The sequence below is a fragment of the Cherax quadricarinatus genome, chromosome 19 (assembly GCF_038502225.1).
Source record: "Cherax quadricarinatus isolate ZL_2023a chromosome 19, ASM3850222v1, whole genome shotgun sequence".
NCBI classification, from domain to species: Eukaryota; Metazoa; Arthropoda; class Malacostraca; order Decapoda; family Parastacidae; genus Cherax; species Cherax quadricarinatus.
Window position 1 is genome coordinate 6,815,506 of NC_091310.1, and position 66,632 is coordinate 6,882,137.

Genomic DNA, 66,632 nt, shown 5'->3' on the forward strand with positions numbered 1-66,632 from the left:
TACCAGCTACACTGTATCCCTCTACCAGCTACACTGTGTCCCTCTACCAGTTACACTGTATCCCTCTACCACCTACACTGTATCCCTCTACCAGCTACACTGTGTCCCTCTACCAGCTACACTGTATCCCTCTACCACCTACACTGTATTCCTCTACCAGCTACACTGTATCCCTCTACCAGCTTCACTGTATCCCTCTACCAGCTACACTGTATCCCTCTACCTGCTACACTGTATCCCTCTACCACCTATGCTGTATCCCTCTACCTGCTACACTGTATCCCTCTACCACCTACACTGTATCCCTCTACCAGCTACACTGCATCCCTCTACCAGCTACACTGTATCCGTCTACCAGCTACACTGTATCCCTCTACCAGCTACACTGTATCCCTCTACCACCTACACTGAATCCCTCTACCTTCTACACTGTATCCCTCTACCAGCTACACTGTATCCCTCTACCAGCTACAATGTATCCCTCTACCAGCTACACTGTATCCCTCTACCAGCTACACTGTATCCCTCTACCAGCTTCACTGTATCCCTGTACCAGCTACTCTGTATCCCTCTACCAGGTACACTGTATCCATCTACCACCTACACTGTATTCCTCTACCAGCTACACTGTATCCCTCTACCAGCTACACTGTAACCCTCTACCAGCTACGATGTATCCCTCTACCAGCTACACTGTATCCCTCTACCAGCTACACTGTATCCCTCTACCAGCTTCACTGTATCCCTCTACCAGCTACACTGTATCCCTCTACCACCTACACTGTATCCCTCTACCAGCTACACTGTATCCCTCTACCAGCTACACTGTATCCCTCTACCAGCTACATTGTATCCCTCTACCAGCTACACTGTATCCTTCTACCAGCTACACTGTATCCCTCTACCAGCTTCACTGTGTCCCTCTACCAGCTACACTGTATCCCTCTACCAGCTACACTGTATCCCTCTACCAGCTACACTGTATCCCTCTGCCAGCTACACTTTATCCCTCTACCAGCTTCACTGTATCCCTCTACCAGCTACACTGTGTCCCTCTGCCAGCTACACTGTATCCCTCTGCAAGTTACAATGTATCCCTCTACCAGCTTAACTGTATCCCTCTACCAGCTTCACTGTATCCCTCTACCAGCTACTCTGAATCCCTCTGCCAGCTACACTGTATACCTCTACCAGCTTCACTGTATCCCTCTACCAGCTTCACTGTATCCCTCTACCAGCTGCGCTGAATCCCTCTGCCAGCTACACTGTATCCCTCTGCCAGTTTCACTGTATCCCTCTACCAGCTAAACTGTATCCCTCTACCAGCTTCACTGTATCCCTCTACCACATACAGTGTATCCATCTACCACCTACACTGTATCCCTCTACCAGCTACATTGTATCCCTCTACCACATACATTGTATCCCAGTTCCACATACACTGTATCGCTCTACCACCTAGACTGTATCCCTCTACCAGCTAACCTGTATCCCTCTACCACATACACTGTATCCCTCTACCAGCTTCACTGTATCCCTCTAACAGCTACACTGTATCCCTCTACCACCTACACTGTATCCCTCTGTCAGCTACATTGTATCCTTCTACCACATACATTGTCTCCCTCTACCACATACACTGTATCCCTCTACCACCTACACTGTATCCCTCTACCAGATACACTGTATCCCTCTGCCAGTTTCACTGTATCCCTCTACCCCCTACACTATATCCCTCTACCAGCTACACTGTATCCCTCTACCAGCTACTCTGTATCCCTCGGCCAGCTTCACTGTATCCCTCTACCACCTACACTGTATCCCTCTGCCAGCTTCACTGTATCCCTCTACCAGCTACAATGTATCCCTCTGCCAGATTCACTGTATCCCTCTACCAGCAACACTGTATCCCTCTACCAGCTACACTGTATCCCTCTGCCAGCTTCACAGTATCCCTCTACCACATACACTGTATCCCTCTACCAGCTACAATGTATCCCTCTGCCAGCTTCACTGTATCCCTCTACCAGCTGCACTCTATCCCTCTACCACCTACACTGTATCCCTCTATCAGCTACATTGTATCCTTCTACCACATACATTGTATCCCTCTACCACATACACTGTATCCCTCTACCACCTACACTGTATCCCTCTACCTGCTTCACTGTATCCCTCTACCAAATACACTGTATCCCTCTACCAGTTCACTGTATCCCTCTACCACCTACACTGTATCCCTCTACCACATACACTGTATCCCTCTACCACATACACTGTATCCCTCTACCAGCTACACTGTTTCCCTCTACCACCTACACTGTATCCCTCTACCAAATATATTGTATCCCTCTACCAGCTACACTGTATCCCTCTACCACATACACTGTATCCCTCTACGTGTTACACTGTATCCCTCTACCACCTACACTGTATCCCTCTACCACCTACACTGTATCCCTCTACCACCTACACTGTATCCCTCTACCACCTACACTGTATCCCTCTTCCAGCTTCACTGTATCCCTCTGCAAGCTTCACTGTATCCCTCTACTAGCTACACTGTATCCCTCTACCAGCTTCACTGTATCCCTCTACCAGCTACACTGTATCCCTGTACCACTCTATCAGCTACACTGTATCCCTCTACCATCTACACTGTATCCCTCTGCCAGCTTCACTGTATCCCTCTACGACCTACACTATATCTCTCTACCAGCTACACTGTATCCCTCTACCAGCTACACTGTATCCCTCTGCCAGCTTCACTGTATCCCCCTACCAGCTACACTGTATCCCTCTGCCAGCTTCACTGTATCCCTCTACCAGCTACACTGTATCCCTGTACCAGCTACACTGTATCCCTCTCCCAGCTTCACTGTATCCCTCTATCACCTACACTGTACCCCTCTACCAACTACACTGTATCCGTCTACCAGCTTCACTGTATCCCTCTACCACCTACACTGTATCCCTCTACCACATACACTGCATCCCTCTACCAGCTACTGTGTATCCTTCTACCAGCTACACTGTTTCCCTCTACCACCTTCACTGTATCCCTCTACCTCATACACTGTATCCCTCTACCAGCTACACTGTATCCTTCTGCCAGCTTCACTGTATCCCTCTACCAGCTACACTGTATCCCTCTACCAGCTACGCTGTATCCCTCGGCCAGCTTCACTGTATCCCTCTTCCAGCTACACTGTATCCCTCTGCCAGCTTTATTTATTTATTTATTTATTTCCAATTTGTGCACACATACAGAGGTACAAAAAAAAATACAGATAAGAGCAGTATGCCAAAGCCACTTATACTATGCATAGCATTACGGGCTGGCTTAAAATTAACTTAAGATTAACTAAGCAATGATTATTATTATTATTATAATCAAAAAGAAGCGCTAAGCCACAAGGACTATACAGCGCTGCTACTAAGCAATGATGAAATCAGTGATAAAACATTAATGTAAACAGATAACTATAAAGCACAAGTGAGTATTACAAAGACAGGTCATATGGATGCATTCAGTTAGGTAGTGATTCTGTTAGGTAGTGTATTTAAAAAATAATAAAGTTAGATTGGGTTTTAGGTTTAACATTTATGTGATATAATTGTGAGAAACATTTAAGATATACAATTTATAATGTTCAGTTATTCAGTATTTATTTGGTTTTGGGTGAGTAAGTAATCTTTGAGAAGAGACTTGAATTTATAAACAGGTTGTGTTTCTTTTATATTTACAGGTAATGAATTCCAGATTTTAGGGCCTTTTATGTGCATTGAGTTTTTGCATAGTGTGAGATGGACACGAGGAACATCAAAGAGTGATCTGTGCCTTGTGTTATGGTCATGTGTTCTGTTGAGGTTGGCAAGGAGATGTTTGAGGGGAGGGTTAATATCAGAGTTAAGTGTTCTATGTATGTAATAGGTGCAGTAATAAGTATGGATGTTTTGTATGGTGAGTAGGTTTAGTGTATTGAATATTGGTGGAGTGTGCTGCCTGTAGTGAGAATTTGTTATCATTCTAACTGCAGCCTTTTGTTGGGTAATTAGTGGTCTGAGATGGTTAATTGTTGTTGAGCCCCATGCACAAATTCCATAGGTGAGATAGGGGTAAATAAGAGAGTGATATAGGGCCAGGAGGGCTGACTGTGGAACATAGTACCGTATCTTCGATAGTATGCCTACAGTCTTGGAAATTTTCTTAGAAATTTGATGTATATGTGTATGAAATTTGCGTCTATTATCAAGGTGGATTCCTAAGAATTTTCCCTCTGTTAGTTTTGTGATAGGTGATCCATTTATCATTATGTTAAGAGGGACATCTGTAGCTCTGTTACCAAACTGAATGAAGTAGGTTTTGTCAATGTTTAGTGTAAGTTTGTTAGTCCTCATCCAGGTAGATATTTTCTGTAATTCGGTATTTACAGTATTGGCTAGCGTGACTGGGCTCGGGTGAGAGAAGACGTATGTAGTGTCATCTGCAAATAGTGTGGGTTTGAGTAATTGCGAAGCATTTGGAAGGTCATTTATGTATAGGAGAAAGAGAAGAGGGCCAAGGACACTTCCCTGTGGGACACCAACTGTAATTGGTTGTGCAGAAGAGTTTGCCCCATTTGCGTACACATATTGGCTTCTGTTGCTGAGGTAAGACTTGAGGTAGTTGAGGGAGTGCCCTCTTATACCATAGTGTGACAATTTTACGTGGAGCAAGTCATGGTCAACTGTATCAAAAGCTTTACGTAAGTCAATGAAGATCCCCAGTGGGACTTCTTCACTGTATCCCTCTGCCAGCTACACTGTATCCCTCTGCCAGCTTCACTGTATCCCTCTACCAGCAACACTGTATCCCTCTACCAGCTACACTGTATCCCTCTGCCAGCTTCACAGTATCCCTCTACCACATACACTGTATCCCTCTACCAGCTACAATGTATCCCTCTGCTAGCTTCACTGTATCCCTCTACCAGCTACACTCTATCCCTCTACCACCTACACTGTATCCCTCTACCACCTACACTGTATCCCTCTACCAGCTACACTGTATCCCTCTACCAGCTTCACTGCATCCCTCTACCAAATACACTGTATCCCTCTACCAGTTCACTGTATCCCTCTACCACCTACACTGTATCCCTCTACCACATACACTGTATCCCTCTACCACCTACACTGTATCCCTCTACCAGCTTCACTGCATCCCTCTACCAAATACACTGTATCCCTTTACCAGTTCACTGTATCCCTCTACCACATACACTGTATCCCTCTACCAGCTACACTGTATCCTTCTACCAGCTACACTGTTTCCCTCTACCACCTACACTGTATCCCTCTACCAAATATATTGTATCCCTCTACCAGCTACACTGTATCCCTCTACCACATACACTGTATCCCTCTACGTGTTACACTGTATCCCTCTACCACCTACACTGTATCCCTCTACCACCTACACTGTATCCCTCTACCACCTACACTGTATCCCTCTACCACCTACACTGTATCCCTCTACCACCTACACTGTATCCCTCTACCAGCTACACTGTATCCCTCTACCAGCTACACTGTATCCCTCTTCCAGCTTCACTGTATCCCTCTGCCAGCTTCACTGTATCCCTCTACTAGCTACACTGTATCCCTCTACCAGCTTCACTGTATCCCTCTACCAGCTACACTGTATCCCTGTACCACTCTATCAGCTACACTGTATCCCTCTACCATCTACACTGTATCCCTCTGCCAGCTTCACTGTATCCCTCTACCACCTACACTATATCTCTCTACCAGCTACACTGTATCCCTCTACCAGCTACACTGTATCCCTCTGCCAGCTTCACTGAATCCCCCTACCAGCTACACTGTATCCCTCTGCCAGCATCACTGTATCCCTCTACCAGCTACACTGTATCCCTGTACCAGCTACACTCTATCCCTCAGCCATCTTCACTGTATTCCTCTATCACCTGCACTGTATCCCACTACCAGCTTCACTGTATCCCTCTACCAACTACACTGTTTCCGTCTACCAGCTTCACTGTATCCCTCTACAACCTACACTGTATCCCTCTACCAGCTTCACTTTATCCCTCTACCAGCTACACTGTATCCCTCTACCACCTACACTGTATCCCTCTACCAGCTACATTGTATCCCTCTACCACATACACTGTATCCCTCTACCACCTACACTGTATCCCTCTACCAGCTTCACTGTATCCCTCTACCAACTACACTGTATCCGTCTACCAGCTTCACTGTATCCCTCTACCACCTACACTGTATCCCTCTACCACATACACTGTATCCCTCTACCACATACACTGTATCCCTCTTTCAGCTACACTGTATCCTTCTACCAGCTACACTGTTTCCCTCTACCACCTACACTGTATCCCTCTACCTCACACACTGTATCCCTCTACCAGCTACACTGTATCCCTCTACCACATACTCTGTATCCCTTTATCAGTTACACTGCATCCCTCTGCCAGCTTCACTGTATCCCTCTACCACATACACTGTATCCTCTACCAGTTACACTGTATCCCTCTACCAGCTACACTGTATCCCTCTACCACCTACACTGTATCCCTCTACCACATACACTGTATCCATCTACCACATACACTGTATCCCTCTACCAGCTACACTCTATCCCTCTTCCAGCTACACTCTATCCCTCTACCAGCTACACTGTATCCCTCTACCAGCTACACTGTATCCCTCTACCACCTACACTGTATCCCTCTACCACCTACACTGTATCCCTCTACCACATACACTATATCCCTCTACCACATGCACTGTATCCCTCTACCAGCCACACTGTATCCCTCCACCACTTACACTGTTTAATTCTACCAGCTACACTGTATCCCTCTACTAGCTACACTGTATCTTTCTACCAGCTACACTGTATCCCTCTGCCACCTACACTGTACCCCTCTACCAGCTACACTGTATCCCTCTACCAGCTACTCTGTATCCCTCTACCAGCTACACTGTATCCCTCTACCACATACACTGTATCCCTCTACCACCTACACTGTATCCCTCTACCACGTACACTGTATACCTCTACCAGTTACACTGTATCCATCTACCAGCTTCACTGTATCCCACTACCACATGCACTGTATCCCTCTACCAGTCACACTGTATTCCTCTACCTCCTAAACTGTATCCCTCTACCTCCTACACTGTATCTCTCTACCACATACACTGTATCCCACTACCATATACACTGTATCCCTCTACCAGCTACACTGTATCCCTCTAACAGCTACACTGTTTCCTTCTACCAGCTGCACTGTATCCCTCTACCAGCTACACTGTATCCCTCTACCACCTACACTGTATCCCTCTACCAGCTACACTGTATCCCTCTACCACATACACTGTATCCCTCTACAAAATACACTGTATCCCTCTACCACCTGCACTGTATCCCTCTACCACCTGCACTGTATCCCCCTACCAGCTACACTGTATCCCTCTTCCAGCTACACTGTACCCCTCTACCAGCTACACTGTTTCCTTCTACCAGTTACACTGTGTCCTTCTACCAGCTACACTGTATCCCTATACCACCTACACTGTATCCCTCTACCAGCTACACTGTATCTTTCTACCAGGTACACTGTATCCCTCTTCCAGCTACACTGTATCCCTCTATCAGCTACACTGTATCCCTCTACCACCTACACTGTATCCCTCTACCAGCTACACTGTATCCCTCTACCAGCTACACTGTATCCCTCTTCCAGCTACACTGTATCCTTCTACCAGCTACAATGTATCCCTCTACCACCTACACTGTATCCCCTTACCACCTACACTGTATCCCTCTACCACCTACACTGTATCCCTCTACCAGCTACACTGTAGCCCTCTACCACCTACACTGTATCCCTCTACCAGCTACACTGTATCTCTCTTCCAGCTACACTGTACTCCTCTACCAGCTACACTGTATCCCTTTACCACATACACTGTATCCCTCTACCAGCTACACTCTGTCCCTCTACCAGCTACACTGTATGCTTCTACCAGCTACAATGTATCCCTCTACCACCTACACTGTATCCCCTTACCACCTACACTGTATCCCTCTACCACCTACACTGTATCCCTCTTCCAGGTACACTGTAGCCCTCTACCACCTACACTGTATCCCTCTACCAGCTACACTGTATCTCTCTTCCAGCTACACTGTACCCCTCTACCAGCTACACTGTATCTCTTTACCACATACACTGTATCCCTCTACCACATACACTGTATCCCTCTACCACATACACTGTATCCCTCTACCACCTACACTGTATCCCTCTACCACCTACACTGTATCCCTCTACCACCTACACTGTATCCCTCTACCAGGTACACTGTACCCCTCTACCAGCTACATTGTATCCCTTTACCACATACACTGTATCCCTCTACCACATACACTGTATCCCTCTACCACATACACTGTATCCCTCTACCAGCTACACTGTAGCCCTCTACCACCTACACTGTATCCCTCTTCCAGCTACACTGTATCCCTCTACCAACTACTCTGTATCCCTTTACCAGCTACACTGTATCCCTCTACCAGCTACACTATATCCCTCTACCACCTACACTGTATCCCCTTACCAGCTACACTGTATCCCTCTGCCACCTACACTGTATCCCTCTACCAGCTACACTGTATCCCTCTACCAGCTACACTGTATCCCTCTACCAGCTACACTGTATCCCTCTACCAGCTACACTGTATCCCTCTACGAGCTACACTGTATCCCTCTACCAGCTACAATGTTTTCCTCTACCACCTACACTGTATCCCCTTACCACCTACACTGTATCCCTCTACCACCTACACTGTATCCCTCTACCAGCTACACTGTAGCTCTCTACCACCTACAATGTATCCCTCTACCAGCTACACTGTATCTCTCTTCCAGCTACACTGTACCCCTCTACCAGCTACACTGTATCCCTCTACCACATACACTGTATCCCTCTACCACATACACTGTATCCCTCTACCACATACACTGTATCCCTCTACGAGCTACACTGTAGCCCTCTACCACCTACACTGTATCCCTCTACCAGCTACACTGTATCCCTCTACCAACTACTCTGTATCCCTCTTCCCGCTACACTGTATCCCTCTACCAGCTACACTATATCCCTCTACCACCTACACTGTATCCCCTTACCAGCTACACTGTATCCCTCTACCACCTACACTGTATCCCTCTACCAGCTTCACTGTATCCCTCTTCCACCTACACTGTGTCCCTCTACCAGCTACACTGTATGCCTCTACCACCTACACTGTATCCCTCTACCAGCTACACTATATCCCTCTACCACCTACACTGTATCCCTCTACCAGCTACACTATATCCCTCTACCACCTACACTGTATCCCTCTACCAGCTATACTATATCCCTCTACCACCTTCACTGTATCCCTCTACCAGCTACACTATATCCCTCTACCACCTACACTGTGTCTCTCTACCAGTTACACTGTATCCCTCTACCACCTACACTGTATCCCTCTACCAGCTACACTATATCCCTCTACCACCTACACTGTGTCTCTCTACCAGCTACACTATATCCCTCTACCACCTACACTGTGTCTCTCTACCAGCTACACTGTATTCCTCTACCACCTACACTGTATCCCTCTACCAGCTACACTATATCCCTCTACCACCTACACTGTGTCTCTCTACCAGCTACACTGTATCCCTCTACCACCTACACTGTATCCCTCTACCAGCTACACAGTGTAGCTGGTAGAGGGATACAATGTAGGCTACACTTTATCCCTCTTAACTGTATCCTGTATCGGATACAGGATACAGTTAAGAGGGATACAGTGTAGCCTACACTGCATCCCTCTACCACCTACACTGTATTCCTCTACCAGCTACACTGTATCCCTCTACCACCTACACTGTGTCTCTCTACCACCTACACTGTAGCCCTCTCCCACCTACACTGTATCCCTCTACCACGTACACTGTATCCCTCTACCAGCTACACTGTATCCCTCTACCACCTACACTGTATCCCTCTACCACCAACACTGTATCCCTCTACCAGCTACACTGTATCCCTCTACCACCTACACTGTATCCCTCTACCACCTACACTGTATCCCTCTACCACCTACATTGTATCCCTCTACCACCTACACTGTATCCCTCTACCACCTACACTGTATCCCTCTACCAGCTACACTGTAGCCCTCTACCACCTACACTGTATCCCTCTACCAGCTACACTGTATCTCTCTTCCAGCTACACTGTACCCCTCTACCAGCTACACTGTATCCCTTTACCACATACACTGTATCCCTCTACCACATACATTGTATCCCTCTACCACATACACTGTATCCCTCTACCAGCTACACTGTAGCCCTCTACCACCTACACTGTATCCCTCTGCCAGCCACACTGTATCCCTCTACCAACTACTCTGTATCCCTTTACCAGCTACACTGTATCCCTCTACCAGCTACACTATATCCCTCTTTCACCTACACTGTATCCCCTTACCAGCTACACTGTATCCCTCTGCCACCTACACTGTATCCCTCTACCAGCTACACTGTATCCCTCTACCAGCTACACTGTATCCCTCTACCAGCTACACTGTATCCCTCTACCAGCTACACTGCATCCCTCTACCAGCTACACTGTATCCCTCTACCAGCTACAATGTATTCCTCTACCACCTACACTATATCCCTCTACCACCTACACTGTATCCCTCTACCAGCTACACTGTAGCCCTCTACCACCTACACTGTATCCCTCTACCAGCTACACTGTATCTCTCTTCCAGCTACACTGTACCCCTCTACCAGCTACACTGTATCCCTCTACCACCTATACTGTGTCTCTCTACCACCTACACTGTAGCCCTCTCCCACCTACACTGTATCCCTCTACCACGTACACTGTATCCCTCTACCAGCAACACTGTATCCCTCTACCACCTACACTGTATCCCTCTACCACCAACACTGTATCCCTCTACCAGCTACACTGTATCCCTCTACCACCTACACTGTATCCCTCTACCACCTACACTGTATCCCTCTACCACCTACACTGTATCCCTCTACCACCTACACTGTATCCCTCTACCACCTACACTGTATCCCTCTACCAGCTACACTGTAGCCCTCTACCACCTACACTGTATCCCTCTACCAGCTACACTGTATCTCTCTTCCAGCTACACTGTACCCCTCTACCAGCTACACTGTATCCCTTTACCACATACACTGTATCCCTCTACCACATACATTGTGTCCCTCTACCACATACACTGTATCCCTCTACCAGCTACACTGTAGCCCTCTACCACCTACACTGTATCCCTCTGCCAGCCACACTGTATCTCTCTACCAACTACTCTGTATCCCTTTACCAGCTACACTGTATCCCTCTACCAGCTACACTATATCCCTCTTTCACCTACACTGTATCCCCTTACCAGCTACACTGTATCCCTCTGCCACCTACACTGTATCCCTCTACCAGCTACACTGTATCCCTCTACCAGCTACACTGTATCCCTCTACCAGCTACACTGTATCCCTCTACCAGCTACACTGCATCCCTCTACCAGCTACACTGTATCCCTCTACCAGCTACAATGTATTCCTCTACCACCTACACTATATCCCTCTACCACCTACACTGTATCCCTCTACCAGCTACACTGTAGCCCTCTACCACCTACACTGTATCCCTCTACCAGCTACACTGTATCTCTCTTCCAGCTACACTGTACCCCTCTACCAGCTACACTGTATCCCTCTACCACATACACTGTATCCGTCTACCACATACACTGTATCCCTCTACCACATACACTGTATCCCTCTACCAGCTACAATGTATCCCTCTACCAACTACTCTGTATCCCTCTACCCGCTACACTGTATCCCTCTACCAGCTACACTATATCCCTCTACCACCTACACTGTATCCCCTTACCAGCTACACTGCATCCCTCTACCACCTACACTGTATCCCTCTACCAGCTTCACTGTATCCCTCTTCCACCTACACTGTGTCCCTCTATCAGCTACACTGTATCCCTCTACCACCTACACTGTATCCCTCTACCAGCTACACTATGTCCCTCTACCACCTACACTGTATCCCTCTACCAGCTACACTATATCCCTCTACCACCTACACTGTATCCCTCTACCAGCTATACTATATCCCTCTACCACCTACACTGTATCCCTCTACCAGCTACACTATATCCCTCTACCACCTACACTGTGTCTCTCTACCAGCTACACTGTATCCTTCTACCACCTACACTGTATCCCTCTACCAGCTACACTATATCCCTCTACCACCTACACTGTGTCTCTCTACGAGCTACACTATATCCCTCTACCACCTACACTGTGTCTCTCTACCAGCTACACTGTATCCTTCTACCTCCTACACTGTATCCCTCTACCAGCTACACAGTGTAGCTGGTGGAGGGATACAGTGTAGGCTACACTGTATCCCTCTTAACTGTATCCTGTATCGGATACAGGATACAGTTAAGAGGGATACAGTGTAGCCTACACTGCATCCCTCTACCACCAACACTGTATCCATCTACCAGCTACACTGTATCCCTCTACCACCTACACTGTGTCTCTCTACCACCTACACTGTATCCCTCTCCCACCTACACTGTATCCCTCTACCACCTACACTGTATCCCTCTACCAGCTACACTGTATCCCTCTACCACCTACACTGTATCCCTCTACCAGCTACACTGTATCCCTCTACCAGCTACACTGTATCCCTCTACCAGCTACACTGCATCCCTCTACCACCTACACTGTATCCTTCTACCACCTACACTGTATCCCTCTACCAGCTACACTGTATCCCTCTACCACCTACACTGTATCCCTCTACCACCTACACTGTATCCCTCTACCAGCTACACTGTATCCCTCTACCACCTGCACTGTAACCCTCTACCACCTACACTGTATCCCTCTACCAGCTACACTGTATCCCTCTACCACCTACACTGTATCCCTCTACCACCTACACTGTATCCCTCTACCACCTACACTGTATCCCTCTACCACCTACACTGTATCCCTCTACCACCTACACTGTATCCCTCTACCACCTACACTGTATCCCTCTACCACCTACACTGTATCCCTCCCACCTACACTACCACCTACACTGTATCCCTCTACCACCTACACTGTATCCCTCTACCACCTACACTGTATCCCTCTACCAACTACACTGTATCCATCTACCACCTACACTGTATCCCTCTACCACCTACACTGTATCCCTCTACCACCTACACTGTGTCTCTCTACCACCTACACTGTATCCCTCTACCACCTACACTGTATCCCTCTACCACCTACACTGTATCCCTCTACCAACTACACTGTATCCCTCTACCACCTACACTGTATCCCTCTACCACCTACACTGTATCCCTCTACCACCTACACTGTGTCTCTCTACCACCTACACTGTATCCCTCTACCACGTACACTGTATCCCTCTACCACCTACACTGTATCCCTCTACCACCTACACTGTGTCTCTCTACCACCTACACTGTATCCCTCTACCACCTACACTGTGTCTCTCTACCACCTACACTGTATCCCTCTACCACGTACACTGTATCCCTCTTCCACCTACACTGTATCCCTCTACCACGTACACTGTATCCCTCTACCACCTACACTGTATCCCTCTACCACCTACACTGTATCCCTCTACCACCTACACTGTATCCCTCTACCACCTACACTGTGTCTCTCTACCACCTACACTGTATCCCTCTACCACCTACACTGTGTCTCTCTACCACCTACACTGTATCCCTCTACCACGTACACTGTATCCCTCTTCCACCTACACTGTATCCCTCTACCACGTACACTGTATCCCTCTACCACCTACACTGTATCCCTCTACCACCTACACTGTATCCCTCTACCACCTACACTGTATCCCTCTACCACCTACACTGTATCCCTCTACCACCTACACTGTATCCCTCTACCACCTACACTGTATCCCTCTTAATAGTCGTAATTCAAAGTAAATATTGTTTAGTTTAAGTTAGCAATGTCTGTTTACAAAATATTGGGAATGTAAATGATTTATCGTACAACATAAACTGAAACTGTCTATTAACTTTTATTGAGGAAGCATCTCTTATGTAATTGTTATGGAATATTGCGTTTATCAAAGCTTAAGTTAGCCTTGTCAAGCTTTACTGAAGCATACACCAGCGCCATCTAATGTTTAACTACCAAAGCCTGCAGCAGGAAGTCTGCCACTTCTAAATATAATGATTTTGAGTTACCTGTTGTTGCGTGAGTTTGTTCACTGTTAACACTCATATACTAGTTATTCATTGTGTATTTCAAGATGGTGAGTGAGGTTACTTCCTGCAGTGGCTAGAGACTTGGGAGTCAAATTATGTGAGGGGTGAGGTGAGCCAGTTCTAAGTTTTCTAGAAGGAAATTTTTAGCAAAGTCTGTGTACAAACTTTCGTCAGTGGGCTTGTGATCTGTAGACAAGAAGCTGTGATTATTGAATAAGTCTGCTGCAATATTAGAGGATTAAGCTGTTACCAACCCATCTTAGCACTAAACAACGATTACTTCAGGTAATGTTCAACATTATTAGTAAAATAACATCTTTTTTGACCTGTCCTCTAAATTAATTGATTCTGATCTGATCTGCAACAGAATTTTTATTGTTCATTACGTTTTTAAGCTACAATGATTGTTAACATTATTGTGTAATATTAACGTTACTTGTGAGAGAGAGCGAACTTTAAGTTTCTTAGGAATAAAACCCATATAACGCATTAATACTTTATTAACATACTGAAGATCCTTCAGTTACAGCCAAGTGGCAGTAGTGGGTATGAAGGTAGCGGGTAATATTAGTGGCAGTAGTGGGTATGAAGGTAGCGGGTAATATTAGTGGCAGTAGTGGGTATGAAGGTAGCGGGTAATATTAGTGGCAGTAGTGGGTATGAAGGTACCGGGTAATATTAGTGGCAGTAGTGGGCATGAAGGTAGCGGGTAATATTAGTGGCAGTAGTGGGCATGAAGGTAGCGGGTAATATTAGTGGCAGTAGTGGGCATGAAGGTAGCGGGTAATATTAGTGGCAGTAGTGGGCATGAAGGTAGCGGGTAATATTAGTGGCAGTAGTGGGCATGAAGGTAGCGGGTAATATTAGTGGCAGTAGTGGGCATGAAGGTAGCGGGTAATATTAGTGGCAGTAGTGGGCATGAAGGTAGCGGGTAATATTAGTGGCAGTAGTGGGCATGAAGGTAGCGGGTAATATTAGTGGCAGTAGTGGGCATGAAGGTAGCGGGTAATATTAGTGGCAGTAGTGGGCATGAAGGTAGCGGGTAATATTAGTGGCAGTAGTGGGCATGAAGGTAGCGGGTAATATTAGTGGCAGTAGTGGGCATGAAGGTAGCGTGTAATATTAGTGGCAGTAGTGGGCATGAAGGTAGCGGGTAATATTAGTGGCAGTAGTGGGCATGAAGGTAGCGGGTAATATTAGTGGCAGTAGTGGGCATGAAGGTAGCTGGTAATATTAGTGGCAGTAGTGGGCATGAAGGTAGCGGGTAATATTAGTGGCAGTAGTGGGCATGAAGGTAGCGGGTAATATTAGTGGCAGTAGTGGGCATGAAGGTAGCGGGTAATATTAGTGGCAGTAGTGGGCATGAAGGTAGCGGGTAATATTAGTGGCAGTAGTGGGCATGAAGGTAGCGGGTAATATTAGTGGCAGTAGTGGGCATGAAGGTAGCGGGTAATATTAGTGGCAGTAGTGGGCATGAAGGTAGCGGGTAATATTAGTGGCAGTAGTGGGCATGAAGGTAGCGGGTAATATTAGTGGCAGTAGTGGGCATGAAGGTAGCGGGTAATATTAGTGGCAGTAGTGGGCATGAAGGTAGCGGGTAATATTACTGTTAGTAGTGGGCATGAAGGTAGCGTGTAATATTAGTGGCAGTAGTGGGCATGAAGGTAGCGGGTAATATTACAGTGGCAGTAGTGGGCACGAAGGTAGCGGGTAATATTAGTGGCAGTAGTGGGCATGAAGGTAGCGGGTAATATTACAGTGGCAGTAGTGGGCATGAAGGTAGCAGGTAATATTAGTGGCAGTAGTGGGCATGAAGGTAGCGGGTAATATTACAGTGGCAGTAGTGGGCATGAAGGTAGCGGGTAATATTACAGTGGCAGTAGTGGGCACGAAGGTAGCGGGTAATATTAGTGGCAGTAGTGGGCATGAAGGTAGCGGGTAATATTAGTGGCAGTAGTGGGCATGAAGGTAGCGGGTAATATTAGTGGCAGTAGTGGGCATGAAGGTAGCGGGTAATATTAGTGGCAGTAGTGGGCATGAAGGTAGCGGGTAATATTAGTGGCAGTAGTGGGCATGAAGGTAGCGGGTAATATTAGTGGCAGTAGTGGGCATGAAGGTAGCGGGTAATATTAGTGGCAGTAGTGGGCATGAAGGTAGCGGGTAATATTACTGTTAGTAGTGGGCATGAAGGTAGCGTGTAATATTAGTGGCAGTAGTGGGCACGAAGGTAGCGGGTAATATTACAGTGGCAGTAGTGGGCACGAAGGTAGCGGGTAATATTAGTGGCAGTAGTGGGCATGAAGGTAGCGGGTAATATTACAGTGGCAGTAGTGGGCATGAAGGTAGCGGGTAATATTAGTGGCAGTAGTGGGCATGAAGGTAGCGGGTAATATTACAGTGGCAGTAGTGGGCATGAAGGTAGCGGGTAATATTACAGTGGCAGTAGTGGGCACGAAGGTAGCGGGTAATATTAGTGGCAGTAGTGGGCATGAAGGTAGCGGGTAATATTAGTGGCAGTAGTGGGCATGAAGGTAGCGGGTAATATTAGTGGCAGTAGTGGGCATGAAGGTAGCGGGTAATATTAGTGGCAGTAGTGGGCATGAAGGTAGCGGGTAATATTACAATAGCAGTAGTGGGCATGAGGGTAGCGGGTAATATTACAGTGGCAGTAGTGGGCATGAGGGTAGCGGGTAATATTACAGTGGCAGTAGTGGGCATGAAGGTAGCGGGTAATATTACAATGGCAGTAGTGGGCATGAGGGTAGCGGGTAATATTACAGTGGCAGTAGTGGGCATGAGGGTAGCGGGTAATATTAGTGGCAGTAGTGGGCATGAAGGTAGCGGGTAATATTAGTGACAGTAGTGGGCATGAAGGTAGCGGGTAATATTACAGTGGCAGTAGTGGGCATGAAGGTAGCGGGTAATATTAGTGGCAGTAGTGGGCATGAAGGTAGCGGGTAATATTACAGTGGCAGTAGTGGGCACGAAGGTAGCGGGTAATATTAGTGGCAGTAGTGGGCACGAAGGTAGCGGGTAATATTAGTGGCAGTAGTGGGCATGAAGGTAGCGGGTAATATTAGTGGCAGTAGTGGGCATGAAGGTAGCGGGTAATATTACAATAGCAGTAGTGGGCATGAGGGTAGCGGGTAATATTACAGTGGCAGTAGTGGGCATGAGGGTAGCGGGTAATATTAGTGGCAGTAGTGGGCATGAAGGTAGCGGGTAATATTACAATGGCAGTAGTGGGCATGAGGGTAGCGGGTAATATTACAGTGGCAGTAGTTGGCATGAAGGTAGCGGGTAATATTAGTGGCAGTAGTGGGCATGAAGGTAGCGGGTAATATTAGTGGCAGTAGTGGGCATGAAGGTAGCGGGTAATATTACAATAGCAGTAGTGGGCATGAGGGTAGCGGGTAATATTACAGTGGCAGTAGTGGGCATGAGGGTAGCGGGTAATATTACAGTGGCAGTAGTGGGCATGAGGGTAGCGGGTAATATTAGTGGCAGTAGTGGGCATGAAGGTAGCGGGTAATATTAGTGGCAGTAGTGGGCATGAAGGTAGCGGGTAATATTAGTGGCAGTAGTGGGCATGAAGGTAGCAGGTAATATTACAGTGGCAGTAGTGGGCATGAAGGTAGCGGGTAATATTAGTGGCAGTAGTGGGCATGAAGGTAGCGGGTAATATTACAGTGGCAGTAGTGGGCATGAAGGTAGCGGGTAATATTACAGTGGCAGTAGTGGGCATGAAGGTAGCGGGTAATATTACAGTGGCAGTAGTGGGCATGAAGGTAGCGGGTAATATTACAGTGGCAGTAGTGGGCATGAAGGTAGCGGGTAATATTAGTGGCGGTAGTGGGCATGAAGGTAGCGGGTAATATTACAGTGGCAGTAGTGGGCATGAAGGTAGCGGGTAATATTAGTGGGCATGAAGGTAGCGGGTAATCCTCTGTACTGCAGTGTCTGCATGAACCTTATTTGTTATATCACTGAAAATATGACTCTCAAAATCGTAATGACACGATTGCAAGCAAACCATTCCACGGGCGGGAATAGAACCCGCGATCAGAGTCTCAAAACTCCAGACCGTCGCGTTAGCCACAATAAGATTCGTCCAACTAGGTATGTTTCTACATCATATGAAGATTAACATAGGCATCACTTGCATTTGTGGTCACAGTGGTGCCTATGCTAACCTTCCTATGGTGTAGAAAATGCCTAGTTGGACGAATCTTATTGTGGCTAACGCGACGGTCTGGAGTTTTGAGACTCTCTGATCGTGGGTTCTATCCCCGCCCGTGGTATGGTTTCATTGAAAATATTTTGAGGGAATGAACCGACGGGGTTCATATTACATAGAACAAATTGATGAAGTTTAATGTCTGTGCTTGGATGGATTGGGTTACCTTCGGTTTAGTTTGGTTACCTTAACAGGTTTTATTCAGTTGCCCAACATATAGCCATCTATATTGCACGACTCTGGTAATATTTGTTAATTTAAATGTTAGAATATTGCAAATGTCAAAAATCGAGCCCCTAAAGCCTAAACTGTTATAAACTATAAATGAATATATAATACAAACCAAGGCGAATGTTGCCTGACGAGAACTGTTAATATATTGATTACATATTTTAATTTTTGTATAATACATACGCAATTTTAACAATCTTCAACTTGTCGGTTTTTCAAACCATTCATCACAATTTTAACAATGGTTAAAAGTCGTATTTTTTCAGCAGAGGTCTGAGAAGTGAAGCCTAATCATGAGTGTGTGGGCCAGGCGCTTGGCCACCTTCGTACCCCAGGATGCAGCTAGCACCAGACGGGCCTCCTGCAGTGCCTTGGATGTCTGCTCCCTCGTATACCATGACACTGTATCTTCTACGTCTTCCAAACACTGGCCTTCACCACTGCCTGACAAGTCAGTCTACAGATCGAGTCATCGGGCTTGCATCGGGCCCTCTGATACACAAATAAATGAACCTTCCACAGAATACCTGGGCCGTAAAAGGTCATCTCTCGACCCTTCTTGGCTGTCTCCAACCCTCAATATTAAGAAGTCGCTGAGGTTAGTAAAGGTCATGAATTTGGCAACCTATGTGGGATTTGCATCGTCTTCAGACATTGTCCCTTGATAACGGTAAGAGATTCAAGATTCATAGAATTGCATTTGGCCTCTTCCTTGGATAGAGCTTTACTGCCTCTTTCCCAGTGGCGTTGCTATGGTTGGTGTCTCCCGGGGCGGCATCTTTGGTGTCACCCGCATGAAATCCAAGGTCGGGGGGATGGGGGGGAGTTAACTCCTGTTACGTCACTCCTGCATGACCAGTGTCAAATGTTTAGCAATGAGAACGTTTAAGGGCCATAAACCGAACAGGAAAATGCTACTCAGCTTTAAATAATCATAGTAATATTGAGGAAACATAAAATCGTATACACTTTGAGTACAGGCAACAGCTCGTACAGTTATACCTCTTCAAGAATGCGAAAAAAAAAAAAATTGCAATATCAGTGAAACGCTAGTTCCGATTTGACCTTGAGTACATGATCAGTGAATCTGAGCTTACATTTCCTTGCCTTCAGTCCTGCAAAATCATCTATCATATCAATATGTAATCATATAAGAGGCTATATAGAAACGAAGGATTTCTCTTGTGTTGCTGCAGGACTGTTTTGTTCATTAGGGTCACAATCTCTAGAGGCTCTGGTGTCACCCGGGGCGGCTCCCCCCCCCCTCCTTCCCTTACGACGCCATTGCTCTTTGCCCAAGCGTTATGATCCTTATGAGCTTAGGGCTCTTCCCCTGATTAAAAACACTAAATTCCAATTTAGTGTTTGAGATAATTATATATATACTCAAGGTGATAGATTACATTAGCTGCATGTTAATTTGCATGGCTATTTTATTTAGTATTGCTTGTATGACTAATTGCTTATCTTTATAAGAGTTGAAAGATCTTATGGGTTAAGCTCTTTGTGATTCCAATTTCTTCCTGCAGGTTCCAGCAAACTAGGCTCATAGCAGAGCTAATAGGTGTGTGTAATGGTAGTTATTGCTTATCAGAAGGTCCGAGGCCTCTGAAAAGAAATTGAGGTAAGGGTGTGAAGGCTTTGATCCAAATATACGAGCTTCAGGCTCTTGGATCCTCTGTATACACATGTCTCCAAGCCACTCTGGAACACTCTCGAAGTACCACATCAGTTTGTGTGTGGGGGGGGGGGAAACTTTAAGCCAGGTAATGGCTTCATCAGTCAGTCCAATACAAACTGGCAGTGCCAGACAAGTGGAAAAGGGCAAATGTAATACCTATTTACAAGGCAGGTGACAGGTCCTTAGCTTCGAACTATAGACCAATAAGCCTTACCTCCATATTGGTAAATTGATGGAATCGGTAACTGCCGAAGCAATTTGTAGCCATCTTGAAAGGCATAAACTGATTAATGAATCTCAACACGGTTTTACAAAGGAGCGTTCCTGTCTTAGGGATTTTTTTTTATTTTATTTAAAATACAATACATAGCTTAACATAACCCCTTAAACAAGGGTTGATACACATTGAATATAAACACATTTTGAAACAATCTCTCAGAACGTACAATAGCAAATAAACACAATATTAACAAACACAAGAGGTTACACAAATATACTAGAAAATATCGCTTGTGACAAAACATAACATTAAGAAAGATGGGCAATCTTAACCCTATGTACACAAGAACAAGAACATAACATGTAGGTGACCCCTGTAGCAGGTTCAATAATATAATTAAATCCATAATCCCTTCGGGTATACACCATTTACATAATATTACTGGGACATATTGCCAATGCACAATACAATACAATAAGAAGAATATTATGATAAATATATAAATATATCGGTTACTCACAACCAACACAAATAATCAATAAATGAAAGGACCTACATCACAATCTCATGATAAAACAAAGTACATACTCTTACTCACCTAACCCCTCAGTACTTAAGTTCCCTACAGTCACACATACTCGCCTTACCACAAGTCTTACGAGTTAGCCACAAAACTAGAATAGCCATAAGCATTCCGCACTCATCTACAGGCTATACACATTATATAATATAGCAATAAAATGCTCAGTACAAACACAAAACCCCGTTTGCCAGGCCATAGCCGAAAAGTACATAAAGTACTTCAACAAAGAAAGAAGGCAGTAGACTCTGACATAAGACATCTATAACACATATAACTGCACCACCACATCCACTCACACAACCACATATACCTCAACCACGCATTACACAGATACACACAGCAACACAGCCTTTGTGCATACCCAACCCCGGAGACAAGCCCGTTCCATCCCCTGAAATTCAATCCCCCCCCCTTTCACAACGTTAACAATGCTCTCACACTCGTACTACGGTACCCTGCTGAAAAAGCCTGGTCCCAGCGACTTCCATATATTCCCCGATTACAACACAACGTTCTATAAATGGTCCCCGCCAACACCCTTGTGCGCACCTCCCAATCCCCATTCCTTCTCATCGCCCAGGATACAAAAACAAAATCCGCAATTATATACATGATTGCACGTTGCACAGGCGCCTCGACGCCTCCCACGTCCAAACTTAACGCCCTCAATACTGATATCCCCCCACCTCCCACTGTCCTCAGAATCTTATCCATCCATTCCCTGATACACCCCAAATTATCACAAATAACTACATGAAACGCAGTCTCCTCATCCCCGCACACCCGACACGTGCCCTCCACCATCAACCCTCTTTCCTTAAGTGCAGCACCCGACGGCAGTATGCCATGGAGAAAACGGAGAAATACCTCTCGCACATTTGGGCGCACGCGCATCAACCGTAATCTCTCCCATATATCCTTCCACGCATACATAGGGTAGATACTCTCAGCCTTCGCGACTACCTTCGCCCTTAAAACACGCTCTAAAACACCCACTCGAACTTTATTAGGGTCCCGTACATGCAGCAACGCCCGCAACACGTCTTCACACACCTTCATCTCCGACCCTCCCCACCACATTCGCACCTCTTCATGCAAGCCATTCACGCCCCTCCCTGCATGACCCCACACACGACATAACCCCCACTTCAAATAAGTACACTTGACTCTTAACCGTAAATCAATCAACCCCAATCCTCCTCTGTTGACCGGTAAAGTAACCACACTCCTACTCAACCATTCACACCCGGAACCCCAAAGAAAATGGAAAACCCTCTTTAACAGCCTCGTAACATCCGGACCTGCTAACTGATATACCGCAGCCACGTGCCAGACTTTACTGTATAACACATTCACAACAATCGCATGCTGATGTACTGTCAAATGAGTTGGTCTTAACCCATCCAATCGCCCCACCATTCGATCCACAACAAGTCCAGAATTAACCATCCTCGCCTCTCTCGTACTACTCATATACACTATTCCACACACTTTTATCCTGTCCACCATATTCCAACGTACATTCCTTCCCCAACTCTCTCTTCCCACCCAATCTCCTAAGACCAGTAATTTTGATTTTTCCACATTAACTCTTAACCCGGTAACCCCCGCGAAATTATCAATAACATCTCCAACCACACGTAAATTCCTCTGCGTTCACACGAGTAATGTAGTGTCATCCACATACCCTATTATTCACTGCTCTCCACTTCCTACTCCCCAATCCACCTCCATGCACGCTTCCACCTTTCTATAGAAAGGGTCTGTTAAACAGGCAAACAACAATTGAGACGGGACAACCCTGCCTAATACCCCGACCCATGGATACCCACTCGCCTAACTTCCCATTTACCTGTACACACACTCCCACACCTGCATACAATGTCTCTGCCCAACGCACCACCTCCTCCCCAAAACCCTGCCTCCTTAATATGTACCACAATACCTCACGTTCTACACTATCATACGCCGCCTGCCAATCTAACGCTAAGACAACCCCCCCCCCTGCTCCCCTCCCGACCCTTCCACAAAATTCTTTATAATACTATGCCCGTCATACATCGTCCTCCCAGACACACCATATTGTCCTGTCGCAACCACTCTATCCACCACACACTTCATACTATTTCCTAAATTTTTTGCAAAAATCTTATAATCAGCACACAGCAATGATATTATCCTAAAGTCCCGCACCGTGTCTTGTCTCTTACCTTTTGGCACTAAAACCACAACTGCAGTTCCTTGCAACCTGCCCATCCTCCCCTCCCTTTTCATCATATTCATTAGTTCTACTAAGAAGGACTTCAACACATTCCAATGACTCACATAAAACTTGCAGGGCAAGCCATCCAGACCTGGAGCCTTACCTCGTGCCATCCCCTCCAAAGCACTCCACACATCCCCTTCTTCAATATCCCCCCCCCAACGCCATGCGATCACTGCCACTTAGCACACAAGATACATTCTCCCCCAACCTCCCGAAAGCCTCCACATCCACCCCTACACTCAGTAAATTTTTTGCCAAACCACCTATCCACGTAACCACTCATTGCCTCCGTTGTTCTTAGCTCATGTCCCGCCCTATATCCACCTAAGTCCTCATGTACCACTAGCCTATCAATTTCCATAGCCATACATCGCTGCCTCTGTCCCCGTAACACACAGGCCGATGGGCGGTCACCCCACACCGCCTCTTCAATTCCACCCTGCACTCTCACCGCATCAAATCTGTCATTCTGCAAATCTCGAATCCTCCCTTTTAACAACTCGATTTCCTCCATGGGATACTGCCCTACCTGCACGCCCCTCTCATAACTTTGCAACCTACCCTCGAAATACTGCTGCAACCCGTACGTCATTTAACCCTGGTACTTTCCCCATCGCACATAAAACCACCGGATCCTCTCCTTAGCTACCCCATCCCACCACCCCAGCAAGTCACCCACATCCCTACCCTCTCCCCACAAATTCTCCCACATTGTCCTAAAATCTAACCCCGCCTCCTCCACCCCAAGAAGTCTCACATTTAACTTCCAATACCCTGGATACCTCTTAGGTAAGCTGGCCCAAGTAAAGTCCGTATAAACAGCTCTATGATCCGTGTATACAGCATCCACCGTACGCACACACATCACCCGCACACTTCTCGTCACATATAACCTATCGAGCCTGGCCGCGTATCCCTGTCTATGAAACCTATGCTCAACCATTAGGTCCCCAACTCCAATAACAGCCCTTAACCCCACGCCCAGCAAAAGATCCCTTAGGCTAACCAAAAAAACACCCTGCCCACCATGCTCACCACAGTGAGCTCTATTCCCTCCCCGGTCGAACACCTGACCGGACACACCTGTGGCACCTCCACTCGCCACGTCAGCCCACGGTTTCTTCCCCGGTCTCTGCACCGGGGTCAAGACATCATCGGAATCAGAGTGCGTTGCCGCCCTCTTCCGCCGAACACACTCTGCATCCATGGTCTGGTCGGGGGATGCCTCACACTGCACCTCCGCCGCCACCTCGACCACGGTCACCATTCCCGTAGAAGTGGCACCTGCAGACAGCTGGCTGTCTCTCCTCTCGTCCTCACTTTCCTCTGGTCCTACCACCGATTGTACATCATCCCCTGCTTTCTTCATCTCCAAAAACCTTTCCGTCAACTGCTCTAAAGCCACATCCTCTGCTCGTTCTCCTCCACTCAGTTTGGTCTCCCCTTCCACCAAAGCGGAGACTGTAGATCCTACAGGCATTGATGGGCTCGACCCCACCGTCTGAAACACTCTCTCCACCTCCTCGCTCCAAGACGAACTATGGCCCTTTACAGGCGTCCCGCTGGCAGACCCCGCCTTCGGGTCAGGCCCTCGCTCCGTCCTTCTGTCTGCATCCTGTCGTCACTGCTGCCTCTCACACTGTGCTGCCATATGGTCATAAGCGCCACATAGCCTGCAAGTCTTGCGCTGCCCTACATAATACACCATCACTTACATCCGGAAGTCGTCCAGGATGACAAACGACGGGATGGGATGCCTCAGCGTCATCTTAAAGGTTGAACGTACCCTCCGGCCAGCTGGCATATGCCCCATCCACCCAGGTACCTGCCGTTGCCAGATGCACAGTACCGTAACGTTCAAAAACGTTCTGTATATCTGCCTAGTCAGCTTCGAAAGGCACGTTACGTACCTTCACCCAAGTGTAGTGTCGCAACACGTGAATTAAACGAACTCGTATTGCCGAGTTTACGTCCACACAGCCATCTTGATACTGCTCCACCAGGCGCTCATACACTGCCGTTGATCGTAGCTTAACGAATATTCGGTAAGCCCGGTTGAGCAATACTCCATGCAAATCTTAAGAACATAAGAACATGGAAATAAATGGTATAAAATACCGACACAATGGCAATATAAACACAAATGCAGTATAATGTGATCCTTTATTGACTACGTTTCGCCCACACAGTGGGCTTTTTCAAGTCACAAACAGAACTACCTGGGGTGGAAGGAACGCGAGTATTTATAGTCCAGCTATAAATACTCGCGTTCCTTCCACCCCACAAAACCAGCATTCTACACCAGAGCACTGCTTACTCACGATGCATTACTCTAACAGAGTAAAGATCAAACCAGCGAGTGGCACAACCAATGAGTCGTCCAAACTAGCACTTGAAGCTGTCGTTAGTGGCAGGCTGCAAGTCAAATGTAATGCGATTTTATCGCTCAAAGAGGCCTTTGTTGTCGTCTGTACAGACGACACAGAGGCTGAGAAACTACTTACCACCACTGCTACTACCACTCTACGAGACCAGGGATTTCTTGTCTTGACTTCCCCAGCACTGAGGGCCAGGAGAACTGTGTTCCTCAAGCGACTCGACAACCTTATCACTGTACAGGCCACTGAAGAAATCAAGTCATCTATCGAAGCAAAGAACCCTTGGGCCAAGGTGGACTTCATTACTAAAATACCCAATGCTTCATCCATGCTGAAGGTCACCTTCAGTGACGTCAACATGGCAGCCAGAGCTCTCGCTGAGGGCCTGGCTATTCACTACTTCCACATCAACCCAGCCTTCATCGAAGCAGAGAAATTCCAACATATCTCACAGTGCTATAATTGTTACTCATACTTACACACCACAAATGATTGTCCTACCAAGGACAAGAAGTTCTGCTCCACCTGTGGCCGTGAGGGTCATGACTTCAAGAATTGCACTACTGCTTCACCACCTAAATGCTTGAACTGCAAGAATGACCACCATACTCTTGCTGCCAGGTGCCCTACCAGAAGAGACATACTCAAGAAACAACAACAACAAAAGAAACCCAACCCACAAGCAACCACATATTCTGCTATCGCCAAGCTTCAAGCAGACACTACCAAGATACTACATGCCACGCAAGCTGCTCCCACCACTTCCCTGCCAGCACCTATTGCCGACTCCACCAAGATTCTTTGTTGCATTATGTATGCTCATGTATAGAATGCAGCTGAGCCTGGTTCCTTCAACACCACCATCAATGAACTTTTCAAACTAAATAATATGCCTGGCCTCGCATTCCCTGCATCACCACCTTCCACTGAGATCCTAAAATCTACTGCAAATATTACCAGCATCACCGCTGCTCCACCGCTGTCACAACCTCCACTAGACACAGAGATGGACCAATCAGAGACCTCTGAGACGTCGGCAAAACCCACCAATGAGAGTCCACTACCGCTTTCATCCACTGCTAGAGCAACTGACCAGTCGGAAATCTCCCCTTCACCAGTTCAGCCACCAGCCAAGAAAGCAAAAACAGAAGACACTGCGGATGCACCTCACGGTGCCACTGTCACTGACACTGCTGCACCACAACGGGTCCGATATCTGAAGGGTGTATACTTCTACACAACCAAGGAGTATAAGAACACAATGCTGTCTTCAGAAATCCATCATCACCTCCAGGACGGAACAGTCAAGTATACCTACGACCAAACTGCTACATACACCACTGAAGACATGACCAGACTACTCACTGCCAACACCCAACACCTTGTGGAAGTCAGGTACACCTCAAAGAGAAAATTCAGGATGCTTCAGAATAGGGACCTTGAAGACGGTACCCTCGTCTAGCACGACTATCCATGACCATTCACCCAGCACTTTGCTGTCCGCTAAAGTTGGGGTGTGGCTCCAATCAACCCTGTAACTGCTGCCTCTGCCCGACTGCGCTTCTCTTTGGGGAAGTCAGCGCAAGATAGAAGAAGACGACATCCTCCAACCGGAGGGCCAAGAAAGAAGAAAGATGATTATCATCACCCCCCACCCGGGGGGCCACTGCCGGGTCACCATCTGGAGAAGACCTGGGCCAGAAGGACCTGCGAATCAACATGAATGAAAATGAACACCAACACACGACACTCCACACAGGAGAGCACAGCGCTAGCACGATCGACACCATGCATTGCCCTTCTAGGGCATGGTTGGTGCCAGAGCCCGAGTTTGTACCTTACAAGATGAGGGGGGTACTTGTGCCTCCTCCCATGGGAGACTTAGGTCTCAGACACTCCCTAGACAGGGAGCCAGTGCCGGGCCACCACTTGGAAGGGCCCAGGCCGGGAAAATACCGGCGAATCTTTAACAACAACACCCCAGGTAGTTCTGTTTGTGACTTGAAAAAGCCCACTGTGTGGGTGAAACGTAGTCAATAAAGGATCACATTATACTGCATTTGTGTTTATATTGCCAACATAAGAACATAAAAATGTAGGAACACTGCAGAAGGCCTACTGGCCCATACGAGGCAGGTCCTTATCAAAACGACATCTACCTAAAGCTACTCAAGAAACAACTCCCGCACCCCCCAACACCAATCAAACCCAGCCCCTCCCACTCGTATATCTGTCCAGTCTCTTCTTAAAGCTACCCAAGGTCCTAGCCTCCATCACCCCACTGGGAAGACTGTTCCACGCATCTACAACTCTGTTAGAAAACCAGTACTTACCTATGTCCTTTCTAAATCTAAATTTATCCAACTTAAATCCATTATTCCTGGTTCTTACCTGGTTCGACACCCTCAGTACTTTATTAATGTCTCCCTTGTTTATGCCCGTCATCCACTTATACACTTCAATGATATCTCCCCTCATTCTACGCCTCTCCAGAGAGTGGAGATTTAAGGCTTTAAGTCTATCTTCATACGGGAGGTTCCTTACACAGTAAATCATTTTAGTCATTCTTCTCTGTATGTTCTCTAATGAGTCTATGTCCATCCTGTAGTAAGGGGACCAAACTGAGCAGCATAATCTAAATGAGGCCTCACTAGTGATGTATAGAGCTGTAAAATAACTTTTGGACTTCTGTTACTTATACTTCTTGAGATAAATCCAAGTAATCTGTTGGCCTTGTTGCGCACACTGAGGCACTGCTGTCTTGGCTTTAGATTTCTGCTTACCATGACTCCCAAGTCTTTTTCACATTCTGTATGACCAAGCTCTACTTCACCTAGATTATAGCTTCGAGGGTTATTTTCATTACCAAGGGCAAGTACCTTACACTTATCCACATTAAACTTCATCTGCCATTTCTCAGACCAAGACATTAATTTGTTCAAATCGTCCTGGAGTTCATTGATATCCTCCTCAGAGTGAATTATACGGCCTATCTTTGTATCAAAAGTAAACTTACTCATGTCACTAGTAATCCCTTCATCAAGGTCATTAATGTAAATTATGAACAAGAGAGGGCCTAAAACTGATCCTTGTGGAACGCCACTAGTGACTAATCCCCATTCAGATTTCACTCCATTAATGGTAACTCTCTGCTTTCTATTGGTAAGCCATGCCTCAATCCATGCTAGAACTTTACCTCCTATACCATGAGCTGCCACTTTTCTTAAGAGTCTCTTGGGAGGTACTCTGTCGAAGGCTTTACTAAAATCCAAATAAACAATATCATATTCCTTATTACTGTCAACTGCCTCAAATGTTCTATTGAAGAACGTCAGTAAGTTTGTCAGGCAGGAACGACCTCTCGTGAATCCATGCTGAGATTCATTTATCAAGTTATGCTCTTCAAGGTGACTTCTGATAATGTCAGCTATAATTGATTCTAATAACTTGCCCACTATAGATGTCAGGCTTATTGGACGGTAATTTGAAGGAGTGGACTTATCCCCTGATTTGAATATAGGAACCACATTAGCCATCTTCCACAACTCTGGCACAACACTGGTAAGGATGGACGCATTGAATACACTCGTTAATGGCTGACTAAGCTCCATCTTGCATTCCTTAAGTACCCTTGAAAACAACTCATCGGGTCCCGGGGACTTATTTTGTTTCAGTTTGTCTATCTGTTTAATAACCATGTCCCTCGTGACAGTAATATTAGTTAACTTAAATTCATCAGGAACCAAATAATTGTTTATTACTGGAATCTCATTTACATCTTCCTGTGTAAAAACTGACAAAAAATAGTCATTAAATAAGGAACACATTTCCAGTTCATTATCCGTCAGCTGTCCATTCCCAGATTTCAGAGGTCCTACTTTCTCCTTCACCTTCGTCCTATACACTTGAAAGAACCCCTTTGGATTAGTCTTTGATTCATTAGCAACTCTAATTTCATAGTCACGTTTAGCCTTTCTAATCGCCTTTTTTACTTCTCTTTTAAGCTGAACATATTGGTCAGTAAGGTTAACCTCTCCTCTTCTGATGCGCCTATAAATTCCCCTTTTCTCCCCTAATAGATGCTTTAACCTCCCGTTAACCCATTTGGGATCGTTATTATTAGACCTAATTTCTCTCTGGGGAATGTATATACTCTGGGCACTGTGTACATTATTAAGAAAACAATCATAAAAGCAGATCCCTTCATATTCATAAGTATGATTATCGTCAATAAAATCATTAGCTAGATAACCCCAATCAAGATTAGACAGATGTTCCCTAAGTCCATTATAATCGGCAGAACGAAAATCGGGGATTTTTACTGTATTATCATTATTCTTGCATTCCCAATTAATGCTAAAGGTGATGGATTTGTGATCACTTGCGCCAAGCTCTTCAGTGATCTCCAGATTATTCACTAGTGTTTCCTTATTTGACAAGACTAGGTCTAGCAAATTATTACCCCTGGTAGGTTCAGTTACACTCTGTTTCAGAAAACAGTCCTGAACTGTTTCCATGAAGTCACTGGACTCTAGATTACCTGTCAAAGAATTCCAGTCAATTTGGCTAAAGTTAAAATCCCCTACTATGACTACGTTACTGTGTCCAGAAGCCCTAACAATTTCGTCCCAAAGAAGTCTCCCTCTATCGTGATCCAAGCCTGGAGGTCGGTATATTACACCTAGAATTAGTTTTTCTTGACCCTCCACGAACTCTACCCAAACAGACTCTGTTACTGCTCCATCTATTTTTATACATTTTTTTATGCAACAATTAATATTTTCTCGAACATACAATGCAACTCCTCCCCCCTTCCCATTACATCTATCCACATTGAATAACTTAAATCCCTGAATATTACACTCAGCAGTCATATCCCGACTCTTTAAATCATACCACGTTTCAGTTGTAATGAAGTTGGTAGAATTACCGACAATATGTAAAGTAAAAGGACACAAGTGCAACTAATGTGACATTTATTGTGGCAACGTTTCGCTCTCCAGGAGCTTTATCAAGCCATTACAAACAATACATGGACACAGAGGGTATATAAAGGTTCAGAGTGAGGTGAATACTAGTGAGGTACCATTTCGATGTTCACTAGTGGTAGTAGTGGTAGTGACAAAAGTAGAGCAATTAATTCGTACATGAGTAAAAGGATATAAAAGCTATTACTTGGGTAACATAAAAATAGGTTGGACAAATATAAACTGGAATGAGGCAGCTTGTTTCAGTGTTCACTCTGTGCTTTGTGTAGTATAACAGGAGAGACTATGTGATGGCAGGGTTTACTGTTTTCAGGAGGATTCTTGCTAAGACTTCGGAGATGGTGAAGCTGCCGTTGTTTTGTTTAATTGTATTCGAAACGGCGATCAGTGCTGATTCGAGGCACTTGCGTCTGCGGAAATTAGTTTCTTTGATCACTAATTGGGCGTCTCTGAATTTCATGAGATGATTGGAGGAATTTCGATGTTGTACACAGGCGTTGTTCAGGTTATCGTTCCTACATGCGTAAATGTAAAGTAAAAGGACACAAGTGCAACTAATGTGACATTTATTGTGGCAACGTTTCGCTCTCCAGGAGCTTTATCAAGCCATTACAAACAATACATGGACACAGAGGGTATATAAAGGCTCAGAGTGAGGTGAATACTAGTGAGGTACCATTTCGATGTTCACTAGTGGTAGTAGTAGTGGTAGTGACAAAAGCAATTAATTCGTACATGAGTAAAAGGATATAAAAGCTAATACTTGGGTAACATAAAAATAGGTTGGACAAATATAAACTGGAATGAGGCAGGTTGTTTCAGTGTTCACTCTGTGCTTTGTGTAGTATAACAGGAGAGACTATGTGATGGCAGGGTTTACTGTTTTCAGGAGGATTCTTGCTAAGACTTCGGAGATGGTGAAGCTGCCGTTGTTTTGTTTAATTGTATTCGAAACAGCGATCAGTGCTGATTCAAGGCACTTGCGTGTGCGGAAATTAGTTTCTTTTATCACTAATTGGGCGTCTCTGAATTTCATAAGATGATTGGTGGAATTTCGGTGTTGTACACAGGCGTTGTTTAAGTTGTCGTTCCTACATGCGTATATGTGTTCATTGAGGCGGGTGTCGAGGTTTCTTGCTGTTTCACCTATGTAGATCTTGTCACAGCCTCCACAGGGTATAGTGTAAACTCCTGCATTGACTGGTTCGTGGTGCTTGGGTTTTGTCCTGGTTAGATCCTTTATTGAAGTGGTAGAAGCGATGGCGACTCTGGTGTTAGCTTGTGAAAGTACTTTTGAGACGTTTAGTGCAACCTGGCTGTTGGGAAGAATTATAACTTTGTTGGGAGCGGTGTTGATGCGTGGAGAATTGATGATCTGAAGAGCTCTTTTCTTGCAGTCTTTGATGAAAAAAGAAGGAAATTGTAACTCAGTGAATGTTTGGTGAATGTAAGTACATTCCTCGTCAAGAAACTCAGGACTACAAATTCGGTATGCTCTTAGGAAAAACCCGATGATGATGCCTCTTTTGGTCTTGGTATCTTGACTGGAATAGAAGTGTGTGAGATCATTTTTATTGGTGGGTTTCCGATAAACTTGAAATCTTAGGTTGTTGTCTACTTTGTGAATGAGGACGTCGAGGAAAGGTAGCTTGTCATTGGACTCTTCTAGTGTAAACTGAATCGCTGGTTCAACTGCGTTGAGCCTTGCCTGAAGATCCCGTACATCAAAACGTTTTGGAGTTATTACGAGGACATCGTCCACGTAACGTAACCAAGTGACGCTTGAAGGGATGATGTTGGCGAAGTGTTCGGACTCTAGGTGTTCCATGTATAAGTTGGCTAGGACGGCACTTATTGGGGACCCCATTCCCATGCCGTAGGTTTGTTTGTAGAGCTTGTTATTGAAGGAAAAACAGTTGAAGTTAACACAGAGTTCAATCAAGTCAACAAAATCTCCGGGAGGTAAAGGAAGATTAAGGTCCTGGTTGACTTTACGTCGTAGAACCTCGATGGCTTTTTTGGTAGGTACTTTTGTGAAGAGGGAAGTCACATCCAAACTGCTTAGTTTCTTGTTACGGATGGAGAGGTTACGGATGCGGTTGAGAAGGTCGCCTGAGTGTTTAAGATGAGCGGGGCTGATGGTCCCCAGAAGGCAGGAAAGATGTTTGGCAAGAACTCCGGCTAGTTTGTGTGGAGCACTGCCTATTCCTGACGTGATTGGTCTGAGAGGAATATTGTGTTTATGGGTCTTGGGTAAACCATACATGTGTGCTGGTTTAGGGTTGCTTGGTAACAAGTACAGAAGTTTCTTCCCTTCTCTAGTGCGTTTGAGTATTTGTCTGGTTTTGTATAGAAAGTCTTTGGTGAGCGTCTCCCACTGTTGAGTGAACATCGATATGGTACCTCACTAGTATTCACCTCACTCTGAGCCTTTATATACCCTCTGTGTCCATGTATTGTTTGTAATGGCTTGATAAAGCTCCTGGAGAGCGAAACGTTGCCACAATAAATGTCACATTAGTTGCACTTGTGTCCTTTTACTTTACGATATCAAAGTTCCCAGCACATGCTACCAAACGTAGTTCATTAATTTTATTTCTTGCACTTCGACTGTTAGCATAAAATACCATCATATGTTTTTTCTTCTGCACATTTTTCCTATTCATCTTTGTTTTTACACAATTTCTGAAATTATCATTACCCAGAGTTACTCCATGACAGTTACTATTAAGATTCTTAATATCAGAGCATAAGTCAATATATCCATACTCATTATTAATCATTTCTAAACCCATACCTCTAACTAATCCTAGTTTAAAGTCCTAACAACCCCCTCAACTGAGTTAGCAAGAAAAACCACACCTGCCCTGGATAAGTGAACCCCATCCCTGGCATACATGTCATTTCGGCCATAGAAGTTGTCCCAGTTGTCAATGAATGGTACTGCATTATCCTTACAGTGTTTATCCAGCCAACAATTAATACCAATTGCTCTGGACAACCATTCATTACCAACACCTCTTCTTGGCAAAATGCCACATATAACAGGGCGCCCCCCCCCCTTCTTCCTAATCATGTCTATAGCTGTCCTGAACTTTCTAACTAAATCCTCACTTCTACGCTTGCCTACATCATTGCCTCCAGCACTGAGGCAAATAATAGGATTGATCCCATTACCGTTCATGATGTTGTCAAGCCGGCTAACAATGTCCTCCATCCCAGCCCCAGGAAAGCATACCCTTTGTCTCCTACTCCTGTCCTTCAAGCAGAATGCCCTATCCATGTATCTAACCTGGCTATCCCCAACAACAACAATATTCTTACCTTCCTTGTTGTCGTTCGTCGTGACGATCCCAGTAGTAGACTCACATTCGTCGGGTAGCACCGAGAATGCGTTGGAGGTTTCCACGGGAGTTTCCAAAGCAGTCTCTTTCTTCTTCATCGTTTCTGGCTTTCCATTCGTCTTCTTGATCGTCAACTTCGTCGTCCCCTGCTGTCCAGCCACTGACCACGATCCCTTCTTGACCTGAGGACTCGAAACAGGAGGACTACTACGAATCCTCTTGTTTTCCTCGGTCAATCGCCGTATCTCCATCTTCGCTGCCCTCAATTCTTCCTTAAGTTGCTGGTAAAGTTGCTCGATGGAGGGCATCTTGGTTCAGTCCACGGGAGCAAACAAGACACTTCTTCAGAGTTAAGTACAGGTCAGCACTGCCGTATGTGTCACGAATAATCAAAGGTAGAAGCACCTGTGCGGACTGAGGCGTAACTACACCCTGCACTAAATCAAAGCACACTGTGTTGATTCGCCTTCTGATAGTCTGTGCCATCTTGTGAAAATCAATCTGCGCAGGAAGGCCTCTCAACTAGGAGTGTGCGCAGCACAACCTCAAGGCAATAAAGCGATGAGGTCAATGATCTTAGGGATTTACTGACTTTCTTCACTAAGGTGTTTGAGGAGGTAGATCATGATATTGAATATATTGTGTATATGGACTTCAGTAAGGATTTCGATAGAGTACCACATCAGAGGCTATTGAGAAAATTTAAGGCACACGGAATAGGAGAAATTTTTTCCTGTTTGAGAAGGACCTGCCCTCTCAAAGCAACCTACGTCTCACCTCCTGGCACTATATAAAGCCCCATCCTGTCACTTCAACTTCATATTGTTTCAGACAACGGAACAATGCTCTTCTCCAGACTGAGGGACTGACCACCTCAAAACTTTAAGGGTGATGGACTGATTACATCGTCTTCAAGTATCTTCTGCTTCTATCAACTTTTCTGTACTCGACTGAAGAAGCCTACTGTGTAGGCGAAACGTTTCGAAATAAAGATACCTAACTGTTGCATATGTGTTTTACCTAACAATCTGTCGGTATTTTATACCATTTTAATGTTCATCGTGTAGAGGCATGGTTGACAAATAGGCAGCAGAGTTTGCATTAATGGGGAGAAATTAGAATGGGGGCACATCGAAAGCGGTGTTCCACAGGGGTTAGTGTTGGGCACCTTGTTGTTCACAACTTAAATAAACGACATATATGAGGGAATAAATAGCGACATAAGCAAATTTGCTGATGACGCCAAAATAGGCCGTCCAATTAATTCTAACGAGGACACTAGAGCATTCCAGTATCATTTGAATAGACTGATGCTGTGGTCGGAGAAATGGCAGATGCAGTTTAATATAGACAAATGCAAAGTTCTAAATGTTGGACAGTTAAATAACCATGCCACATATAAACTAAATAATGTAGATCTTAATACTACTGAATGCGAAAATTATTTAGTTCTGGTAGCAGTAATCTGAAACCAAGACAACAGTGCATATTTATTTGCAATAAAGCTAACAGAATCCTTGGCTTCATAGCAAGAAGTATAAATAATAGAAGTCTTCAGATTGTTCTTCAACTTTATATATCCTTGTGCAAGAAAGGTATGTGCAAGAAAGGTATAAAATACCGACAATATGAAAGTTAAGACACATGTGCAACATCTGGATATCTTTATTGTAGTAGACGTTTCGCCATCCAGTGGCTTTATCAATACAATATTGATAAAGTTGGTAGAATTACCGACAATATGTAAAGTAAAAGGACACAAGTGCAACTAATGTGACATTTATTGTGGCAACGTTTCGCTCTCCAGGAGCTTTATCAAGCCATTACGGTAATGTTAGGTAAGACACATATGCAACAGTTAGGTATCTTTATTTCGAAACGTTTCGCCTACACAGTAGGCTTCTTCAGTCGAGTACAGAAAAGCTGATAGAAGCAGAAGATACTTGAAGACGATGTAATCAGTCCATCACCCTTAAAGTTTTGAGGTGGTCAGTCCCTCAGTCTGGAGAAGAGCATTGTTCCGTTGTCTGAAACAATATGAAGTTGAAGTGACAGGATGGAGCCTTTATATAGTGCCAGGAGGTGAGACGTAGGTTGCTTTGGGAGGGCAGGTCCCTCTCAAACCCAGCCGTTCTCACTAGTAGAGGTCGAAGTTGATGGTCTGTACCAAGATACCCTTGTGTTGCAGTGTCTGACAGAATGAACATTAAAATGGTATAAAATACCGACAGATTGTTAGGTAAGACACATATGCAACAGTTAGGTATCTTTATTTCGAAACGTTTCGCCTACACAGTAGGCTTCTTCAGTCGAGTACAGAAAAGCTGATAGAAGCAGAAGATACTTGAAGACGATGTAATCAGTCCATCACCCTTAAAGTTTTGAGGTGGTCAGTCCCTCAGTCTGGAGAAGAGCATTGTTCCGTTGTCTGAAACAATATGAAGTTGAAGTGACAGGATGGAGCCTTTATATAGTGCCAGGAGGTGAGACGTAGGTTGCTTTGGGAGGGCAGGTCCCTCTCAAACCCAGCCGTTCTCACTAGTAGAGGTCGAAGTTGATGGTCTGTACCAAGATACCCTTGTGTTGCAGTGTCTGACAGAATGAACATTAAAATGCCGACTAGTGAGAACGGCTGGGTTTGAGAGGGACCTGCCCTCCCAAAGCAACCTACGTCTCACCTCCTGGCACTATATAAAGGCTCCATCCTGTCACTTCAACTTCATATTGTTTCAGACAACGGAACAATGCTCTTCTCCAGACTGAGGGACTGACCACCTCAAAACTTTAAGGGTGATGGACTGATTACATCGTCTTCAAGTATCTTCTGCTTCTATCAGCTTTTCTGTACTCGACTGAAGAAGCCTACTGTGTAGGCGAAACGTTTCGAAATAAAGATACCTAACTGTTGCATATGTGTCTTACCTAACAATCTGTCGGTATTTTATACCATTTTAATGTTCATTACGGTAATGGCTTGATAAAGCTCCTGGAGAGCGAAACGTTGCCACAATAAATGTCACATTAGTTGCACTTGTGTCCTTTTACTTTAAATATTGATAAAGCCACTGGATGGCGAAACGTCTACTACAATAAAGATATCCAGATTGTAATAAAGTTGGTAGAATTACCGACAATATGTAAAGTAAAAGGACACAAGTGCAACTAATGTGACATTTATTGTGGCAACGTTTCGCTCTCCAGGAGCTCCTGGAGAGCGAAACGTTGCCACAATAAATGTCACATTAGTTGCACTTGTGTCCTTTTACTTTAGATATCCAGATGTTGCACATGTGTCTTAACTTTTATATATCCTTGGTAAGGCCTCATTTAGATTATGCTGTACAGTTCTGGTCACCGTATTACAGAATGGATATGGAAACATAAACACATATGTTTGTTAGTGGGATGAATTGTAAAGGACCTGCCTAGTATGGGCCAACAGGCCTGCTGCAGTGTTCCTCCTTTCTTATGTTCTTATGTTCTTATATGCAGTTTAATGTGATCCTTTATTGACAACGTTTCACCCACACAGTGGGCTTTTTCAAGTCACACACAGATCTACCTGGGGTGGAAGGTACGGGAGTATTTATTGTCACGTTCAGAATGTTGAGGTCAGGTAGAAAATGCCGCATCTGATCTACCGGGTGGGGTTATAGTCTTCGGTAGCTTGGCAGGGGGTATTGGACAAGTTGTGAGTAGACCTTCTGCAGTGTTCTATGTTCTTATGTGGGATAGCGATGAAGTAGTTTCTTGGCGAGTGGTTCAGTTATGTTATAGAAGCCGTTGTTCTGGTTGAAATTGTTGGTTATAGAGATAAGCGATGATTCCAGGATTCTTCGGTATTGAGTGTTGTCTTCTGTGTGTGACTTGAAAAAGCCCACTGTGTGGGTGAAACGTTGTCAATAAAGGATCACATTAAACTGCGTATGTGTTTGTTTCCATTGTGTCGGTATTAAGAACATAAGAATGTAGGAACACTGCAGAAGGCCTACTGGCCCATACGAGGCAGGTCCTAATCAAAACGGTCTCTACCTAAAGCTACTCAAGAAACAACTCCCGCACCCCCCAACACCAATCAAACCCAGCCCCTCCCACTCATATATTTGTCCAGTCTCTTCTTAAAGCTACCCAAGGTCCTAGCCTCTATCACCCCACTGGGAAGACTGTTCCACGCATCTACAACTCTGTTAGAAAACCAGTACTTACCTATGTCCTTTCTAAATCTAAATTTATCCAACTTAAATCCATTATTCCTGGTTCTTACCTGGTTCGACACCCTCAGTACTTTATTAATGTCTCCCTTGTTTATGCCCGTCATCCACTTGTACACTTCAATGATATCTCCCCTCATTCTACGCCTCTCCAGAGAGTGGAGATTTAAGGCTTTAAGTCTATCTTCATACGGGAGGTTCCTTACACAGTAAATCATTTTAGTCATTCTTCTCTGTATGTTCTCTAATGAGTCTGTCCATCCTGTAGTAAGGGGACCAAAACTGAGCAGCATAATCTAAATGAGGCCTCACTAGTGATGTATAGAGCTGTAAAATAACTTTTGGACTTCTGTTACTTATACTTCTTGAGATAAATCCAAGTAATCTGTTGGCCTTGTTGCGCACACTGAGGCACTGCTGTCTTGGCTTTAGATTTCTGCTTACCATGACTCCCAAGTCTTTTTCACATTCTGTATGACCAAGCTCTACTTCACCTAGATTATAGCTTCGAGGGTTATTTTCATTACCAAGGGCAAGTACCTTACACTTATCCACATTAAACTTCATCTGCCATTTCTCAGACCAAGACATTAATTTGTTCAAATCGTCCTGGAGTTCATTGATATCCTCCTCAGAGTGAATTATACGGCCTATCTTTGTATCATCAGCAAACTTACTCATGTCACTAGTAATCCCTTCATCAAGGTCATTAATGTAAATTATGAACAAGAGAGGGCCTAAAACTGATCCTTGTGGAACGCCACTAGTGACTAATCCCCATTCAGATTTCACTCCATTAATGGTAACTCTCTGCTTTCTATTGGTAAGCCATGCCTCAATCCATGCTAGAACTTTACCTCCTATACCATGAACTGCCACTTTTCTTAAGAGTCTCTTGTGAGGTACTCTGTCGAAGGCTTTACTAAAATCCAAATAAACAATATCATATTCCTTATCACTGTCAACTGCCTCAAATGTTCTATTGAAGAACGTCAGTAAGTTTGTCAGGCAGGAACGACCTCTCGTGAATCCATGCTGAGATTCATTTATCAAGTTATGCTCTTCAAGGTGACTTCTGATAATGTCAGCTATAATTGATTCTAATAACTTGCCCACTATAGATGTCAGGCTTATTGGACGGTAATTTGAAGGAGTGGACTTATCCCCTGATTTGAATATAGGAACCACATTAGCCATCTTCCACATATCTGGCACAACACTGGAAAGGATGGACGTATTGAATACACTCGTTAATGGCTGACTAAGCTCCATCTTGCATTCCTTAAGTACCCTTGAAAACAACTCATCGGGTCCCGGGGACTTATTTTGTTTCAGTTTGTCTATCCGCTTAATAACCATGTCCCTCGTGACAGTAATATTAGTTAACTTGAATTCATCAGGAACTAAATAATTGTTTATTACTGGAATCTCATTTACATCTTCCTGTGTAAAAACTGACAAAAAATAGTCATTAAATAAGGAACACATTTCCAGTTCATTATCCGTCAGCTGTCCATTCCCAGATTTCAGAGGTCCTACTTTTTCCTTCACCTTCGTCCTATACACTTGAAAGAACCCCTTTGGATTAGTCTTTGATTCATTAGCGACTCTAATTTCATAGTCACGTTTAGCCTTTCTAATCGCCTTTTTTACTTTTCTTTTAAGCTGAACATATTGGTCAGTAAGGTTAACCTCTCCTCTTCTGATGCGCCTATAAATTCCCCTTTTCTCCCCTAATAGATGCTTTAACCTCCTGTTAACCCATTTGGGATCGTTATTATTAGACCTAATTTCTCTCTGTGGAATGTATATACTCTGGGCACTGTGTACATTATTAAGAAAACAATCATAAAAGCAGATCCCTTCATATTCATAAGTATGATTATCGTCAATAAAATCATTAGCTAGATAACCCCAATCAAGATTAGACAGATGTTCCCTAAGTCCATTATAATCGGCAGAACGAAAATCGGGGATTCTTACTGTATTATCATTATTCTTGCATTCCCAATTAATGCTAAAGGTGATGGATTTGTGATCACTTGCGCCAAGCTCTTCAGTGATCTCCAGATTATTCACTAGTGTTTCCTTATTTGACAAGACTAGGTCTAGCAAATTATTACCCCTGGTAGGTTCAGTTACACTCTGTTTCAGAAAACAGTCCTGAACTGTTTCCATGAAGTCACTGGACTCTAGATTACCTGTCAAAGAATTCCAGTCAATTTGGCTAAAGTTAAAATCCCCTACTATGACTACGTTACTGTGGCCAGAAGCCCTAACAATTTCGTCCCAAAGAAGTCTCCCTCTATCGTGATCCAAGCCTGGAGGTCGGTATATTACACCTAGAATTAGTTTTTCTTGACCCTCCACGAACTCTACCCAAACAGACTCTGTTACTGCTCCATCTATTTTTATACCTGTTTTTATGCAACAATTAATATTTTCTCGAACATACAATGCAACTCCTCCCCCCTTCCCATTACATCTATCCACATTGAACAACTTAAATCCCTGAATATTACACTCAGCAGTCATATCCCGACTCTTTAAATCAAACCACGTTTCAGTTAATGCAATGATATCAAAGTTCCCAGCACATGCTACCAAACGTAGTTCATTAATTTTATTTCTTGCACTTCGACTGTTAGCATAAAATACCATCGTATGTTTTTTCTTCTGCACATTTTTCCTATTCATCTTTGTTTTTACACAATTTCTGAAATTATCATTACCCAGAGTTACTCCATGACAGTTACTATTAAGATTCTTAATATCAGAGCATAAGTCAATATATCCATACTCATTATTAATCATTTCTAAACCCATACCTCTAACTAATCCTAGTTTAAAGTCCTAACAACCCCCTCAACTGAGTTAGCAAGAAAACCCACACCTGCCCTGGATAAGTGAACCCCATCCCTGGCATACATGTCATTTCGGCCATAGAAGTTGTCCCAGTTGTCAATGAATGGTACTGCATTATCCTTACAGTGTTTATCCAGCCAACAATTAATACCAATTGCTCTGGACAACCATTCATTACCAACACCTCTTCTTGGCAAAATGCCACATATAACAGGGCGCCCCCCCTTCTTCCTAATCATGTCTATAGCTGTCCTGAACTTTCTAACTAAATCCTCACTTCTACGCTTGCCTACATCATTGCCTCCAGCACTGAGGCAAATAATAGGATTGATCCCATTACCGTTCATGATGTTGTCAAGCCGGCTAACAATGTCCTCCATCCCAGCCCCAGGAAAGCATACCCTTTGTCTCCTACTCCTGTCCTTCAAGCAGAATGCCCTATCCATGTATCTAACCTGGCTATCCCCAACAACAACAATATTCTTACCTTCCTTGTTGTCGTTCGTCGTGACGATCCCAGTAGTAGACTCACATTCGTCGGGTAGCACCGAGAATGCGTTGGAGGTTTCCACGGGAGTTTCCACAGCAGTCTCTTTCTTCTTCATCGTTTCTGGCTTTCCATTCGTCTTCTTGATCGTCAACTTCGTCGTCCCCTGCTGTCCAGCCACTGACCACGATCCCTTCTTGATCTGAGGACTCGAAACAGGAGGACTACTACGAATCCTCTTGTTTTCCTCGGTCAATCGCCGTATCTCCATCTTCGCTGCCTTCAATTCTTCCTTAAGTTGCTGGTAAAGTTGCTCGATGGAGGGCATCTTGGTTCAGTCCACGGGAGCAAACAAGACACTTCTTCACAGAGTTAAGTACAGGTCAGCACTCAAAGTACAGGTCACCACTCAAGAGCACACAAACAGGTCTTCACAGAGCTAAGTACACGTCACCACTGGAATTGATTCTAATAACTTGCCCACTATAGATGTCAGGCTTATTGGACGGTAATTTGAAGGAGTGGACTTATCCCCTGATTTGAATATAGGAACCACATTGGCCATCTTCCACATCTCTGGCACAACACTGGTAAGGATGGACGCATTGAATACACTCGTTAATGGCTGACTAAGCTCCATCTTGCATTCCTTAAGTACCCTTGAAAACAACTCATCGGGTCCAGGGGACTTATTTTGTTTCAGTTTGTCTATCTGTTTAATAACCATGTCCCTCGTGACAGTAATATTAGTTAACTTAAAGGAGATTGGATAAGTTTGCAAACTTATCCAATCTCCTTTCCAAGCTACCCAAGTTTTTAGACTCTATAGCCCCACTCGGTACATCATCAGATGCAGCATTCTTCACCTGACCTCAGCCGGACTATAAATACTATAAACACATCATCTATCAAAATGCCATCTGGGAACAAAAATGGAGGATCAAAACCAATGCAGCAAAATCCAGCATTACGTATTTTAACTACAGGAAACGTGATCCTCCATTACCTGTCGAACTCAGAACAGCTGACACCCGCACTTACTTCCCTATCACACAATCTGTCACTGTCCTTGGCGTTAATCTTGACTACCTTCTTCGTTTACACGGACACATTCACTCAAGGCATGCAATAGCTAGTAAGGCCCTTGCGGGCCTCTACAAGCTGAAACATGCCTCTCAACGCACCAAACTACACCTCTACAAATCCCTAATACGTCCTCTGATAACTTACTCTCCTCTAGCCCTCTCTCTTGCAGCAAAAACAAACTTACTTAAACTGCAGCGTGTCCAGAACAAGGCGCTGCGCTGGGTGCTTGATGTCAGATGGGAGGACTTCGCCACAAGCGAGTCTCTCCATGCCCAGTTAGACGTCCCTGCGCTGAATCTGTACTGGAAGAGGCTCAGTGACAGACAGATAGACAAACTTGAGACACGACATGACTACTGGACCTCTCTCCTTGACGAAGACATTCGCAGACCCACAAACCAACACAACCTTTTCTACTCCTTGCATGATCCTGCTCCTAACCCTACTTACAAATAACCTTGGATCCGCTGACAGGTACCTTCTAAGACAGGTACCATTCTCTGACCCACGTTCGCCTTAGCTTTTTTGGGTTCTGCACTCCTCTCTAGCTCTAAACGTCGCAAGTCCCTTACTCCCAGCTCACCCCACCGGAGTCCCAACAGAAGAACCGGAATTTCTCTTTTCAATATCTGTCCCACGATCGCCGTTGCTGCTGGGTTAAGCCCTGGCTCTATTTCTACGACTAAGAACACTCCTCTCCAGCACTATTCTTCGTCTGTCCCGTCTTCCCCGCTCATCCCATTTGGGATCTTACCTGAACTTTCGTTCGTTCGTTCGTTCATCTATCAAAGACCTCACTACGAAACGCAGTCCCCCACCTCTAACTTCTACAGCGGGCGTCTACATTATCCCCTGTGGGTTCTGTCCCAAGAAATATGTAGGCGAGACAGGCAGAGATCTTGCAGTCGGCCTGAATGAGCATCGAAATGCCTCTAACAGAGACGATGTAAGGTACGCCTGTGTCCTCCACAGAGACTCCACGGGGCATTTGATGAACTGGAACGAGGCACAACTCGTTCTCACCGAACCAGACCTCAGACGCCGACGGTGCCTAGAAGCCTCACTAATCGCCGTCACCGACACTATAGAACGCAACACTGGAAACTACAAAATTTCAAAAACATTGGCATACATGATACCTAAGCAGCACCAACCCGACAACACAGGAGTCACATGATTTCATCGTCTACCCGTCCTCATCATAGGTAGAGGTTGTTTTGATAAGGACCTGTCTCGCATGGGCCAGTAGGCCTTCTACAGTGTTCCTCCACTCTTATGTTCTTATAACATTCCTCAGGTCACGTACGTCACATCTCACTCTCCGCCTATATATATAATGTCTTTCTACCTCTGTATGTTAGAAGTGATCAAGGTCCCAGGACCGAAACGTTTTCTAATAAATATGTTAGTGTTTGCTTACGTGTCTTTCTAAACCATCAGAAATTTTCCCTATGAGGATACTGAGGGCCCTGAATCTGCACTCTAGAAAGGCGTAGAATTAGGGGTATATGATTGAGGCGTATAAATGGAAAACGGGAATTAATAAAGGATGTAAATGGCGTGCTAAAAATGTTTAAAATAGACAGGACTCGCAGCAATGGTTTTAATTGGAAAAATTCAGATTCAGGAAGGACATAGGAAAGCACTGGTTCGGTAATAGTTGTGGATGAGTGGAACAAACTCCCGAGTACCGCCATAAAACAAAGGCGTTGTGTTGTTTTAAAAATAGATTGGATAAATACACGAGTGGGTGTGGGTGGGTGTGAGGTAGACATGACTAGCTTGTGGTACAAGGTCAGATGCCGTGCTCCTCTTAATTGACGTGTCAGAAGTGATCAAGGTCCCAGGACTGAAACGTTTTCTAATAAATATGTCAGTGTTTGCTTAAGTGTCTTTCTAAACCAGATTATGATATCTCTCTCACTTGCGCTATAGTGAGTACAAATCGTGCTTCCAGGCGTTCCCAGTACTTAAGGTGTTTGATATAACTAGTACGGGCAGTGTTCGCATCGCTATTGGGCCGTGCGGACGTGAAGTGCTGCGCAGTAGCTCCTGATTGAGTTGGCTTTTGCGCAGTGGTGACGTGTACTTAGCTCTGTGAAGACCTGTTTGCGCGCGCTCTACGAATTGAAGCAAGATGCCCTCCATCGAGCAACTTTACCAACAGCTTAACGAAGAATTGAGGATGGCGAAGATGGAAATTCGGCGACTGACCGAGGAAAACAAGAAGATTCGTAGTAGTCCTCCTGTTTTGAGTCCTCAGGTCAAGAAGGGAAATTGGACAGTGGCTGGACAGCAGGGAACTAAGTTGACGATCAAGAAGACGAATGGAAAGGTAGAAACGATGAAGAAAGACTGCCGTGGAAACTGTTGTGGAAACATCTAATACTCAGTGCTACCCAACGAATGTGAGTCAACTACTGGGAACGTCACGACGAAAGACATTAAGGAAGGTAAGAATATTGTTGTTCTAGGGGATAGCCAAGTTAGGTATATGGATAGGGCGTTCTGCTTGAAGGACAGGAGTAGGAGACAGTTTGCTTTCCTGGGGCTGGGATGGAGGATATTGTTAGCCGTCTGGATGACATCATGAGAGGTAATGGGAGCAATCCTATTATGTCTCAGTGCTGGAGGCAACGATGTTGGCAGACGGAGTGAAGACCTGATTAGCAGGTATAGGTCAGCAATAGAAATAATTAGGAGTAAGGGTGGGAACCCTGTCATATGTGGTATTTTGCCAAGGAGAGGAGTTGGAAATGAATGGTTGTCCAGGGCAATTGGTGTCAATTGCTGGCTGGACAAATACTGTAAGGAAAATGCGGTAACATTCATTGACAACTGGGACCTCTTCTTTGGCAGAAATGACATGTATGCCAGGGATGGGGTTCACTTATCTAGGTCAGGGGTGGTAGCACTGGCAACTGCAGTGGAGGGAGCAGTTAGGACTTCAAACTAGGAATAGTTAGTGGTATGGGTTTTGGCAGGAAAACAGTGAAGTCCCAGTGTAGTAATATTACGAGTTCTAGGGGAACTAGTAATAAGCAGAACTAGGTAGATATTGAAAAGCCAGGGACTTTGGGTGATAAGGACAGTGATAGGTTTAGTAGAAAAACAGAAATGAGCAGGAAGGGTAAAGAGAGAGTCTTTCAATGTTTATTATGCTAATTGCCGTAGTGCTAGGAATAAGATGGACGAGTTGAGATTAGTTGCTAGTGCAGGTAACATTGATGTATTTGCCTTAACTGAGACGTGGTTTAATTAAAAAAAGTCGGGACATGCCTGCGGAATGTCATATTCAGGGTTTTAAATTGTTCCAAGTAGATAGAAGTATCGGGGAGGGGGGTGGGGTGGCATTGTATGTCCGAGATCGCTTGAACTGTTGCATAAAAACGGGTATTAAGTCTGAAGTAACACATACAGAGTCTGTTTGGATAGAATTTTCAGAGGGGCATGAAAAACTGATTTTAGGAGTGATGTATCGTCCCCCAAATTTAGATAGGGACCAAGGGAGACTACTATGGGAGGAAATTAAGGCCACAAGGCACGATAATGTAGTAATTCTAGGAAACTTTAACTTTAGTCATATTGATTGGAATTTCTTGACTGGGAATTTAGAATCATACGACTTCTTAGAAGTATTTCAGGATTGTTTTTTGAAGCAGTTTGTGACAGAACCTACAAGGGGAAATAACCTGCTTGACTTAGTTATGGCAAACAATGAATCCCTTGTTAATAATTTAGAAATTTCAGAGGAACTGGGTGCTAGCGACCACAAATCAATTACATTTAGCATTGAATGGAAGTACGATAGTAGCGATAACTCGGTAACAGTCCCAGATTTTCGCTTAGCAGATTACGATGGGCTTAAAGAACACTTATCTGTTGACTTGGGTAACGAAGAGAGCTATCAATATGACAGTTTTCTGAACACTATACATGCTGCTCAAAGAACGTTTATCCCATATAAAGAAATTATATCAAATAGAAATGACCCAAAATGGATGAATAATAGGCTCAAATATCTACTAGGGCATAAGAAAGGAATTTATAGGCGTATCAAAAGAGGTGAGGGTCATCTTATGAATCAGTATATTGACATTAAGAGGGACATTAAAAGGGGATAAGAAAAGCTAAAAGGGACTATGAAATTAAAGTTGCTAGGGATTCTAAAACTAACCCAAAAAGTTTTTCCAGGTCTATAGAACAAAAGTTAGAGATAAGATAGGTCCCCTTAAAAATAACTATGGGCACCTTACTGACAAAGACAATGAAATGTGCTCGATTTTAAATAATTATTTTCTGTTTTTACACAGGAAGACACTAACAATATTCCAGTAATTAATTTTTATAGTGGGCTAGAAGAAGATAAAGTATGGAACTTCAATCACTAGTGAATTGGTTGTGAAGTAGATAGACAGACTGAAGCAAAATAAGTCGCCGGGTCCTGATGAGGTTTTTTCAAGGGTTCTTAAGGAATGCAAAATGGAACTATGTGAACCATTAACTAATATTTTTAATTTATCTCTTCAAACAGGTGTAGTGTCTGATATGTGGAAGATGGCTAATGTAATTCCTATTTTTAAAACAGGGGACAAGTCGTTACCGCCCAATAAGCCTGACCTCAATTGTAGGCAAATTACTAGTCAATTATAGCTGAAGATTGAGACACTTATGCAGCATATGGGAATCTTTATTCAGGAAACGTTTCGCCACACAGTGGCTTCATCAGTCCATTACAAAGAGGAAGGCGTAAGGAGAGGAGGAGTATGAGGTAATCAGTCCCTCAGCCTGGAGTCTATGTGTTCAGTCCATCAATCTTGTAGAGTGTACAGCATAGGGCCGTAGACGTGGCTTATATACTGTAGTGAGGTGACTTGAAGCAGGTGGAGGCGGGATCATAGTGGTATCATCCACTAGTCGAAGTAGGTCTTTGTCCAAAGGTTGAACAAGCGTTGAAGAATTCTTTGTAAGAAGATCCCATGATGCTGCAGTGTCTGACACTGCAGCATCATGGGATCTTCTTACAAAGAATTCTTCAACGCTTGTTCAACCTTTGGACAAAGACCTACTTCGACTAGTGGATGATACCACTATGATCCCGCCTCCACCTGCTTCAAGTCCCCTCACTACAGTATATAAGCCACGTCTACGGCCCTATGCTGTACACTCTACAAGATTGATGGACTGAACACATCGACTCCAGGCTGAGGGACTGATTACCTCATACTCCTCCTCTCCTTACGCCTTCCTCTTTGTAATGGACTGATGAAGCCACTGTGTGGCGAAACGTTTCCTGAATAAAGATTCCCATATGCTGCATAAGTGTCTCAATCTTCAACTTGTCGGTTTTTCAAACCATTCATCACAATTATAGCTGAGATTATAAGAAGCCATCTCGATAAGCATAGCTTGATTAATGATACTCAGCATGGATTCACAAGAGGCCGGTCTTGTCTAACTAATTTATTAACTTTCTTCAGTAAAGCTTTTGAGGCTGTTGACCACGATAAAGAATTTGATATTATTTACTTAGATTTTAGTAAGGCTTTTGATAGAGTTCCGCACCATAGACTGTTAAATAAAGTGGCAGCTCATGGCATTGGGGGAAAAGTGCTCTCGTGGATCGAGTCATGGCTCACTGACAGGAAGCAGAGAGTGTCCATAAATGGGGTTAAATCCGAGTGGGGATCTGTAACAAGTGGCGTTCCACATGGATCAGTCTTGGGCCCGTTGTTTATAATATATATCAATGATCTTGATGAGGGAATTACTACTGATATGAGCAAATTCGCCGATGACACAAAGATAGGTAGGATAATTGATTCAAACGTAGATGTTATGGAACTTCAGGAGGATTTAAACGAACTCTATTCTTGGTCAGAAAAGTTGCAGATGCAGTTCAATGTAGATAAATGCAAGGTTCTGAAGCTTGGGAGTGCCCATAACCCTAGTACTTACAAGTTAAATGATGTAGAACTTAGCCATACAGATTGCGAAAAGGACTTTGTTATGGTGAGCAGCAACCTTAAACCAAGACAGCAATGCCTGAACATCAAAATGGTATACATTACCGACAGGTTGTTAGGTAAGACACATATGCAACAGTTAGACAACTTTATTCCGAAACGTTTCGCCTACACAGTAGGCTTCTTCAGTCGAATACAGAAAGTAGGCAGGAACAGTAGAGATGTGAAGACGATGTAATCAGTCCATCACCCTTAAAGTCGTAGAATTTGAGGTTGTCAGTCCCTCGGCCTGGAGAAGTTCAGTTCCATAGTCAGGAACTATCTGAAGATCAAGCGACAGTGCGGAGACTTAAATACTGTCGAAAGGAGAGGTCCAGGCCGAGGGACTGACAACCTCAAATTCTACGACTTTAAGGGTGATGGACTGATTACATCGTCTTCACATCTCTACTGTTCCTGCCTACTTTCTGTATTCGACTGAAGAAGCCTACTGTGTAGGCGAAACGTTTCGGAATAAAGTTGTCTAACTGTTGCATATGTGTCTTACCTAACAGCAATGCCTAAGCGTACGTAATAAGGCAAATAGATTACTGGGATTTATATCAAGAAGTGTAAGCAACAGAAGTCCAGAGGTCATACTGCAGCTTTATACATCATTAGTATGGCCTCGCCTAGATTATGCAGCTCAGTTCTGGTCTCCATATTACAGAATGGACATAAATTCGTTAGAAAACATTCAGCGTAGGATGACTAAATTAATACATAGCATTAGAAATCTTCCTTATGAAGAAAGATTGAAGACTCTTAAGTTACATTCACTTGTTAGACGAAGAATGAGGAGAGACCTGATCGAAGTAAGTGGAAGATAGGTATTAATAAAGGGGATATTAATAAGGTCTTGAGGATGTCTCTCCAAGAGAACCCACAGTAATGGATTTAAATTAGATAAGTTTAGATTTAGAAAGGACATAGGAAAGTATTGGTTTGGAAATAGGGTAGTTGATGAGTGGAACAGTCTACCTAGTTGGGTTATTAAGGCTGGGACTTTGGGTAGTTTCAAATTTAGGTTGGATAAGTACATGAGTGGGAGGGGTTGGATTTGAGTGGGACTTTCACATCAGAGCTTATTTCTTGGGTGGCATTGAAAATTGGGTTGGGCAAATGTTTTGTTAGTGGGATGAATTATAAAGGACCTGCCTAGTATGGGCCAACAGGCCTCCTGCAGTGTTCCTCCTTTCTTATGTTCTTATGTCTGACCTCACTAGGTCAAGGCATTGGCGTAAGCCGGTGGGGGAATTGGACCTGCCTCGCATAGGCCAATAGGCCTGTTTCAGTGTTTCTGATGTTCACCATTCTTCTGTATTGAACTAAAAAAAAAACAGACGAAATGTTTCCACAAAAATGGTGCCTAAATGTTTCTTAAGGGATAGATTTACCTGCACACCTAAACGTCGTCCACGTCTACGAACTTTGTATCATGCTGAAGTAACCTAACACTTGGAACATTGTTAGGTAAGACACATATGCAACAGTTGTGATGAATGGTTTGAAAAACCGACATGTTGAAGATTGAGACACTTATGCAGCATATGGGAATCTTTATTCAGGAAACGTTTCGCCACGCAGTGGCTTCATCAGTCCAATACAAAGAGGAAGGCGTAAGGAGAGGAGGAGAATGAGGTAATCAGTCCCTCAACCTGTCAGACACAGCAGCATCATGGGATCTTGTTACAAAGAATTCTTCAACACTTGTTCAACCTTTGGACGAAGACCTACTTCGACTAGTGGATGGTACCACTATGACCCCGCCTCCAACTGCTTCACGTCACCTCACTACAGTATATAAGCCACGTCTACGGCCCTATGCTGTACATTCTACAAGATTGATGGACTGAACACATCGACTCCAGGTTGAGGGACTGATTACCTCATTCTCCTCCTCTCCTTACGCCTTCCTCTTTGTATTGGACTGATGAAGCCACTGCGTGGCGAAACGTTTCCTGAATAAAGATTCCCATGTGCTGCATAAGTGTCTCAATCTTCAACATGTCGGTTTTTCAAACCATTCATCACAACTGTCAGACACAGCAGCATCATGGGATCTTGTTACAAAGAATTCTTCAACACTTGTTCAACCTTTGGACGAAGACCTACTTCGACTAGTGGATGGTACCACTATGACCCCGCCTCCAACTGCTTCACGTCACCTCACTACAGTATATAAGCCACGTCTACGGCCCTATGCTGTACATTCTACAAGATTGATGGACTGAACACATCGACTCCAGGTTGAGGGACTGATTACATCATTCTCCTCTTCTCCTTACGCCTTCCTCTTTGTATTGGACTGATGAAGCCACTGCGTGGCGAAACGTTTCCTGAATAAAGATTCCCATATGCTGCATAAGTGTCTCAATCTTCAACATATGCAACAGTTAGACAACTTTATTCCGAAACGTTTCGCCTACACAGTAGGCTTCTTCAGTCGAATACAGAAAGTAGGCAGGAACAGTAGAGATGTGAAGACGATGTAATCAGTCCATCACCCTTAAAGTCGTAGAATTTGAGGTTGTCAGTCCCTCGGCCTGGAGAAGTTCAGTTCCATAGTCAGGAACTATCTGAAGATCAAGCGACAGTGCGGAGACTTAAATACTGTCGGAAGGAGAGGTGCAGGGTAGTAGTAGTAGTAATAGTAGTAGTGAGAGGCAACTGAGAGGTCATGTCCCTCTCAGATCCAACCCTTCTCACTTGAAAAGCTTGTTCAAGGTGTTTTCTGTACCAAGATGCCACGTGTTGCAGTGTCTGACAAGATGAATATCAAAATGGTATACAATACCGACAGGTTGTATACCATATGTGTCTTACCTAACAACCTGTCGGTATTGTATACCATTTTGATATTCATCTTGTCAGACACTGCAACACGTGGCATCTTGGTACAGAAAACACCTTGAACAAGCTTTTCAAGTGAGAAGGGTTGGATCTGAGAGGGACATGACCTCTCAGTTGCCTCTCACTACTACTATTACTACTACTACTACCCTGCACCTCTCCTTCCGACAGTATTTAAGTCTCCGCACTGTCGCTTGATCTTCAACTGCAAGAATGACCACCATACTCTTGCTGCCAGGTGCCCTACCAGAAGAGACATACTCAAGAAACAACAACAACAAAAGAAACCCAACCCACAAGCAACCACATATTCTGCTATCGCCAAGCTTCAAGCAGACACTACCAAGATACTACATGCCACGCAAGCTGCTCCCACCACTTCCCTGCCAGCACCTACTGCCGACTCCACCAAGATTCTTTGTTGCATTATGTATGCTCATGTACAGAATGCAGCTGAGCCTGGTTCCTTCAACACCACCATCAATGAACTTTTCAAACTAAATAATATGCCTGGCCTCACATTCCCTGCATCACCACCTTCCACTGAGATCCTAAAATCTACTGCAAATATTACCAGCATCACCGCTGCTCCACCGCTGTCACAACCTCCACTAGACACAGAGATGGACCAATCAGAGACCTCTGAGACGTCGGCAAAACCCACCAATGAGAGTCCACTACCGCTTTCATCCACTGCTAGAGCAACTGACCAGTCGGAAATCTCGCCTTCACCAGTTCAGCCACCAGCCAAGAAAGCAAAAACACAAGACACTGTGGATGCACCTCACGGTGCCACTGTCACTGACACTGCTGCACCACAACGGGTCCGATATCTGAAGGGCGTATACTTCTACACAACCAAGGAGTATAAGAACACAATGCTGTCTTCAGAAATCCATCATCACCTCCAGGACGGAACAGTCAAGTATACCTACGACCAAACTGCTACATACACCACTGAAGACATGACCAGACTACTCACTGCCAACACCCAACACCTTGTGGAAGTCAAGTACACCTCAAAGAGGAAATTCAGGATGCTTCAGAATAGGGACCTTGAAGACGGTACCCTCGTCTAGCACGACTATCCATGACCATTCACCCAGCACTTTGCTGTCCGCTAAAGCTGGGGTGTGGCTCCAATCAACCCTGTAACTGCTGCCTCTGCGCAAGATAGAAGAAGACGACATCCTCCAACCGGAGGGCCAAGAAAGAAGAAAGATGATTATCGTCACCCCCCACCCGGGGGGCCACTGCCGGGTCACCATCTGGAGAAGACCTGGGCCAGAAGGACCTGCGAATCAACATGAATGAAAATGAACACCAACACACGACACTCCACACAGGAGAGCACTGCGCTAGCAAGATCGACACCATGCATTGCCCTTCTAGGGCATGGTTGGTGCCAGAGCCCGAGTTTGTACCTTACAAGATGAGGGGGGTACTTGTGCCTCCTCCCATGGGAGACTTAGGTCTCAGACACTCCCTAGACAGGGAGCCAGTGCCGGGCCACCACTTGGAAGGGCCCGGGCCGGGAAAATACCGGCGAATCTTTAACAACAACAACAACAGCTTGATCTTCAGATAGTTCCTGACTATGGAACTGAACTTCTCCAGGCCGAGGGACTGACAACCTCAAATTCTACGACTTTAAGGGTGATGGACTGATTACATCGTCTTCACATCTCTACTGTTCCTGCCTACTTTCTGTATTCGACTGAAGAAGCCTACTGTGTAGGCGAAACGTTTCGGAATAAAGTTGTCTAACTGTTGCATATGTGTCTTACCTAACAACCTGTCGGTATTGTATACCATTTTGATATCCACTTGGAACATTGTACATTCACTACTCTACCTCGTATTTGCTTTCGTTGTAATTTATATTACCAGGAAGTTTGAAGATCTCGAGGAACTGTCAGGACATTCCATTAACAGTGAGAGACTAATGCATTTTTTTACTGGTTATTTGAAGATTGAGACACTTATGCAGCATATGGGAATCTTTATTCAGGAAACGTTTCGCGCCACAGTGGCGAAACGTTTCCTGAATAAAGATTCCCATATGTTGCATAAGTGTCTCAATCTTCAACTTGTCGGTTTTTCAAACCATTCATCACAACTGGTTATTTCTTAACTTGTTGTAATAGTATTTATTCTATTTTGTGCTATTAGTTTTATTTGATTTTATGGATGTCCTTGACAATATTTTGTCACGAAGTACTGACTGATCTCTGAGGCCAGAATTTTGCAAATATATCTGCTTATTTCCTCTGATTAATTTCATTGCGTCCCCATTCCCTTATTTCTCAAGTACTGTACAGCCCCTACGAGTTTAGTGATTCTTTGTGAAGACCATATTGGAATACCAGGTTCCATATACCGAAGATGCAGTATCATCTCTCACATTTTTTGAAAGTTCTGGATTAATGGCGAAGACAAATACCTGAGTGTAGTTAAGGTCAGGTCCAGCACCAGGCAGTATACACCACAGTAGTTAAGGTCAGGTCCAGCATCAGGCAGTATACACCACAGTAGTTAAGGTCAGGTCCAGCACCAGGCAGTGTACACCACAGTAAAGGTCAGGTCCAGCATCAGGCAGTATACACCACAGTAGTTAAGGTCAGGTCCAGCACCAGACAGTATATACCACAGTAGTTGAGGTCAGGTCCAGCACCAGGCAGTATATACCACAGTAGTTAAGGTCAGGTCCAGCATCAGGCAGTGTACACCACAGTAAAGGTCAGGTCCAGCACCAGGCAGTATACACAACAGTTAAGGTCAGGTCCAGCACCAGGCAGTATATACCACAGTAGTTAAGGTCAGGTCAAGCACCAGGCAGTATACACCACAGCAGTTAAGGTCAGGTCCAGCACCAGGCAGTATATTGCTCTACAAACTGGAAACGAATAATAAAAGTTTATTGGCTAAATGGAAAACTTTTTTTTTTTTCCGCATTGCAGGTTTGAATAGAAAAAAAACCTCGTGTACAGTTTATTAATGCTTGTTTCCCAAGTCAAAGATAACCAGCCTGAGTCCATATCTACAAGTAGAACAAATTTTCAATTTTATGTATCGTCTCTGTATTGAGTGACCCAAAATTAGTAAAGAATCACTAGTTATATTTTAGCATTCTGCTATAGTGGTGACGTGTACTTAGCTCAGTGGTGACGTGTACTTAGCTCAGTGGTGACGTGTACTTAGCTCTGTGAAGACCTGTTTGTGTGCTCTCTGTGAATCTGAACCAGGATGCCCTCTCTTGAGCAGCTTTACCAGCAGCTGAGAGAAGAACTCAGAGTTGCTAAACTGGAGATACGGCGATTAACGGAGGAGAACAAGAGGATTCGTAGTAATCCTCCTGTTGTGAGTCCCCAGGTTAAGAGGGGAGCTTGGTCAGTGGCCGGGCAACATGGAACCAAGCTGAAGATTAAGAAAACGGTTGGAGAGGCAGAAACAATGAGAAACCAGAAGACTGCCGTGGAAACTTCCAACTCATTCTCGGTGCTACCTGACGAATGTGAGTGTTCTACTGGGAATGCCACAACGAGCACCAAGGAAGCATTGGCAGACGTGAGACATCCCTAGAAACCCCAACGAAGACCATCGAGAACGTCATGACGAATTCTACAAGTGGTGTAATGCTACCTGGCGAATGTGAGTCGACTACTCGGAGCATCACTACGGACGACGCCAAGGAAGGTAAAAACATTGTTGTTGTTGGGGATAGCCAGATTAGGTACATGGATAGAGCATTCTGTTTGAAGGATAGGAGTAGGAGGCAGAGAGTGTGTTTTCCTGGGGCTGGGATGAAGGATATTGTTAGCCGTCTGGATGACATCATGAGAGGTAATGGGAGCAATCCTGTTACCTGTCTCAGTGCTGGAGGCAACGATGTTGGCAGACGTAGGAGTGAGGACCTGATTAGCAGGTATAGGTCAGCAATAGAGATAATTAGGAAGAAGGGTGGGAAACCTGTCATATGTGGCATTTTGCCAAGGAGAGGAGTTGGAAATGAATGGTTGTCCAGAGCAATTGGTGTCAATTGCTGGCTGGACAAATACTGTAAGGAAAATGCGGTAACATTCATTGACAACTGGGACCTCTTCTATGGCAGAAATGACATGTATGCCAGGGATGGGGTTCACTTGTCTAGGTGTGGGGTGGGAGCACTGGCCAACGCAGTGGAGGGAGCTGTTAGGTCTTTAAACTAGGAATAGTTAGTGGTATGGGTTTTGGCGGGAAAACTGAAGTCGCAGGGTAGTAACATGAGTACTAGGAGAACTAGTAATAGGCAAAATGAGGAGGATATTGGAAAGCCAGTGGCACTAATTGACAATGACAGTAATAGGTTTAGTGGAATAACAGAAAGGAGCAGGAAGGGTAAAGAGATAGGAGGGTCATTAAATATTTATTACACAAATAGTCGCAGTGCTAGGAATAAGATGGACGAGTTGAGACTAGTTGCTAGTGCAGGTAACATAGATGTATTTGCCATTACTGAGACGTGGTTTAATTCAAAAAGTCGGGACATGCCTGCAGAATGTCACGTTCAGGGTTTTAAATTGTTCCAAGTAGATAGAAGTATCGGGAAGGGGGGTGGGGTGGCATTGTATGTCCGAGATCGCTTGAACTGTTGCATAAAAACGGGTATTAAGTCTGAAGTAACACATACAGAGTCTGTTTGAATAGAATTTTCAGAGGGGCATGAAAAATTAATTTTAGGTGTGATATACCGTCCCCCAAATTTAGATAGGGACCAGGGGAGACTACTATGGGAGGAAATTGTTAGGGCCACAAGTCACGATAATGTAGTAATTCTAGGAGACTAACTTTAGTCATATTGATTGGAATTTCTTGACTGGGAATTTAGAATCATACGATTTCTTAGAAGTAGTTCAGGATTGTTTTTTGAAGCAGTTTGTGACGGAACCTACAAGGGGTAATAACCTGCTTGACTTAGTTCTGGCAAACAATGAATCCCTTGTTAATAATTTAGAAGTTTCAGAGGAACTGGGTGCTAGCGACCACAAATCAATTACATGTAGTATTGAATGGAAGTATGATAGTAGGGATAACTCAGTAACAGTCCCAGATTTTCGCTTAGCAGATTACGATGGGCTTAGAGAACACTTATCTGTTGACTGGGGTAACGAAGAGAGCTATCAATATGACAGTTTTCTGAACACAATACATGCTGCTCAAAGAACGTTTATCCCTTATAAGGAAATTAGATCAAATAGAAATGACCCAAAATGGATGAATACTAGGCTGAAATATCTACTAGGGCATAAGAAAGGAATTTATAGGCGTATCAAAAGAGGCGAGGGTCATCTTATGAATCAGTATATTGACATTAAGAGGGACATTAAAAAGGGGATAAGAAAAGCTAAAAGGGACTATGAAATTAAAGTTGCTAGGGATTCTAAAACTAACCCAAAAAGTTTTTTCCAGGTCTATAGAACAAAAGTCAGAGATAAGATAGGTCCCCTTAAAAATAACTATGGGCATCTTACTGACAAAGAGAATGAAATGTGCTCGATTTTAAATAATTATTTTCTCTCGGTTTTTACACAGGAAGACACTAATAATATTCCGGTAATTAATTTTTATAGTGGATCAGAAGATAAATTATGTAACATCACAGTTACTAGTGAAATGGTTGTGAAGCAGATAGACAGACTGAAGCAAAATAAGTCACCGGGTCCTGATGAGGTTTTTTCAAGGGTTCTAAAGGAATGCAAAATGGAAGTCTGTGAACCATTAACTAATATTTTTAATTTATCTCTTCAAACAGGTGCAGTGTCTGATATGTGGAAGATGGCTAATGTAATTCCTATTTTTAAAACAGGGGACAAGTCGTTACCGTCAAATTACCGCCCAATAAGCCTGACCTCAATTGTAGGCAAATTACTAGTCAATTATAGCTGAGATTATAAGAAGCCATCTCGATAAGCATAGCTTGATTAATGATACTCAGCATGGATTCACAAGAGGCCGGTCTTGTCTAACTAATTTATTGACTTTCTTCAGTAAAGCTTTTGAGGCTGTTGACCACGATAAAGAATTTGATATTATTTACTTAGATTTTAGTAAGGCATTTGATAGAGTTCCGCACCAAAGACTGTTGAAGAAAGTAGCAGCTCATGGCATTGGGGGAAGGGTGCTCTCGTGGATCGAATCATGGCTCACAGACAGGAAGCAAAGAGTGTCCATAAATGGGGTTAAATCCGAGTGGGGATCAGTAACAAGTGGCGTTCCACAGGGATCAGTCTTGGGCCCGTTGTTGTTTATAATATATATCGATGATCTTGATGAAGGAATTACTAGTGATATGAGCAAATTCGCCGATGACACGAAGATAGGTAGGATAATTGATTCAAACGTAGATGTTAGGGAACTTCAGGAGGATTTAGACAAACTCTACTCTTGGTCAGAAAAGTGGCAGATGCAGTTCAATGTAGATAAATGCAAGGTTCTGAAGCTCGGGAGTGTCCATAACCCTAGCACTTATAAGTTAAATAATGTAGAACTTAACCATACAGATTGCGAAAAGGACTTGGGGGTTATGGTAAGCAGCAACCTTAAACAAAGACAGCAATGCCTAAGCGTACGTAATAAGGCAAATAGATTACTGGGATTTATATCAAGAAGTGTAAGCAACAGAAGTCCAGAGGTCATACTGCAGCTTTATACATCATTAGTAAGGCCTCACCTAGATTATGCAGTTCAATTCTGGTCTCCATATTACAGAATGGACATAAATTCGTTAGAAAACATTCAGCGTAGGATGACTAAATTAATACATAGCATTAGAAATCTTCCTTATGAAGAAAGATTGAAGACTCTTAAGTTACATTCACTTGTTAGACGAAGAATGAGGGGAGACCTGATCGAAGTGTATAAGTGGAAGATAGGTATTAATAAAGGGGATATTAACAAGGTCTTGAGGATGTCTCTCCAAGAGAGAACCCGCAGTAATGGATTTAAATTAGATAAGTTTAGATTTAGAAAGGACATAGGTAAGTATTGGTTTGGAAATAGGGTAGTAGATGAGTGGAACAGTCTACCTAGTTGGGTTATTGAGGCTAGGACTTTGGGTAGTTTCAAATTTAGGTTGGATAAATACATGAGTGGGATGGGTTGGATTTGAGTGGGACTTGCACATCAGAGCTTATTTCTTGGGTAGCATTGGAAATTGGGTAGGTCAAATGTTTGTTAGTGGGATGAATTGTAAAGGACCTGCCTAGTATGGGCCAACAGGCCTCCTGCAGTGTTCCTCCTTTCTTATGTTCTTATAACCCAGTGTATTGAAAACTGGAGAAACTGCCATCAACGTACCCTGCTAGGACCATAGTTAACTAACGTGCTCTACAGTTTCCCTAACTCATCAACGTTCAGTACCAAATATAAAAAATTCTCTACTGTTGCAACAGGAAACAGTTGCTAACGCATGTTTAAAATAATTATTGTACAATGCTTGTTAGTCCAAGAATATTTTAATCATGATTGACTTAATGTTGCACAGGTCGCCAGCGAGGGTTGATAGACTCTCTGAGAGTCCAGTCCTGGAGTTCCTGAGGCCAACATCCTTGTACCTCACTGAAAGACTTTCCCCATCAACCCACCAGCACACGCCACTCATTCAAGGAGTTGAGCCCCAGCCTGGTGTTAGTTTGGTCAGTCAGGATCACCTGCAGCCCCCACAACACCCTCAGCGACGTCATTCTTTCCACCATCTGCCGCCGGCAACGCACGCCTCGCATACTCTTGGTCAACACTCTCCTAGTGCCATACTCTTCTCTCCCTCCACAAACTTCCTGAGATCTCCTAAGGTAAGACTGTCTAGCTTTTATTCAAATCGCCCGAGTTGTCACCTTAGATTTCTCTATACTCTAAAATGGTCCCACCGAATCATCCTAAGGTTTCTCTGGCAAGTGCGAGTATTAGATGAATTAACTCCTGTCAGGATTTTTAATTTTGTCTGAAGTGACAAACCTGGTTATAAAAATTATTTCTATTCAATATATCTTTACATCTCTCGTCACTCCTGAAGGGTTTTGTTTCCATCTTAATATGTGAGAAGCTTCAGTAAGCTTCTGAATGGCTTCAGTCTTTGAAAGTTGTATTCTCAGTGTGATACCCAGCTTGTTGAGGCTTTGTAAATTCCAATTTCACACTTTCCTAACTTGTTAAATAAAGCTGGAATGTCAATAACTATTAATAATAATCTTTTTCTACATATACAAGGTGTACATGCCTAGCTAACATCAGTGACATGCTATATAGAAAGCCCCTTGTTATTCAGAGTATTTCTGGCAAATTATTCCAGGATGCGACCCATCCCAGTCAACTAACGCCCAGGTCCCTATTTACTGCTAGGTGAACATGGACAGCAGGTGTCTTAAGATAAGCTGTCCTAATGTTTCAACCCGTAACGGGGATCGAATCGTAAACCTCTGTGAGAGCTGAGTGAACAAGCAATCGATAGGCTTCAAACTTGAAGTGATGGTTGGCATTAGTTAGTTTAGTTTAATATGTTTATTATGCACCCCATACCCATCCTGTGGGCGGTAGTCAAAAGATTACAGAGGTACATAATTGGTCCAGGGACTGGACTCCAAAGTTTTGATAGCTGAGCAAGTTACAGAGGTAATGAACTCACAATTTACAAAGGTAATGAACTCTCAATTTACAAAGGTAATGAACTCCAGGTAAGTCTGGTCACAATCATGACAAGTTACAAAGGTATTTACAGATTAGAGGTACGTAATGGGTCCAGGGACTGGGCCCCCAAAGTTTTGATAGCTGAACTAGGTACAAAGGTAATGAGCTCACAAGTTACAAAGGTAATGAATTCTGTAGAATGGTTACTTACGTTTATACATGGCTACAATCATGAACAAATTTATTGAGTAATGAGCAATTCAAACTTCCACACCCGGTCACAACTGTAATGAGTTATTGGTGCAAATATTGATTGTTGAGTCACACACACACACACACACACACACACACACACACACACACACACACACACACACACACTTTAGTTTAATATCTTTATGCACCCCATACCCATCCTGTGGGCGGTAGTCAAAAGATTACAAAGGTACATAATGGGTCCAGGGACTGGACCCCAAAGTTATGATAGCTGAACTAGTTACAAAGGTAATGAACTCCAGGTAGATCTGGTCACAATCATGGCAAGTTACAGAGGTAATGAATCAGCTTCACTCCTATACATGGTTACAGTCATGAACAAATTACAAAGTAATGAACCACTGACACGTCCACACCTGGTCACAATTGTAATGAGTTATAAATACAAATATTAAGTGGATCATACACCCACACTAGCGCGCGCGCGCACAGACATGTGCACACGAGCGTACAAATATATGCATACACACAAGGACACACACACACACACACACACACACACACACACACACACACACACACACACACACACACACACACACACACACACACACACACACACACACATGGTTGGCATTATGCATAGAAAAGGTCAAATTATTTTTATCTGCTTGTTGTAGTTTCCTAATTTCGCTAAATAAATTTAGCATCAAACCATAAAAGGTGAATTGTACTTGAAAAATTTTAGTATATATATTGGGCTGCCTGACTGGAAAATTTCCAATTATAGTTTACTTTTAATGCGAAACTTTTTGCACAAGTTGTCAGCTCGGCTTGAAACTTGCTGCTAATTTATTTTACCTGAGAAGTTTTGGAAAATTTCTTTCCAGTTGGCACTAATTACCCGTATTTTACTTGACCCCTCGAGGTGCCTCTTCTGGCACCGCACACATGGCACCAATATTCCACTCGACCCCTCGAGGCACCGCTCACATGGCACCTCACGTGGCACCTCACATGGCACCTCACGTGGCACCTCACATGGCACCTCACATGGCACCTCACATGGCACCGCACACATGGCACCAATATTCCACTCGACCCCTCGAGGCACCGCACACATGGCACCTCACATGGAACCTCACATGGCACCTCACGTGGCACCTCACATGGCACCTCACATGGCACCTCACATGGCACCTCACATGGCACCGCACACATGGCATCAATATTCCACTCGACCCCTCGAGGCACCGCACACATGGCACCTCACGTGGCACCTCACATGGCACCTCACGTGGCACCTCACGTGGCACCTCACATGGCACCTCACATGGCACCTCACATGGCACCTCACATGGCACCGCACACATGGCACCAATATTCCACTAGACCCCTCAAGGCACCGCACACATGGCACCTCACGTGGCACCTCACGTGGCACCTCACGTGGCACCTCACATGGCACCTCACGTGGCACCTCACGTGGCACCTCACGTGGCACGTCACATTGCACGTCACGTGGCACGTCACGTGGCACGTCACGTGGCACGTCACGTGGCACGTCACGTGGCACGTCACGTGGCACGTCACATTGCACGTCACGTGGCACGTCACGTGGCACGTCACGTGGCACGTCACGTGGCACCTCACGTGGCACCTCACATGGCACCTCACGTGGCACCTCACATGGCACCACACATGGCACCTCACGTGGCACCTCACGTGGCACCTCACGTGGCACCTCACGTGGCACCTCACGTGGCACCTCACGTGGCACCTCACGTGGCACCTCACATTGCACCTCACATTGCACCTCACGTGGCACCTCACGTGGCACCTCACGTGGCACCTCACGTGGCACCTCACATGGCACCTCACATGGCACCTCACATGGCACCACACATGGCACCTCACATGGCACCACACATGGCACCTCACATGGCACCACACATGGCACCAACATTCCACTCTTAACACATCGAATAATTTTCATATAGACGGTAAATAATTCCACGTCAATATAATTGACAAAAGAAACTTTGGGTTTTTATAAAGTTTTTCGAACTTAGGAAATAATTTATTATAAAATTTTGGTAGTTTTATTCCAGAACTGCAACATATAATTTGCTTGTTTTAATTTTTCAGTGACTTTTTAAGTCTCATTCGATCAGCTTCACATGTCAGCGCTGATGTACTATATTCACTGACAGTTCATGAAACTGATATGTGCAAATTCCCTGTGGTCGATTTTATATATATTACATTCCCGAACTTTGGTTTGTCATGCGATAAACTGAGAGCCTCTTCTGTTTTTTGTTCTCCAACTTTCGATTCTGTTGTATCTTAGAGCTGCCCACTAAATTTAAAAATGCAAGGTATTGTATTTTTCTCTACATTTAAAATGCATGACTGTTCTGAAGAGTATCCATCTTTATTGTCTGATGCCTCTTAGGTGAAGGATGGTACCTTCTATGTTTATCTGGTGCAAATTTATAGTAAATTAAATGTCAGTTAACTCGCATTTGTTAAATTCGGTGTATTAAATGAAGAATGACTTCTGATAGGCATTACATTTATTTGAGTACGCTGAGGTCAGTGGTCACCTGCGATCATACCTGTCTTAAGCTCTGGGAGTTAGCGTGGGCTGTTACCAAGCACCATGGCTTGTTGTAGTGTTTAAGAATCTCAGGTTAGTGTTGAAGGAGGTTCTACTTCTTCAGGAGGAAAATAGGAGGCTGAAGCTTCACCTAGATGAGTTTGGGAGTGAGTGTGAGAAAGATTTAGCTGGTAAGGAGGAAAGAGTCACCAGCAGTGATAGTGACAGCCGCTTTAAGTGGCAAGTGGTTCACAGTTCAGGAAGAAAGAAGATAAGGAGGGTTAACAGAGAAGATGTGAAGATAGGAAATCGATTATCTGTTCTCCAGGATGACTGCACTTCAGTGCTTAGTGAGGTTGAAGATACCACTGATTCTCCTGTTAATCAAGGTAAGAATATTTTAATAGTAGGAGATTCTCAGGTAAGATATATGGACCGTGCTTTTTGTAACAGACAGGAAGGTCAGACAGAGGGTGTGCCTTCCAGGAGCTGGTGTTGGTGACATAGTCAGCAGGTTGGATAATATTATGGCAGGTAATGGGAACAAGCCCATTATCTGTCTTTGTGCAGGGGATAATGACATTGGGAAGGGCAGGAGACAGGAGCTGCTGGACAAGTACAGGTCAGCCATAGTAGTTAGGTTTAAGGGAGGGATCCCAGTCATATGTAGCATCTTGCCTAAAAAGAGAGTGGGCAATAAATGGATGTCTAGGGCAATTGGTATAAATTGCTGGCTAGACAGGTACTGCAAGGAACTTGCAATCCCATTCATTAATAACTGGGACCTATTCTTTGGCAAATGTGATATGTATGCAAGGGACGGAGTTCATCTCTCTGGGGATGGAGTGGTTGCATTAGCCAATTCAATTGAGAGGGCAATTGATGACTTGTCTAGGAATTTAAATTGATAGATTATAGAGGTACGGGTGTTTGTGGGAAACAATCAGGTTGCAGTATTAGGGTTAAAAACAGCAATTACAGGGATACCTCAGGGATATGTTTAAAAGACAATATTCAAAATAAAGTTGCTAGTAATGGCAAATCAATTGATCAATAGAGATAGTAGAGGGCAACGAGTGACTAGCTCCCTTAAGGTTTACTATACAAATAGTAGGAGTCTAAGAAATAAGATAGATGAGCTAAGATTACATGCAAGTGTAAGTAATATAGATGATATTGGTATAACAGATAACTGGTTCAACCTGAAAGATAGAGAAATGCCTTCTGAGTGCAACATACAGGGTTATAAACTATTCCACACTGACAGGGTCAACAGGAAGGGTGGTGGTGTGGCGATTTATGTCAGAGAAAATTTTAATTGTTGTCTTAGACATGATATACGATTAGAAACATTGAACACAATCTGTTGGGCAACAGTTTCTTGAGGGTCATGACAAAATAATTTTGGGTGTGATTTATAAGCCCCCAAACCTTGATAGGGAATGCAGTAAGCTGTTATGGGACGAATTTCATAAGGCATCTAGATATGAAAATGTTGTGATAAAGGGAGATTTTAACTTTAGACAAATTGATTGGAACAATATGACAGGAAATCAAGAGTCTAGTGACTTTCTTGATACGGTTCAGGATTGCTTTTTAGAACAGGTTGTGATAGAACCAACTAGAGGAAACAATCTGCTTGACTTATTTCTTGCCAACAAAGCGTCACTAATTAATGATCTTGAGGTTAATGATGATCTTGGAAAGTGATCACATATCACTTAGTTTCAATATATCATGGAATTACCCAGATAACTGCAATCAAATCTGTCCCAGATTTTCGCTTGGCCGACTTCATGGGACTGAAAATTTTCCTGGGTGGGCTAAATTGGGTTGTTCTGACTATGGGTCAGGTAGGTGATCTTGGTTGCCAATATGACTTTTTTTCAGAGCATAGTTCTAGCTGCCCAGACAACTTTTGTTCCGAGTAGAGAGATTAGATCTAACAAAAATAATCCCAAATGGATGAACAATGGATTAAAACATCTCATTGATCAAAAGAGAGGCATATATAGGCGTATCAAAAGAGGGGATGGGCAGTTAAGAAATCAAAATATTCAATTAAAGAGAGAAATAAAGAAAGGAATAAAAAAAGCAAAAAGGGATTATGAGGCTAAAGTTGCAAGGGATTCAAAGACTAACCCAAAAGGGTTCTTTCAGGTATACAGAAGTAAGATTAGGGGCAAGATTGGCCCACTTAAGAGTAACTCTGGTCAGATCACTGACAGTGATATGGATATGTGTGAAATTATCAATATCTATTTCCTCTGTTTTCACCCAGGAAAATACTAGCGATATTCCTGAAATAATAGATTATTTAGAACAGGACGATAATAAACTATGCACGATTGTGGTAACTAGTGACATGGTCCTCAGACAAATAGAGAAACTAAAACCTAACAAATCCCCAGGCCCTGATGAACTGTTTTCAAGGGTGTTAAAGGAATGTAAAGAGGAACTTAGCATACCTTTGGCTAATCTTTTTAACATATCACTACAAACTGGCATAGTTCCTGATAAGTGGAAAATGGCAAATGTAATACCTATTTACATGGCAGGTGACAGGTCCTTGGCTTTGAACTCCCCTCAAGGAAGGTTCCATTATGTTGGTGAGGGGCTCTTGATTTAGGGAATTGGATCTGTGCTCCAGTTCCCCGAATTAAGCCTGAATGCCTTCCACATCCCCCCTAGGTGCTGTATAATCCTCCGGGTTTAACGCTTCCCACTTGATTATAATAATAATTGGCTTCGAACTATAGACTAATAAGCCTTACTTCCATAGTGGGAAAATTTATGGAATCAATAATTGCCAAAGCAATTCGTAGCCATCTTGATAGGCATAAATTGATTAATGAATCTCGACAAGGTTTTACAAAGGGGCGTTCCTGTCTTAGGAATTTACTAACATTTTTCACTACGGTGTTTGAGGAGGTAGATCATGGTAATAAATATGATAGTGTATATGGACTTCAGTAAGGCTTTCGATAGAGTTTCACATCAGAGGCTATTGAGGAAACTTAAGACACACGGAAGAGGTGGAAATTTTTTCCTGGGTAGAGGCATGGCTTACAAATAGGCAGCAGAGAGTTTGCATAAATGGGAAGATTTGTAGATGAATGGTTCAGAGAACCGACAAATCTGTCAGACACTGCAACTTCTTGGGATCTTAATACTTAGGAATTCTTCGCTTGCCTAATTCTTGGGCACGACCTACTTCCACATTGAACAAATGTGACACGACCTATGACTGCTGCACCTCTCCTGCCATACGGTTTATAAGCTGC

The 66,632-nt window shown here is 44.1% G+C and overlaps 1 long non-coding RNA gene across 2 annotated transcripts; it reads left to right on the forward strand.

Annotated features, from left to right (window-relative positions):
* The first annotated feature begins 14,480 nt into the window (after positions 1–14,480).
* On the forward strand, positions 14,481–59,712 carry LOC128688208 (uncharacterized). Of its 2 annotated transcripts, none has more exons than XR_011392204.1 (3): positions 14,481–14,722; positions 19,175–19,503; positions 59,395–59,712. It is a non-coding gene; the product is annotated as an uncharacterized lncRNA (long non-coding RNA). The 2 variants fall into 2 exon arrangements; XR_011392205.1 differs by lacking the exon at positions 59,395–59,712 and adding an exon at positions 20,435–20,803.
* Positions 59,713–66,632: the final 6,920 nt, after the last annotated feature.